The sequence below is a fragment of the Falco rusticolus genome, chromosome 2 (genome assembly GCF_015220075.1).
Source record: "Falco rusticolus isolate bFalRus1 chromosome 2, bFalRus1.pri, whole genome shotgun sequence".
Lineage (NCBI taxonomy): Eukaryota > Metazoa > Chordata > Aves > Falconiformes > Falconidae > Falco > Falco rusticolus.
The window spans coordinates 118,367,120-118,437,635 of NC_051188.1; the positions used below are offsets into that span (position 1 = coordinate 118,367,120).

The 70,516-nt window shown below is 41.4% G+C and overlaps 2 protein-coding genes across 2 annotated transcripts; one reads left to right on the top strand and one right to left on the bottom strand.

Moving 5' to 3' along the window:
- Positions 1–9,239: 9,239 nt before the first annotated feature.
- On the top strand, positions 9,240–24,075 carry LOC119143691 (Holliday junction recognition protein). Its single transcript, XM_037378201.1, is given in 11 exon segments — positions 9,240–9,355; positions 10,556–10,622; positions 12,126–12,190; positions 13,338–13,365; positions 15,473–15,528; positions 17,057–17,096; positions 19,551–19,612; positions 20,733–20,834; positions 21,577–21,637; positions 22,662–23,890; positions 23,892–24,075. Coding segments are annotated over 11 exon segments (1,851 nt in total). The 5' UTR covers positions 9,240–9,277; the 3' UTR covers positions 23,955–24,075.
- Positions 24,076–32,666: 8,591 nt separating this feature from the next.
- On the bottom strand, positions 32,667–46,038 carry LOC119143692 (T-cell receptor-associated transmembrane adapter 1). The gene is made up of 6 exons (XM_037378203.1): positions 45,810–46,038; positions 39,516–39,620; positions 37,319–37,355; positions 35,989–36,050; positions 34,638–34,693; positions 32,667–33,411 (listed from the first exon to the last, which is right to left on the bottom strand). The coding sequence occupies exons 2-6, from the start codon at positions 39,616–39,618 to the stop codon at positions 33,148–33,150; spliced, it is 522 nt and encodes a 173-aa protein (XP_037234100.1). The 5' UTR covers positions 39,619–39,620; positions 45,810–46,038; the 3' UTR covers positions 32,667–33,147.
- Between the last annotated feature and the right edge of the window lie 24,478 nt (positions 46,039–70,516).

Sequence of the window (70,516 nt, forward strand, 5' to 3'; positions counted from 1 at the left end):
TGACAAGGCTCTGCTTATCAGACTGAGAGAAGCATTTCACATGTTGTAGTAATTTGCAGTAAAAACTGCCACAGATGGTGTTAGTTAGTGTTTGTGGGGTTTATGGGATTAGTATTTGGCTACAGATCTATCTCCACATGTTTCTGTGATACCAAAAAGAGTGCAGAGAGAGAGAAGCTTGAACAAACACAGATTTTTCTTAAAGGAGGTTTTGTTGACAATCTTACTATAACCTCTGTAGTAGTATGGTGACCAGATACAGTGAGCTATATAAATCCAGTTCTAATTTCCACTCTAAAAGTAATCCTAATCTATATCCGTAAATGATTCCTGATAGCTTTTGTTTTTCCACATGCTGTTGTGTATGGTATTGCCTTTAAAAGATACAAGCAAGAGACTACAACCTCTTGACTAGCAGCTCCTTTGCTCCCTCCCAGCTCCCAGCTCCTTGTTGAGATGATCTCACCCCCCACCTCACAGCATAGGTCTTGTGTTCATCTTACCAGACCTTCTATAAACACCGGTAAATGTCTAAGCAAATAAATGTTAACCTCATGGATCATAAGAGTAAGGCAGAAAAAACATGCAAAGCAATACTTTCTTTTTCTTTCTAAACTATTTGGGTGCATTGTGCCAGAAAGCAAACTGAATCTTTAGTTTAACTGAGCACGGTGACGCGTGATGTTGTAAATATTGGGTTAAGTGATGAGAAGCACAGGATTCAGCTTGTCAAAGCAGCATGATGAACACACATACAGCTCAGAGTCAGGCAACAAGCACAGGTAGCTGGGGGTGCTGGAGGATGCGTGAAGGACCAGGGTATAACAGTGTAGACTGGGAGCGTGCCCTCAGATCAGGCATTTTTAAGCACAGGGGTCATTAGGCTGTCCTGGCTGGTGTGGAAGGTGTACAGCTGGAGCTAGGCGTACTCTACTATGAATCCATGAGCGTTAGATGCCAGATTGGACAAGCGGATGTAGGCAAGGTGCCCCAGGACACAACGGCTCTGCAGAGAGCCCCGTCCTCTGGACTTGCCACTTTGACCTGTTTTCTTCCCAGATAAATCAGGAAATGAATTGTCTAATCTTTTGGGGTTTGGTTTTTTTCAAGTATGGAGATGTAGTTCCTCCTCACTGCCTTCAGAAAAGGGCCTCCAAGCATCCACACTCTGTGCATGTGTTAGTGGTTCAAGGAAGTTTTCAAGGCTTTCTCTGTTCTTCTTGGCCCTGCTCCTATTTGTGTTAACCTTCTCCCAAGCTACCTTCATTCATCACAGGTTTTTTTATTTTCTACCCGTGCACTTGCTACCAAGTCTTTATCCATCCCCTTTGATATTTTTTTTTTCTGCAACCCAATCCTTCAGCCAATTTCACACAGACCCTATCTTAATTTTAAAGCCTTCTTCATGTACTGAATTTCTTCCCAATTCCTTGAAAAAAATCCCACAGAAGAAGGCAACTGAAGGGAGGGGGGCAAGAAAGAGGAAGGTCAGAAGTACAGAACCTCCACACACCAATGCAAATGTCCTTTGCACCTCAGAACTAATAAGCCAGCCAAAGAAAACTGAAGCTGGCTAGTGCAGATGGGTTTAAATCCTCACTTTGTGGTCCACAGTGATTGGAAGTCTGAGGTCTGAGACAATCAAGAAGACACGTCTGTAAAGTGATGCCATCCACTGATCCTGTTTGTAGCCATGACCTTTGCAACAGGGGAAGACACAAGGGAATTCATGCCACACAACTCTGATTTAGCCAGGTACCTGCTATCCAACAAGCCTGGAGAATACAGCAGAGTGTGTGAGGTCTCCCGGGTGTGCACAGGGGGTGTCCATGCCCTGTGCAACCCAACCGCCCCTGTTCATGCTACAGTCCCAGCTATGTGGAAGCCAGCTGAGATACTGCTGCCTCTGCTACATCCCCATCTCCCTTTGCAGAGACCCAGCAACACCTGACTCCCATAAAGCTTGCCACAGGTGTAAGAGCAGCAGAGGGTTGAAAGAGGAGAGGAAATAGCTCAAGCATAGCTCTAGTTTCTTTTTGTTCTCCACAGCAGTGCATCTAGCTTAGAAAGGTGTGAATCTTCACAACTGCAGCCCAGAAAAAAACATTTCCTTTTATCTCCTGGCAAGCACTGACTTCTGTGCTCTTAAAACACATACAGCTTCTAGAACCGGACACCCCCACAGCACTCGTGCCAAAATACACCATTCTGAAAATGGCCTTTCACTCTCTGCATACTGTAGTTCTCTCAGGCATCCACAAAAGTCTATGAGCAATTTTCTAAAAAGGACACAGACACATCATCCTTTTATTAAAACTAATCTTTTCTAGCTGAGGAATTGTGGTAATTTCATATGGTTTGAGTGACCAGGCATATGTTGTTGAATCATGCAGACCAAATATTTATTCTGACCACTTCAAAAATACCTTGTAGGCTAACTCTGGTTTGCCCAGCCTGCTTCGTTAAACAATTGCAAATGAGAAATGTCCAAAAAAACCCACAGCTTGTTTATGCATAATTTGTATGCTCGCAGTAGAAAGGGCTATGTATCTCAGCTAAACCATTTGCAATGAATAATTCCACCATTCGGTACAGATGCAAAGTGTTGGAAGTTACAGAGTGTTATGGAAATGTATCTTCCATCCTCAGGAGATGGGAGAATTTCAATTCCTGGCACTGAAGGCAGGCTTGAATGAGAATATGATTAAACTTTTATAACTGCTTGATGTTTTCTTGGCTCAATCAATATTCTTTTCAATAAGCCCTTGGCCTGTTTCAGAAGCACTGCCAATATTTGTTGTTGAGTAAATGTGGTTTTCTTTTTCACTCCTGCTGATCTGATCAACAGAATGGCATTGATCACAATGAGTGCTGTGTTCAAACATTTTAAAACAATTTAATCTGCTCATGCAGGACAGAGGTTAGGTAGCAGTGCTGATTACAGCACATCTTTTAGTGGCCTCTGCTACAGACGAATACGCTTTGATATCATCCCCAATGTATTCAACTGCAATCATACCTTTGTGCAAGCTGGCAGGAACGGATGGGGTCACACAGAATGCTGGCTTCTTTTCCCCCCAAGGAAGACCAAAAGGGACACAACAGGCAGTCATGCACTCCTCAGGACTAGCATACTGAGCCTTCCATACTGACATGTGTGAAAGCACCCAGGGGAACAGGCTACGATTATTCAGATGTTAATACTGTCAAGCAGAGCGATGCTAGACTAGAATTCAGGATGTGCCTACAGCCTATTCACGGATCGGCCAACAGCATGGGCGTAACCTTGGGCAAATCACTTAGCTCTGTGCCTTGGCTTTTCTAGCTATCAGGCAAGGTTAGTAATTCTTATTTTGTCTTGTGAAACAGTTTGACATCTATGCAAGAGGCACAATGTGGCTGTTGAGTCGTGGCATTCGTTCAGCACATCGGTGGTGACACTCAGTTCCTTGCCAATCTAGGTAGGAGCGACTTCTATAAAATGCCAGAGAGAGTAAAGGGTTTGCAGCAAAAGTCAATCCAGACAGTTTCAGCTGATGCTGACAGCTGGGGGAAGTGGTGAGTACTGAAAGGAGCAGGAATCGCTCACTCTTCAAGGAAATTCTCATTCTTTGCTTTAATGGTAGTACTACTAGGTCTGGTTCTTGAGCTTTATGCCCTAAGCCCTCAATGAGAAAAAGCAACTTCTGTTCTCACTTCTCCATTTCCGCATGTGATGGAAAAGAGGATTGACCACTTCAAGGTAATGGCTGTCCTAGTAATTGCTTATTCCTCTACTTACAGACACGGTCATTGAACTTGGGACCTGCCTTTATAAATGAGCTACAGTCAGACACATTTCAGTGATCAGAAGGCTTCAAAAATAACCACGTGCTGTGGGTTGAGCCCTGCCAGCAGCTAAGGACCCACGTGCACCCCAGTGGGACAGGGAAGAGAACAAGAAAAGCAAATGCAAGAAAACTCATGAATCAAGATAAAGAAAGTTGAGTAGGTGAGAGGAAGGGGGGGCAGGACACATGACGGACGAACACGACACGACATGATGAAAACCAAGTGATGCAAAGGCAGTGACTCACTGCCTCCCACAAGCAGAGGTCTCTGAGCAATGGCCAGCATGGAAGAAAAGAAACTGAGTTTTCTCCTTGCTTTCTTCTTCTTCTACCCCACTTTTTGCTGTTGAGCATGACATTATATGGCATGGAATATCCCTTTGGTCAGTTGGGGCCAGCTGTCCTGCTGTGTCCCCTCCCAACTTCTTGCACAGCCCCAACATACTCATGATGGGGGTGGGGTGGGTGGGTGTGTGTGCGCGTGTGCATGTGTGTCTGTGTGTGTGGCAGAGTGGGAAAAGAGAGGAAGCCTCATGTTTGCAGACACTGTTCAGCAATAGCCACATAATTAATGCCTCACCAGCACTGGTTTAGCCACAAACCTGAAAGAGCATCACAGGGCTGCTCTGAACAAAGGTAGCTCCATCCTGGCCAGACCCAGTACACCAGGAAAGAAATGAAAATAACAAAGTCCCATTCTGGCAGAGGACTGATTAGACTGGAACTGATTAAATTACTCCCTCACAAAATTAAATATGCTATTGAACAGCTGAGGGCAGTAAACAGCCTTGAGAGAACCAGCATGCGCAGCCTTACAGCCTGCTCCGATTCCCTTCCAGCAGTCCTGCGCAAAGCGTTCAGAAGCAGGGAGCTGCAGAACGTTACTCAGCCCAACACAGTGTTTGGGAGCTCAGCAGAGTATTTGGCTTGATGGGCAAGATTTTTGATGGCTTCCTGATGGCCAACTGTGGTTGGGGTTTTTTTTGTTTTGTTTTCTTCTATGTTTTATATAAGCAGAGTTATGGAGTGGTTGGGTGTGTTTAATTATGATAAGGTTTGGAAACAGTTGCCTGTTTAACAGACACTCATGCGGGGACTGCCTTATGTGAAAAAAACAATTTGTGACTTTGGATAGAGCTATGAGTAAGGAAGAGTGAAATACTGCTTTCTGTCCCACCTCTAGCATAAGTAAGGCAGGGCTCCTCACAGAGGTGCTGGTACACAGTAACTGCTGCAGCACCTGGCCTCTGCTGACTAACTAATTCACTGTGGTTTTCTGGGATGCTCATGCTCCCTTTTCCACAGGCAGCCAGCTCTTCTGCATGCCTACCGCTACTCGGCCCTCCACACTTCTCAGTGTTTTTTCAGCCTCTGAATCTCTAATGATATTCACTGACTTGACACAAGCTGAGCTGTGCAAGGGTTTCTGGAAAAGAGCAGTTATTTTATGCTTTTATACTCCCCTGTACAAAGAGTGAGAGCAGCATGCAATCCAGAAGAAATACACTGAAGAGAGACGAGTTTGTCATTTCAATAGTCAATGTGATGTTTTGGCTGTATCTGAAGATCAACATTTACAGAGAATAGATGTGTAAATCGCTTTTTATATGGCTCTTCAGAGGTTGCTTTCAGAAAATGATTTACTATTCCAGATGCCTACATACTCAAACATACTGACTGACTGGAGAGAGTTTAGAGCAGAATAGTAAAAATGATCACTTAGTACACAGATGTTTTGATTTATAAAAAAAGTGATAAAAAGATTAAAGGGATAAAATACAGCCTGAGGCTGGGCTAACTGATGAGCTAGAGAGGACACAGCCCTCTCCAAATATGAATAAACACCATGAATAAAATAATTACATATGGTAGTATACCACAGGGTAAGCAACAGCACACAAAACTCAGTCCTACATATTATTCTTCTATAAGCCAAACTAATCAGAGAAGAAGTTGAGGTTAATTCTTCTGTCAAACATTTCTCCACAGACCTACTCCATAGAATCGCAGAAGATGTGGAGCTTGGACAGAACAGAGGATGAGCTTTTAGCACTACACAGGCACCAGAGAAGTTTTCTTCTTGAAATGTCTGTGTTTCTGCATCATATTAATTATCAATATTCTCTTTTATAGCAAAAAAATGGCACAAGGTTCATGGTTCACTTAATCATAAGATTAAAAAGATGCTGGCTGTCTTCATACCACAGGAAATTTCCTGCTGACATCAGTGTGCCCTTGCCCAGTGGCAGAGCAAGAGTGAGAACCCATCTAAGACCAAAGCCTCAGATGTCTGGCTGGGTACTGACTGCAGGACCCATGCTTCCCCATGGCACATAGCACAATTATACCTTTACACCCCAGTCACCCCCACCCTAATGAGGACTGCAAGCTACTTCTCCCAGCAGTCAGCTTATTCCTGACTTCAGAAATAGCTTTAATGATTTGTCAAGTATCCTTATTCGAGCAGAACTTGAGACAAAGCCTTCATTACGCTTAGGTGCTGCATAAACACAAGACAAACGGGTAATCCCTGTTAATTTACAATCTCAATAATTAAGCAAAGGATGGCAAGCAGCAGGCACAAAAAGAAGTACAGAGGAGTGCTAGGAAAAGATAGGCCATCCTGGTCACATAAGACAAGTAATAGCTGCTGTTTCCTACATGACCTTAACATCAAGGTTTTAATGTTATAGCTCTTCCTTGTTTCCTTTCTTTTGGTTGTCTACAGTTTGATGCACTGCCTTGCTTTGCAGTCTGCATAAATGTACCCTCTGGGCGAAAGCATCAGCAAACCTTTGCTGACTTAGTGATTCCTAAGGTCATGGAGTTTGAAATTTTTGGTTCCACCTTATCAAATAGACCACTTACTACCTCTATAGAATAGTTTTCACACTCAGCTGCTGAATGCCACTCTCATTTTCTCACAGGGGTGGTAAAAGAAATTCTTTGCAATTGAGTGCTCCTGTCACTCTAAAGAAGGGTAGCATGAAATCAGAACAGCCAAAAGTAACTACTGGATCGATTGGCTGAAAGGCTGATCTGCTACCAATAAAACTGAACAGAAATATACCCTTATTTTCCTAGGTTACTGATTACATCAAATATAAATAAAGTCTGGGGCTACTGTTATTTCTAGTACAAAATTACATACTAAGGAATTAGAAGACATTACAGTTGTAAAGTGAGTGACTCCTAAACTAGGAAATCTCAGAGTAAAGTAATTAATCTCCTCCTACGTGTGCACTGTATTTCAGTCTTTAATTATCAAAGCACTGCAAGAAGATCACAAAACCCCACAATGAAGGCCATGATGACCCTAAACCCTAGAGTGAAAAAAACAGAGACTTCATGATGCTTTTTTTTCCCCCACAAGCAACTTTATGATGCATTTGTTTCCATGGGAATAGCGCTTTGTTGAAAGAACGGAATAGTTACCCAGTACTTCTTTCATCCTTCTTTAAGCGTGGGGCTTCAGGTCTTATTTACTACACATCATGTAAAGCTTGCCCGGAACATATATATAGTTACTTGTCTACTAATAAACTTCCTACTACTATTCTGACCTATCCCAATACTTGACCATGTTGCAAGTATCACAGAATTTATTTTTCCAGTATTCAGGGGAGTAAAAGTAGTAGCAGTATTCCTCTTTTACCCATGGGACAAGAAAGATAGACATGTGGTTCAAACTACTGAATGCCCATCAATTTTGTCAGCTCAGTCTGAGATACACAGAATGATTTATTCAGGCTATTTACACATTTTAGAAAAATCTTAAGACGTTTACATAAGCTTTTATATATTCAAAGCATAGCTACCATCAAAGTGAACAGGAAGAGGAAGTGTTGAGAGCTCGTGCAAATCCACTCCCAGATGGATATCAAGGAAATAAAGAAGACACATTTAGGTGATCATCAGTGAGACTGTGATTTTTAGATGATTTGTCTTGCATTCATCCCAGCAGGACAGTGACAAACATAGGAGTGGGATCTAGTTCATCAGCTTTGAACTACCACACCTTTCCTTTTCCTGCTGGCTGTAATCAACCCTTCCCCACTCTTGTGCCTGGCCTGCTCACCACAGACATGATTTAACTGCTGAACACAAGGGTTCATGTGGTGGTGGCAGAAAAATTGTACCCTGAAAAAGGGTAAGGCCTTAACACAGAATTAGAAAAAGGGTTAAGACTTGCCAGAAACGTGGTAAAGCCTTAAGGGAGAACTTGTCAGCTGGGGAAACTTCACAACCATGTAATAGTAAGAATGCTTAGCAATAGATGAAACAATGTATTTTTTCTTTAGTTCTGCCATTTAAAATGTAAGATTTATTACAACTGAATAACAAACAGCAAGTAAATAAACACAAATTGGCTTTAGTCAAGAAGTTATTGTGAAAAATGCATCTACATCTTCACAGTGTCAGGATGCCAATTGTAACGGGAGCAATGGGAGCACACCAGGGAACTTGGCGTGCTGAGGGGATATTTTTTGAAAAATCTTTTAAGGAATGGTTGCTTGAAGAATATTTGAATGAGATGACACCCCAAATGTCAGTGCTGGTGGGCAGGCAATGCCTTTGGGGTGCCAGCTCCAGCCCTCCTCCTCAGTGGCCCCAGGCCTGCAGGGCCAGAGACTGGACAGGGCATGACTCATGGCAGCCATTTCACATCACATTCTCCACCCCTTATTCCTCTGACTATTCCTGTTAAACTCAACAGGCAGCTTACACTCCATAGAGCTTTGTGCGGCCTACTCTGCTGCCTGGCTGGCGTGGCAGGGCCTGTGGGCCCAGGGAGTTGTACCCCAGAGAGCCGTGGCCCCAAGGAAGGGAGCCCTAGCCCCAAGGAGCCCTAGCAGAAGCTGGCATCTACTTTACCTCAAGCGGCTCATACTATTTTTTAAATATTAGATTTCTGCCGCCGCCAGGCCGGCACCCTGCGGGCCAAGGGGTGCTCCCCTGCGCCCGGCACCCTTCACAGCGGCTATCCGCTGGGCCGCCACGTTGGCTCCTGCAGCGGTCCCGCTCAGCGCCCGGCCCGACACAGCCCTGCGCCAGGAGCGGGCGGCCGGGAAGCAACACCGGCACCGCGGCAGCCGCCAGCCCCCTCAGGACCGCGGCTTGCCGGGCTGCGCCGCCCTGCCCCCGCAGCCAATGGGAGCTCGCGGCGGGCCGTTGTTGCTAGGTGAAGTAGCGGCTTTGCGCCGCATCTAACCCCGACCCCGTACCCAATGGGAGGACTGGATGCCGTTTGACTGAGGGAGGGTGGGAGCTTGCAGTACGATACAGCCAATCAAAATAAGAAAACTTCCCACTGAGTATTCGGATAGGCTGTGCTTCTGAACTGACATGGTAAATGCCCAATTCGAGCAGCGGAGCGGAGACGGCAGGGGAGGGGGGTGGGAGGCATGTGTCAGTTCCGCGACGCGGCTGAGGGACTTCCGTGCGCCATGGACTTCGACGTAGACCGGTATCTGCGGCAGAGCAATGCCCGCTTCCTGGCCTCCATCAACAGCATCTTGGAGCGGGTGAGGGCCCGGTTCTTGGGCAGGGGCTCTCGTCGCCGTCCTGCGGTGGGGGCCGGGGGAGCTCATGTCGCCTGCGGGGGCTGCCGGCCGCCGCCGTGCTGCTGCCTCAGGAGCGCGGCCAGCTTGACGCTTTCTCTAGCCAAAGTGGCGCATGGCGTGGTCTGGCCGCCTTTGTGCGCCCCGCTGACCACCTCTGGAAGGTCGCTAGGCCGCACGGCCCTCTGCATGCCTCGCCTTTGGCAGCGGCACTGCTCTGCTCGTCCCTTCCTCCTCACCGCCTCTCTCCTGCTGTCAGTCCCGACAGGTTCTGTTCTCTTTCTGTACACTAATTTGCATTAACTGACAGGGAATTCTCTTCTTCAGTTAATTACGTGTGGTGTTAACAAGCTCTTACTATTCCTGGCTACCAGAAGCAGCTGTCACCCAGGGCCTCGTGGAGCTTTGCAGTTTGTGCTGAGCCATGTGCTCCTGTGCCTTGGCATGAGTAAGCTATAGCTTCTTTTATGTGTCCATAAAACTTAGATCTGGGATTGCCAGTATTGAATAAATGACTTAATTATAAATCCAAGTTGCCATTGTAGTGCCCTTAACATAAAGTAGCTAGCATTAGAGGAAGTACTTTCAATGAAACCACAGAAATAAGTGAGGGGCTCCCTCCACTAATCCTCCTTACTTTAAAGCAGTTTTGTGTTAAAAATGTGGGAAGCATGCACCCCCATCCAGATGTGTATGGATTTATTCAGGGATGTCAGCGTTACTGTTCAGCGAAATGTTTGTGCTAATGTCTAGTTGCTGGCATAAGGCTAAGTCTGGCTCTAGAATGTTTTTCCCATCTAGCGTTAGATGGGTGGTTTTACATGGCATGAGCTTAGGTCTATGCTAAGTGGCTCTTTCCAGTTACTACAGAGGAAGTTTAGAAGAAGCTAGAGGGTCTTCATGATGTTTGGAGGCTCTGAAGCCCCATTTTTGTCAGTGACTGGCTCGTGCCTTGAAATTGAATGACTCTCATACATGCCTAAAATGTGTGTATTTCCTCTAGGAATTAATATTCCCAGATTGCAGACTTCCAGCCAATAAAACAGCGTACTGATAATTCATGTTTTGGTCAAAACAAAATCGTCTAAAACCAATATTTAAAATGCATGTTAAAAACATGGCTTTCATCATTTATTCTAATTTTTAATGGTCCTTTTTGTTTAGTATAATCACCCTTTTGAAGATGATTTACTTGTTTCCATGGAAACTCTCACTTATGATACACCTGATGGTAAGAACTTCTTAAAGCTTCAATACTTACGTGCTGTGTGCAACTGTTGGCAGCTATGATACTTAATTGCAACAGATACTACGTTTTGGCCACTTAGGTATGGCATTTCATTTGTACACTTTGATACATGCATATAATACCTGGCGAGTTTATTTATATGTGCCATTTTAGTCCATTGCGTGCTCTGTTTTAGACAACAGGAAAGAGTTATTAGCGAAGATGAAGATAACAACTGTTATCCTCACTTCAGTGATAATAAAACCCAGTTGAACATTTCATTTCCCAGTAAAGCCACCAAGATACTAAGTCACAAGTCCCACTAAACTACCGAGCAATGTATTTTAGAAAAACAGAGTGGGCTTTTTTTTGTTTGGTTTGTTTTTCTGCAGTGTTTTTGGGTTTTTTTTTGGTTTTTTTCCTTCTTTCTTCACAAGAAGCTCTCTGTAAGCATTATCAACTCTGTAATGGATTGCCAGTTATAATGAAACGCTGGAAAAAGATGACATGGCACAACGTGGTACAGATTTACACTAACCACATGGGAACATTCAATGAAAAGTTGAAGAGGCTACCCACCCAGTTCACACTTGACATAACAGAAATTTACCTTCAGAATAAGTGGGGGTGAAACTACACAATCCATTCATGCATATCACCTTCCTGCTAGTATCTCCATTCCTTTTTTCCCCCCCTCAGTCTTCTCTATTTTGATTATTATTCTTATAAGTCATCCAAATATTAGTATCTTCGTGGCTTTACTGGGAAATTAAATGTTCAACAGGGTTTTATTATCACTGAAGTGAGGATTACGATACACAAATTGCTGTATCAACTCTTGTATAGTAGAATTTAGTGGACATTCACATTAAGTGAATTTACAGTGTCAAGCCCAATGTAATCGCACCAAATATGATTTACTTTTTAAAGGCTTTTACAGACTAACAACTTGCATTTTTTATATTGTTCATTGACAGAGGGAGGAAGCATGCATATAGCACTGTAAAAGTCTTGGATTTGTAAAGGCTTGGTTATGCTTTTTGTGTAGTAACCTCTATTCAGTGCATAAGGAATATGGATCTCCGTCCTCTAAAGCCTTAATTATGGCTTTATCTAACCTCAGATACCATGTTGTCTGCCTGCATTAAATAAAATTTAAAAAGTAAAATAATTTGCTTTTTCCCCCTCTTTGTAGCATCTGGGGCTATAATACTGCTTGGATTTTAGCTCAGTGTTGTTAGACTCGGCATGTGATTTTTGTTTTGGTTTGGTTTTTTACCTGACTTCTTAATTAACTTGAAATTACAATATTCTTTTGGGTTACTTTCCTATAAACTTTTGTTTCAGCAATTATATTGGACGCTGTTCAGATTTGATAATGTTTTGTTACTATGTAATACGTTCTTCCTAAATGTTTATGTTTGTTGGAATGATAACTTGGTGTTGATAGTGTTATACGAAAAGCTGTGTAGCTGTGTTTATATTGATATCTCCTCTTATTTCTAGGACCAAAAAATTGGGAGAATGTGTCAACCAAGGAGGTTAAAGAATGGAGGGAGAAAGTACTTGAGGTATCTTAACAGTATAGTCCTACTTTACAGTCAAAATGTAGAAATATTCTTTTTTTTATACGTATATATAGGAAAACTTTCTGATCTTGCTGTGCCATATAGTATTTGCAAGAGGTGTTACTCAGTGAGGTAAATGTCCAATGTCTGCTTTAAAACAGGGTTTTAGGATAGATTGGTCAAGACTGTCAGATATTTACCAACAGTTAGCACCACTGGTAAACCCAGAATTATTTTTTTAAAATGCTCTCTGATTGGGACACATACTTTTGGCTCTCATCAGAATGTTGTCACTGAAGTTATTGTGCATTGAATTAATTTGTCTTGCTTCAGATGATCAGCTTTTCAATTCCAAAGATCTTACTGTTACTCAGATTTTTTTTCTGTGATAAAATGCTAGAGTAATTAAAGTATCTTTGCAGTCTCAGCACTTGATTGTCTGTCATGCTAAAACCATTACTGTTATCGGTGTATGATTTGTGTCTTTTTATTCTGAGGATTTACATTAAACACGCAATTGCTTATTTTTCTGTTTCTTGAACTTCCCCATAAGAACTCAACAGTGAATTTTACCAAAATCTCAGTGTTTCTTAACGTAACTGTCAAAAGGCACCTTGCAGCTTCATTCTGAGTATCTGCCTAAAAAGCTAAGCTGTGTAGTGTGCCTTAGTAGTTAACACAGAAGCTGTTCCTAACCCTGCAGACTGAGGGGGATGAGGAGTGAATTTCAGACTTGGAACAAGAGTGGATTTAATGGAGGCAGAAAAGGGACTGCATTTCCCTTTTCTTTCCACTCCTGGTAATAACTTGTGCGTCATCTACTGAGCATTGCTGCACGACTTTACAGACTAAATCCGTTGAGGACTGTAAGAGCAATTCTTTTGTCTTAGCCTCTTAGGTGGGCTAAGGTAGCTACAGCTTATGTTCTTGTAGCGATTTTAGTAGCATCAGCATGGCTAGAAGTTTTACCAAGTATTTGGCTTTTCTGGTCAGGCCACAGGAAACCTGAAGGAAACTGAATAGTTATTTTGGAAGTGCCTAGTTATGAGATGTGTATACGAAGGTAAATAAAGGCATTGGTTAAAGTAACATTACTATTCTAAGATTCTTCTGACTTTAGTTTTTTTTTTGTACCTATTTCTAATTGCAGTGTAATAGAGAAGGTCGAAGGAATGCAGGTAAAGTGTTTAAAAAAATAAGTGCTATAAATTATCCTGTCGAAATACTCTTGACGAATAGAAGATGTCCTGGCTTTATGTCAAACTCTTTCATGTACTCACTAGAATAGTTGTTAATGGTCTGTGTCCAAACTAAAGGGAAACGTGAGGGATTTTTTCCAGGACTTGTCCTGAGCAAATTAGTAGTTTGTATTTTCTTTAAGTAAATGGTGGAAGAGGGGATACCTTTATTAACTCATAGATGATACCAAGTAGGAATGACCGCTGTGAAAGATGGTCTGACAAACTGGGGCTAAAACTCAAAGAAAACTTTGTGTAATTTCATGCAGAGAAGTGCAAAGTAATAGACTTATGTAGGGATAATCAAATGTAGGAAGAGGCAATTTTGAAGGCTGGTTGAGCCAACCAAGAGCATCACTCTGTCGTGAAATAGTGCACACTGCAATAGAAGATTGTACCTCATATGTAAAGCACACAAAACAGGTTTTCCGCAGTGTTCAACCATGTTAAAAGTCGCGGTGGAGTACTTTGTTTTGTATTTGTAATATGGTAACTTGACTAGCTGGAGTGAGTCAGAAAAGAAAAATAATTCCTAGAGCCACTGGTGATGGGACTTAATGGAGAGGAAAAGCAAAAAAGAACACAAGGGCATCTAAGTTAAAATTTAGCAAAGCTTTCCAAGTGTAAACATAAGGAAGTCCTGAAATACGTTTCTCAGAGGTTATGGAGTTGCTCTTAAGAATGGGTTAGACTTCCAGAGGAAAGTTAGGTTCCTGCTTTAAAATGGAAGAAGGAATAGATAGCATCTGTAGGTTCCTTGTTATATGCTTTAAGCCTTAAGAAAACTGGAAATCTTTAGATGTATGCTTGACACTATTAAATAACCAGAAGAGTTTACAGGAGTGAATAATACCTGTGTGCCTGAGTTAGGTATGAGAAGTTTTCTCACCATTTAACCAAAAGTAAGAAGGTGCTTGTGATGTTTGACATCAATTTATCTGGAAAAAGAAATGCAGAAGAAAGCAAGGACAACAAATTCTGCATTAAACAGACAGTCTGGAGTGGGGTAAATATATCTGCTAAAGTACTTGTATTATTTTTATTATTTAAGTCTATCACGTGCATCCAATTGTGAGAAATCCCACTACACCTTTAGTATCAGCAAAGTCATATGTTTGGAGATACAGGTCTATTTTGGGAAAGATTAAATTTCTGTAGTTTATGCAGTATAAACAATAGATTTAAGCAATAACTTCTATATGCATCATAATCATATTCACTGTATACAGACTTGAGACATTGTAGCTTGTTGTAAACACCTTTTTTAAAATCTAATAAGGCAATGGTTAGAGATGTAACTTTTTCAGTAATATCAAAATACTTTTCAGTGAGTAATTTTAATAGCAACAGTATCTGGTTTAGAAGCTAATTGTGAAATAAGTTTATGTGGAAGTCAGGTTTGCAGATAGCTACTTCTGTGTGGGTCTAATACTTTTTGGGTTTTACTTAAATCTGAGTTGTGATCGTTAATGAAGTACAAAATATAGATTGAAGTGTAAAAAGGGGAGATCTCTGCTAAATTAGACAATTCTTATGTTTTAGATTTCTTCTGCTTCTTAGGAAATAAATGGGAGGTAAAAACAACCCACAAAGATTGTAGGTGTGTCTGTCTGTGCACCAAGACAGGCACAGCAGTTTTGGAAGGCCCTTTTGCCAAAAATTTTTGAAAACATGCAATAGAAGTTTGGGGCTCTACTGTGCCAAGAAAAATGCACAAGTTTGCAGTTGTCTTCCTTTCCTAGAAGTGATACCACCTGATAAAGGGGAAAATTTTCTGTGATGCTTCATGGGTTAAGAAGAAAATCTGTAATATGATAGACAGACATGAGAATTAGCCTGCTTTATGTCTAGAATGTTGTTCTGTCACTTGTCTATTCTTTGTATTAGTCCTATGTATGTTCTCCGTTTGTTAAATGTTTCTGTTAAAAATTTTGCAAAATAACTAAGTATATATACAAATGAAGAATTATTGACTTCAGGTAAAGCATTGATCTGTGACCTGTCAAGTTGAAATAGAATCATTTTTTTTCTTCCCATGCATGGTAAGAAATGTCAAAGCAACAGAGCAGTGATTTTGAACAAGAGCGTTCAACAGTACATCAGGTATGGGCACCACACTGCATATATCTTCATAAAGCCTCTTTGGGAAAATGTATTTATATAGTAAAAACCTACAACATTAATTGTGAGCAGGTTGTCCTGTACCGTAGCTATAAAGTTAGATTTTAAAGACCTGCTAATTGCTGAATCAAGGGACTTTATTCTCCTTAAATAAGTGCTTCTGAAAAAAATTGAGGGCTTAAAGTGTTTTGCTGCAGTTCTGTCACTGCCATTCATCAAACTTTACATCTTACTAAACAGTTGTGTTGTATTTCCCCTCATGTAGTGCCCTACATGTAGTTGCATTATTTTAGGAAAGGTGTGTCTTTACTTGCCAGATGCATGTACATGTAAAATTAAAATCTTCATCTGGTTAATGGTGATCATCTGGTATACTTCCCCAGATTGTTACCTCCCCGATGGGTTCTGTGCTTTGAGGTGGTGATGAATTCAAATTCTCGACTTCTCTATGTGGTGGTCTAATACATCTTGGTGATGGTAGAATCATGCAAGTGCTTTTTTAATTTTTACTATGTCCCCATTCATTTTGTTTATGTATGTTTCATATAATTACATATCCTCCCTCCCATTATGTTATTTCGGGTAACAAATAATAGCAATTGTGTCGGCCATAGATTTCAGCTGAATTCTGTTCTTCGAAGTTTATTTAAAGGGAGAGAGAGCAGTTGGATATAGGCTTTAAACCACTGAGGGCCTTTTTAGTTAGGCAGTATGTGTGTCTAGCTTTTTTAATTATTACTTGTAAAATCTTTGGTTATCTAGAATAAGTTCTTTTGACTTCTTATTTTTTTAAGCAGAAAATACTCAGCATTTGAAGAGTGATAGGGGCAATCTCACTGGTCACTCCCAATTATTTGTTCTGCATAGATGGTAGTTAGAATTGTTTCATTTTGTTGGTGTCATTTTAACCCACGATACGCTAATTTTATGATGGAACCAGACAAAATATATTTAGACTTTTTTTAAAAGAAATTCTGAAGAACATGATGTTAGATGTAAACATTTAGAAAAGGCTCCTTATCCATATAAATGAGCTTTCTATTCAACTGTCAAGACTTCTAGAAATAGAGCAAAAACCATATTTGAAATATTATCTGTGGATTGAGGTAGGTAATTAAGAATTGTTTGAAGTGTTCAGTGAAACTTTCCGTATACACTGGAACACAGAGAAAGTCCTGCTGTCAGTACATACTGATAAAGATCTGGTGATTAGAATTCATGTCAGCTGGTTTTTGCTCTTGTATAATACCTTCTCCTTGCATTATCTGTCTAAATATAGATGGGCTAGAAGGAAATTCGTTTTCCCCATTGAGATGTGAATCAAGACAAATTTATGTACAGATTTGTTAGTAAAGATGGTGGCATCTGGACATAGTTTGGGGAATACAGCTGGGTTTCTTTCACCATCACCCCCAAAAAATTGAGCAAGTAGTGAAAGCAGAAAATTCTACAGATGAGTTAATATAGCTTACACTAACAGGTCTCAAAACTGCTTTCATTTGCTTTTAAGGAATCTCCTGAGAACTCTCGTGTGGATACATCTGACATAGGTGGGGGTTTTGATTTACTTTGTAGCTATGTATTTTTTAACTTTTGAAGAAGATTGCAAATAACTTTTTTGTAATTTTTTAATACAGTAAAAATAATTTTAATACATGTTACTTACCCTTTTCAGAAAGTAGAGAATAGGAATAACAAGAGACTGAGCTGCTGGTAGTATTATGAAATCAATATCCACGTTCCTCTTTAAAAATCTTAGTTCTGAATCCCTGATAAATTGGAAAGTCAATGTGGAATACGTTCAGTTACCTTTTGTTGGCAAAGGAACAGTGACATCAAGACTTTGGTGTAAATGGCAACAGAAGCTTTATTAATAATTACAATATATACATTAATTTGTAATGGTCTGGTAAACAGATATTGCATTCAGCTGCAACAGTTAAGTCTTCACTAGAGTTTGTAAATACTTTCAGCATCAGCCTTGTGGTCTGTCTGCAAAGTTTTGGGTGGTTTTGACCTTGTATTGCCAAATAGTTATTTGATTGTATTAATTACAATCTTTGAATGGCAGTTTTTTTAAATATTTGAAATTTGTATTATGGTCTCTTGATTCTTGTGCATATAAAACCTTACTATTTGGCACAAATTCAACTATGGCTAGGTGGTAATCAGCATTTAATGATTAAAAGCACAATTGCAGAAAAATATGGTTAACTGGGGTTTAAATATTCTGCTATAAACTAGATGCTTCATATGCATAGCTGTCTCCAAGGCAGATACATCTTTTAGGTAATGATAGTGTATTGAGTGCATCTCCAGTGAAAGCAACTCCTGTGTTATAGGTCAAATTTTTCAGAGGGAAAGGTGGCGGGTTTAGTTTTTCCTTTCTCTTCTGTACTTGAGGAACAGAGGTGTTCCCAATTTCCCTTTTGGCCCGTAAAAACACTCTAAGATTCCCTGGAGAAGATACTTCACTTTTTTCCATTCTCTGCTGTGCCGTGGTCCTCTGCTAATAACTAATGTTCCAGTGATTTGAGGTATGATTGGCAATTTACTGAAGACATATTAAAATTGCACTTTTATTAGGTTTCACACTTAGAAGAGTATTCAGCTTGTGTACAGGTCAATTCATTCTGTGATCTGAGCTGTTTTCTAATTTGTAATTGGTGTGATTGAGTCGACCATTCCTGGACACTGGAGTTAGCTTTATTTTAAGATCTTCCCATTTCTGTAGCGGTTTAGTCTGTGACCATTTAGGGAGCATCCTGCTAGTTTTGTTCCTGATCTACTGGAGAAAGAAGACTGTATGGCAAGAGTTTTGACTGTTCCAACAAATTGGAGGCTGAAGCTTTTCCAAAACAAAACATCAATATTCTTAGTGCTTCCTCCACTATTAATTAATGCTTAGTAACTGTTTTCTTGTGGGTAAAATGACCATAACTTTGTATTACATTAATCATGTGGGAGGAAATTTGGGTAATCTGACAGTTATGGGTTTCCGTTCTGATAAAATAATTATACTGGCATCAGGTAATCTGTCAAAGCCAACCCTCTGATTGCTCCACGCTTTCACCAGAAGATGCAAAATAGTGTTATCTCCCACAGAGGTGGCGTTTTGTTATCCTAGCTCTATGGCAGCAGCTGTCCACAGAGCTCTAGGTGATGATTGCACTGACAGGGAACAAAAAAGGGATTAGCTGGAAAAGATTTTCATTCTGGTTTTAGTAATTTAAGAATAGCATGAAGAGGCAGTGATGTGGTAGGTATCATAACCAATATTTTTTTTCTTTCATTTGTATTCCTTTTCAGGGTTATTCGCCTTTCCTCTTTCCCTCCCTGCAGTGAATGCAGTCATGGGACAAAGATAGAACAGCCAGGGAAATTCAGAAACCAGGGGTTACAATGCAGTCACGTGTTTCACGATTGTAAAAGACTGAGGCTTTAGCTAATGATGAATTGGAAGGTCTGGCTACATCTAGCAAAAAAAATGTTTTGTTGTGTTTCATTCACAAAAATAACCAATGAATACCTAAATTTTGAGTTGGAAGATTTGGACTTGCTATATTAAAAAATATTCTCAAGTCTGTCTTATTTCTCATCTTTGCACTTCTAAGGCAGTCTTGACAATAAGAAACTATGAAAAGGAAGTGTGATAGAAGGGCTTTACTATCTTTGTTGGGATATTTGGGAATGTGGGAAATAAGTGGACATGATACTTTAATGAGCAGTGCTTTGAAAATATTTCACACTCTGAAATTGTAACCATTGCTTCAAGATTTAGGCTAACTAACAAGTTATCTTTACTCTTCTTTGTTTCCCTCAAGTAATTTATGAACTAGAAACCATGTTTTACAATTAGACTTGAAATGGAAATGTAGTATGCATAAAAAGTTTTAGTGTAGAAAAGAGTTTTCTGAAATGAAACCAGTTTAGTCAATAAATTATATAGTGTGTGTTTAAAAACATTTATGTTTTGGTATTTAGTATTCATCTTCAAATTGTAGATGAAGCAAGTGATGCTGGTAAAGTTTCAGTAAGAGGAAAGTTTGGAGACGTCCACTTCCAGGTAAAAATTTCTGGTGTCTAATGTAATGAAACAATTCAGTAGAAATGGTTGAACTATTTCAGTAGCTTGCACATGCCTGACGAGTTGGTGCAGTCAGCAGAAGACTATGTAGTCTGTATCTTAATTCACATTTTTAGTAAGTATAGCAAATGAGATGTTCAATAAGTTACGTCATAAAGACCAATATGAAGTGATATTATGTCCTAACAGAAAGCCATACAGCATATTGCAAAGAACAGGTAACCCTAAAAAAGGCTATTATATGTATGGGGAAAAAAAAGTTGGATTAATCACGAAACAAAAATGTGATCATTCACCTGAGAGTCTGGCATAAACAAGTAACATGATTTGTTTAAAAAAACCCACAACTTAATCTGAAATAATGGCTACTATAACAAAAGCAGACTAGAATCTTCTGCTGTTGTTTCCCAAACCAGACTATGGGTATCAGGGCTGCCCAGAGCAGTTAAAAGAGAACACACTTTGTGCATGCAGCCATTCTCATCTTGTGGTCTGCTTGCTCCAGTACAATTACCAAAAATTTTATTTACTTTGCTTACTTGTTTAGCATAGTGCTAAGCGTTGTCACATCTCTGACACGTCTCTGACAACGGCTAACATAAAATGCTTCACAAAGCAAGAGTTCCACTAGTGAAGAATGTTTGCCATTTGTAACCAAATGCTTTTAGATGTTACACAGAGGTGTGTTACAGAGTAGACCTTAATTTGTATATGAATTCATAGGATGTTAATAATGCATATAAAGATTTGCAGCTGTAATTACTAGTGCTTTGTAACCAAACGCTAGGACCTTTTCCTTTTTTCTTTTTTTTTTGTTTTTGTTTTGTTTTGTTTTTATCAGTGGATCTTCTGAGGCAGTGTGTGCTTTCTCGTGCATCAGTAAACTAGCTAGTTATCTCCTTTATATGTCTTCACATACAGTTCCTTCCTGGGATATTTTTTAACATAAACTTATTTTTAATATATACATTTTATGCTGGTTGGATAACCTCATCGGAATAATACTAGTTTGAAACAAATCTAAGTAATAACGTTGGGGTTTGCCAATGTCAATAAATCCTATGTGTTTTAATTAAAATTCTTTTTCCTCCCCTCTAAGAATCTGTACGTAGGTGACAGAAGTATTCAAGAAAAAGCAAAAGTTCAAGTGGATATGATAGTACAAGTGGACTGTGCTAGAAAAATTCCCAAGTGGATGACGGTAACATACTTCTGTTCCAAGTTATTAGCTAATTAGAATAAAATAAGAACTCCTTGTGCACCACAGTGAATTCTAATACAACTTCTCTACTGTTCCATCATTGTTTCTCTCCTGCTTGCTGTCTGTGTAAATAAACACAGTATCTCAGATCTCGTGACAGCAATGATTCGTAAGAAACAGAGCAGACTTTACCCAATTTTTTTAATTTTCTTTTTTACTTTTATACTTTGTGTTCTTTGAACCCTGATGTGTGAATCAGTCTTCACTTTAGTAAATTTTCAGAAAAGTGTAAATTTGAGGTTTGTAGAGAAAAAAAGGAGTTTTAGCTTTATTTTGGTTTGGGGGGTTAGAGGGATGGGGGGGGCAAAGGGTCGTGTTAAATGGTACAGCTTCTGTTTACTGCTGGAGTTGCCAGAGATATGTTGATCATCCAGATATTCTGATTCAGGTTTGAATTCTCAGATTTGGGAAAGGGGTTAAAATGTAAAATATGTAAAATGTTGCAAAGATGATAAATAGCTTTCCATAAACTAGTAACTCCTAAGAATTCTTACTGAAGTCATAGACTAGACGTTTTCCTCCTTGTCTGAAATTTACTAAGCCCATTAAGACCATAACTCTGTACAGGACCTAGCATAGTGAGAAGAGAGTAGGAGTCACAAATAAGGTTTTGATGTTACCTTTAATGTGCAAAAAATTCAAGCTATTAGATTATGTCATCTTTTTTTTCTTTGTTTTTCAGATAGCACCTCAAGGTTTGTTGGAAGGCCTTCATTTAGCTTCACCAGCACAAGAACTGATTGGTACAGCTGAATCTTTTGGGTGTTGGTCAGCTATGATAGTTACAAAATGTGGTTTTATTAAAATTCATTAGAAATAAATATTTAATTTATTGAAAAGACAGAGGCATTATTTATCCAAGAGACAAGTTCAACATGCTGGATTCTTGATGATGTGGTTTTGCATATGGCAAAATGTATTTGAAACACAGGAAAAAACCCCATGTATTCATAAAACCAGCTTTTCTTAAATAGCCCCAGGAAGAAAATGCATAGTTAAAAAATTCAGCAACATTAAGCTCAAGCAGAACCAAAAAATTTATGCTTAATTATTTTAAATTCAAGAAGTGTAATGAATAGCTTTGGGTCTGCTGCTCACTGGTACTACTGAAAGTGGTACTTCACTAGTAAGTTTGCTTTCTTCAGAAACTCTCAAGACTTGATGCAAACCTAAAATAGAATTTTGATATAAATATTTCAAGTCTAACAACTACAAAAAGAATTACCTTCATTGTGCTTTATGGCAAGCAAATCTGCATTTGTACTAGCCAAGTACAAAGCTTTCAGCTAATAAAGAAACAGAGCAACAAAACCTGCAGGATAAGGCTGTTTGTCCTGGTCAGAAATCAAAGAGCAATGCAGTCTGCCCCTACAGTGAAAATATTTTATATATGTGTATTAAGCCATTTTAAAATACTTTTTTCCAGCACACATAATTTCTGTTCTTCTATAGTATGTTAATTCAACATGGTTAGGAAAACCATTTTTCATTTTTTCTTAATGGGTTGTATGATAACAGTGTACATTTTTAAATGTATATATACACATTTATACATCTATGTAGATGTACACATATATACATATAATAATATACAGATTTTTTAACCTGGCAAAAAAGCTTAATGAATACACTATTACAGTAAAACTATCTGTACCACATGTAATTGTTTCTAAGTCATGTAATACATTACTGGGAGTGCCCTAATAAGTTTGGGATTTTTTTTCTTCTTCTGGTTTTGTTCTGTGATTCATTTGGTTTTTTGAATAGGCAACCAAGCCGCTGTTTACAGAGAGAAAGGAGAGTTGTCCAATGAATGTTCTTCATCCAGACCTCTGCAGTTACCATTTTCTGATGTTTCCAATTCACTGGATACAATAACCATACCCAGGCATCAACTTTCTCCGGAACTAAGTAAAACTTGCTGTGATAGTACCTTAGGAGATTACCAGTTTGCAGATGATGAATGCTCCTTCAGCAATGTAACTCTTGCGGACTTGTATCCAGCGATGGTAAGGATACTCACGAGGCTTATAAAAAGGGAGTCTCGGAGAAGATTGTTAAAATACATGTTTGGATACTCAAGACATAAAAGATGGTGTTCTAGAAGACCAAAGCTCAATGTCACTGTAGACAAAATAAGAGGGTTCAGACCTCTTAAACAGAGGCAAGCACTACTCAGCATAGGCGGCTGTAGAAATGAAGACATCCAGGATCAGACTTTAGGAAATGAGAACAAAGAACTTCGGGATGGCAAGTGTTCCACTGATAATTTTTCTGGTCTGGTACCTTATTCTTACATTGATACAGATGAAATCAAAATGGACTACACTGACTCAAGTTTCGGATGTCATTTGGTATCCGCAAAAGGCCATGAAGTCTCTAAAGTGACTGGTGCTCCTGATGTAGCTACAATGGGAGGGGCTTTTCTAGCTGAAGATGAGATACAGACTGCTGTCTCACTAAAGAATTCAAAATGCAAAGAAAGTAAAAAATTGGCTTACAAATGTTCCTCAGAATACTGTTTTATAACATCTGCCAGTTCCGGATCAGCAGCGCTTCATCTGGTGAAAGAGAGTAAAACTCGAAATATTTACTTTCCTTATGGTGATACCTCAGAGTTGTGCTCATCTACTTGGAGTTCCTATGGCAGTAGTAACACTATTACACCTGTCACAAACTGTTCTCCTGCAAAAGCATCAAATACTTTGCTCATAAATCCTGAAAAAAGAATTTCTGAAGGACCAATTTCTTTCCAGTGCAAACACTCATTTTCCTCATTGTTTGTGAAGCAGAGTCCTTCAAAGATGCACCAGAAATGTGAAGATGCATTTGAAGAGCTCTACTACAGTTTGTGTCCCAAAGAAATCCAAAAGCCTTTGACATTGACAAGACCTCTTTCAAGTTCAAAGAACCTTGAAGAGAAAAAGTTAATGAAGCCTCATTTAAGTGATTCTGTGAGGTCCAGTACGCGGTATGACAAAGAATTTGACAGGATCTATGAGCAGTTGCATAGTGAGGCTGTTCCAAAACTTCCTGGGTTTCAGAGAGCTTCAAATTTAAGGCAATACGAAGGAATACAAATGTCTGAAACTGTAAGTGCTCTTTGTAACTCACCTGTTCAAAGTTCAGCTTCAAATTTAAGGCAGTACAAGGGAATACAAATGTCTGAAACTGTAAGTGCTCTTTGTAACTCACCTGTTCAAAGTTCAGCTTCAAATTTAAGGCAGTACAAGGGAATACAAATGTCTGAAACTGTAAATGCTCTTTGTAACTCACCTGTACAAACTTTATTTGCAATTCCTAGAGGTAAAAGACAACGAAATTCTCAAAATGACCCTTGTCCACCAGTAAAGAGACTGAAATTTATACCGGAACAGTATTTTCCTTCAGCAAAATGTCAACAGACGTCTCACAGAACAATTGTCAATCTTCAGGCAGTTGGCATGGATTTTTTCAGCACGAGCAATGGCAGTAACCCCAGCTTTTTTGACATTCACAGCTGCTGGAGTCAGGTACTTGAGGCCCTTGTAAAAATAAAATTTATGCACTCTACTGATATTTGGAGAAGGTGTTAAAAAGAATGGATTAGAGCTGGAAGTTATTTAAAGTAGTGAGAGCATACTTCCACTGCTGTTCGATCAGTAGGGTTGTTGTACAGGTTTGAGGTGTGGGGGATCTTTATTTGCTAAAACAAAGTTGTATCGGGTCTTCTGGATCATGTGAGGAAGCTCACTGTATTTAATAACCCTGAAAATGATTATAAAACGCTCAGTAAAAGAATTTGTTACATTTTGATAGACTCTGTCACTGGTTAAAATAATCTCAAATGGTGACCCTGTTAATTAAGCTGTTGTCCTTCTGAAATGGTTATGCTTAATTCGTTTTATAGATGGACAAGGTGAGGTGAACAATTAAGCTTTACTGGGTTCCATTGGAATCACTAGACATGTTGATTTAAATATTAAATCAGGCCCTTATTTCCAGATTCCCAGTACTTTCTTCTGAGGCAAGTTGTGAAGTAATACGTGTTTTTCCATCAGTGTAATCTGTTGATGCTTTATGTTCAGGGCTCTGGATTTCATGCTTCTTCAGGTGGAACTTTGCTTGCTATTCCTGGTACTTCCCTGCAAGGTTAGTTTCAGAGATTTTACTTTAGCAATCACAAGTATTTCTTTGAAGGGTGAATCTGTAGATCTCAGTAGACCACTGTGTAGGTGATGGCTAGTAATAATCAGTAATACTCAGTAATAATTGGTGTGGTTTAAGTGTTCCTTTAAATAAGGAATCTATACACAAAAGGGTTTCCTAAATGGTATGTTAACAGCTATTTAAGAAGCTTTTCTTTAGGTTAACTAGGACTTTTGCTAATGAAGTGTTGCTTATTATCCACTGTTTTTCTCTCTTCCTTATTTCAAGTTAGCTGTTGCTTCTACTTTCTGGATCTAAATGTTTGGCAGGAAATGCAGGGTTTGGTAATCCTGCACCTGAATAACTAAATGCTTTAGCTTAGATTCTTCAGCTTTACAAAAACTTGCAATTGAGTTGTCACATGGCTGCTGTCACTTGTGTAGGTGAATTAAATTATTAATCTGGATAACAAGACTTTTGCCAATTCAGGCCAATTCAGGACAGTAGATTTTTATTATTTAAAAAAAAAAACCAAACAACCAAAACTACATTAAAGATTTTATATGCTAATGTTTTAATTTCCTCTTAACAATCTGATTTTGTTTAAAGCCTGTTTATACCATAAGCTGTACTCTTTTCCTCCTAAGTTAACCACCAGTGTTTATTTTCTGTATTTTATTTTTATGAACCTTTGTCATTAAGGCAACAAACATGTAAAGGAAAATCCTGAAGAAAGTGACTTGTGACTTGAAATATTGTCAGCTGATATACAAGAAGAAAATGGCAGAAGAAATGCGCTTATTTGCATGGATCTTACCTTGTTACATTTTAATTATTGATTAATTATAAAAAATGTGATTATTTGAGGTATACATCCCATCTGTCTTACTTTGCCGGCCTCAAATTTTAACTCGTACTTTATGTATTACATCTTTTCTGGTATTGACAGTTTCTTCTACCTTTTTTTTAGATGGTGTTAAATTATAAGCATTTGGAAGAAACCTAGCTTGTGCTTAAATGTACTCATCTTATAAAATACCATTTGAAATTAAGTTTTGTCAGAGCCTTTTGTATTAGATGAACTTAATAAGGAAATTGCTCATTGAAGTATTACTAATGTCTTAACAGGCTAATATTTCAACAACATACTGTAATGTCCATGCTACTCAGCATAGTTCTTAACTTTTTCATACTACTGTCTTTTATTACCAGAATCTGGGATTGCAGGTACCCACTCCAGTAGGCCTAGCACAATGACGAATTAACAGCTGTCCCAGAAAAGCCCAGAAGTACTTAACCAAAGGTAAGTGCCTTTTGAGAAAAGGCATTTCAAAAGAAATTCTTGCTACTCTGCATCTATATTGAAAGGTAGGGAGGTTGTCACTTATACCTGTACTTCTAGAATGAAAATCAGCATGGATGCTTTGGAGAGCCCAAGCTAGTCAAACCTGCGGACTTGAACATGGGAAGGCAGCTGTCTGTGGACAAAACTAGCCAGACTCCAGCATGGATGGCCAGTGAACACAAGTTAGTAAGATGTCCTGGCTGAATAGCTACTTTGGTCCTTAGTATGTGTTCCTTATAGAGGCATTTATTATTTTTAGATACAAGTATAGCATTGTTTTGTTTCTGGCTGTGTGTTTGAGCTAATGGGTCCTCTCAGACCTTTAGGCTGTGGAGAGTGCAGTATATTGCCATTTAAAAGGACTTCCAAAAGTCTTGCTTCTGTACAGTTGGGCATAGTTACCTGCATTTTGGGTCTGTGTAAACAAGCAGCGGCTCTGTTTGGAAGGTATCCGAGATCCTCTTCTCCTGCTATTTACCACTGTTGGCACTGTATTTAGATCTCTGGAAGGAGCATGCTCCCTGGATGCTGGCTTACTACGTCTGCTTTTCCTGGAAGATATGGGACTTAAAGGATTCTCAAGTTTCAGATTTCTTGGATTTTTAATTGCAAACTAGTTTAATAGGCAGCAGGATTAAGAAGCATTACAAGTTCTCGAAACAGTTACTCAGTTTATTTTCCAAAACATTTTTGACAACGCTTTTTTGCCAAAAAGTCTTAAGTTGGCACCACAAGATATGCTGCCTTCCCAAACTCAATCAAGAAGTATTTTAACTATGCTTGAGACGATCATACAGCTGATACCAAATCTTCTGACAACATGCCAATTAAAATTTCAAAGGAAGATTGAATGCATATTTAAACTACTTGTGTGGAGAACTTAAACAGAAAAGAGACTGCGTGATTTAAAGAAAAAAGTTTCAGTTTAAGCAAAGATGGAATTATCACTTACAGGCTTGTATTACAAATTCATAACCATATTGATAAAGATTGTATTTGGATTATTTTTTATATAAAGGAAGATCAGAGGCAAGCTGATGAGTACACAATGATGTCTCTGTGATGTTGAATATGCCCACTTCGCTGAGTAAATTTCTGCTTGGTTTTTGGATTCCTTTTTTTTTTTTTTTTCTCTTTTTTTTTCCTGATTCCATACACGATAGCCCTCCCTATGAGATTAGTAATTGTTCTGAAGGAAAAGGTTTTCCTTTCCTTAATGCGTGTAAGTAGACAAGTTCGAGAAAGCATAGGAGCTCAGGTTTTCATGGAGTGCTTTCTTGCCAAGCCATCTGGAATAAAATCTATTTCTTTGTTCCATAATTACACAAATGCATGTTTGCTAATTTGTAGCCAAAATGGACTGTCAGCTGGCAAGCTTCCTTAGGCCTGTGGTGTGATATTCTTAGCCTTCCATGGTTCCCAGGAGTGGAGCTCTTCTTTCAGGGCTTCAGAGCCCTCAGAAGTTGTATGCCTAAGCCATGTGGCAGAATGTTCTATGCTGTTATGAATGGTTGCGGAAAGAAAAGGAACACTGTCTTCCTGTCTGAAAATTAATTGCCTTTATCTTTAAGATGATTATGAAAGAGATATTTCAGAAAAGGAAATGTTAATGACTAACTTTTCTTCATCTTTGTGTGGGTGCTATCCTGCAGTTTTACAGCTCTACTTGATTGTCAGATGTAAACCAAAATAATTTAAAATAGATATTAAAATAAATGTGATTTCTTAAGTAATATGCTAGGAAATAATTGTTCTCACTTGTATCTTTCTTTTTCAGGTATTTGTGAACGCATTCAAAGATTACATCTCAAATTTTAATAGACTGAGACATTGAAATGACATAGGATGCAAAGTTTCCTCTCCAGCTGAAAGCACATAGGAATGCAGACAAGGAGGCCTTGCTGCTGCTCACAGTTAAGATGTTCACACGCCTTGCTTTGGTGATTTGTTCAGTTTGCTGAAACTCCGATGAATAGAATCAAGCATAGTATTTTTGTGTAATTTACTTTTATCGTTGAAACAATTTTTGTCTATAGAGTATCCAGAAAGCTAAGCTACGCTGGTGGGAAAGACCAAAATCCTAGCATTGTCTTGGATGAATTCTGGTCAAAACTTGCCAAGAAGTATTCATGGTCCGCTACAGAGAAAACACTCGTTTTTAAAGTTCAGGTTTTGTTATGTTTTTCTTCTTCCAAGAATCACATTATATGTAGTATACAATTAATCCTGATTTATACTTCACTGTACTGTAAATCTGGAGGAACTGGTTTGTTCCTTGTGACAGGGCTCATTTTACTCCCTTGGCTTTATCGGGTATTGGAGAGAATCAGGGTTCCTTTCTAAATTTATAGTAACTTTTAAATTTATAGTAACAGAATGGGTATTATGTTTTTCTCTGCTTATAAGCTTTGATTCTTAACATATTAGTAATAAGATAAGTAATACATTCTTTCTGCTGATTTTCTGCCCATTCATGCTTTATAGTTACATCAGTGCTAATAGAAAAAATTAAACTGGGCTGAATGGTCCAAATGCAGTATTATACGCTATGATTTGTAATATGCCTATTATGTAATTTTAGTGTTAAATTTTCGAAGCGGCTCAGCAAAGTTCATTCTTTTAATGTCATAAATTTTAATGGATTTGATAGTTATAGTCTGTGTTCTGAAAAAATTCTACCTGACACAATATATATTTTAAATAAAAACCTTTTCTGAACAAATACCCGCTTTCGACATTTTAGTTCAGGCTTGTGAATTCTCAGGGGTTTGTATGCCTCCAGCAAAATACATGAGTGCTATGGCAGGGTCCCACAGGTTTTCATTGCTGTGTTCTTTCTTGGCAAGAAGATTGTTTTAGTGGTAAGTGTCAGGTCGGCTACACTGTGTTTTATCATCATTGCCCGTTGTCAGCTTTCTGAGCTCCAGAAAAGGGGAAAAAAAACCCCAGATGTTTTCCTTTGACTTTACTCATTTCTGAACACACAGGAGTTTTTAATGTTATTTTAGCTCTTAAACCCCAGATCTTATTATCTTAAGTGTTGTTCTTGAGCAAGGAGCCAGTTCCAGTGAGGTTTACTCTGTGATAAGACAAGAGCTTCTGCAATATATATACACACACATTCTATCCCTCATCAATTGTCTGTCATGTTTCTTTCAACAACAGCAACAAAAGATTGTCTTTTAGAAATGCTTCTGTGGCTCATTTTTCTTCCTGTTCCTACATGAATGAACTGTAGGGAATATGCTTTATGAACTACCTTCCCCTTGGATTTGTTGAGGTACTTATTTCCCAGAATTTCTTGAGACATCAGTACTGGGAGATTGCGTAACTCTATTAATAGTTTTCTGTTCTAAAGTAACTTGAAGGTAAGGTGGAATTGGGGTTTGGATGTGTTCTGACTAAATATGACACAGCAACCTGAATGCAGGCTTACCAGGGTAGGAAGGTAAGTTTATTTAAGCAACATAGCAATAGTTCATTGTCTTGATGAAAATTACTTCTAAAGAATTTTAAGAGGTAGGTCTTGAAAAACCGTGAGGTGTGGGAAGATCAGCTCATCCCAATGCCACATTTTTGGTGCTAGCACTAGCAAAAAATAGGAGACAGTTACACAGTTAGTTTGATCCTCCAACATCCACTTGAGATACAACCAAAAGTTTGTGGTGTTTTTCCTAACAATGCTGTTCAGATAGGTCTGCAGTGACTGCCAGATGCTACAGTGACTATGGGAGTATACCTGTCCTAGACTTAAATAGATTTCCTGGTGTTACTTGATCTCTTCTGTTTTGAGCTCCGTTCTTCCTTTCCAAGCAGTTTTGCTTCCACTATACTTCCCCCTGTTTACTCTTGTTTCCCTGTTTCATTGAACTGGTACTTGAATGCTAAGCTTACTGTTAATAAACATAGCTTCACACAGCTTCCCTCTGCTTCAAAAGTTTTGTAAAGAACACTGGAAAAGCAGCTTAGGTTGCTGAGACAGTATAAACCTAGACCTAGCATCTCCTTTTCTTATGTTGTTGTAATTAGTTGAAACTTTCTTTATACATAAAGAATTTAACTAATACATCATAGTTTATATAAGTCTTTCTCTAATGGCTTGAAGATGGAGCAGTATTTAACGTGCTCTTTCATGTAAGAATTCAGTAGTCATTTGAAAACTATCCCAAAAAGTAATTTCAAAAAATCAGGTCATTCAGTTGCTTATTTAAGTAGAGTGTAAAGAGCTGGAGGAATAAAGCTAAATCTGGACTGTGGCAGCATTAGAAGTGCCTTGGAAACAGCTGAAAGGCCATTAAAGGTGATCTTGAAGCGGAGTCTGTGAGAGCAGTAGTAAATAATTTAATGGAAACAGTGATTAAATGTGGAAAGGAAGTATATATTGAAGGAGAATATTTACAAAAGTGCCCTGCTTTTTTGGCAAGCTATGCTGCAAGGGGAAGCAGCTGCTGAAAATTGATGTAAATAAATAGCTGGACCAAATAATGAAGACTTAAAGAATACAGGGAAAACCAGATGTACCTAAATCCCATGAAGTGGACTTACTGTTATATGCACACTCTATTGGAGAAGGGTGTACTTTCTTCATTGCCATTAAATTAATGATCAGACTGAAGTGATGGGTTTAATTTAGGTAACTCATAGAAGTTCTTTGACTGGAATTTTTAGAGAAAATGTATAATCAAGAGTGCAAATGCTGTGAGAAGATTGGGAAATAGCAACTTTTGTACAAGTTATGTGTAAATTACATTAAATGAAAATACAGCATCAGCTGTTTCCAGTGTGTGTTGGAAAATAGAAATAAATAGACCCTTGGGCCTGTATTTACTTGCTTGGGAGGCTGTTTTAAATAATTTTTCTCTTAATCGTTTCAGAGGGCTGAGTAGTGCATCTGCTGGTGCCAGTTAAATTGTCGTATTTTATTTAAATATTTTACATATTAATGCTATTCAAACATTTTTGATGTGTTGAGTCTAAGCAACATTTATAAGAAATAAAATAGATATCAACGTACTTTGTTCCTGCTATGGAACAAAATAGAATTCCTTCCAGTCTAAACAAATGAAGTTAGTACTTCGTGCACTGGTATCTTGGTGTTTAGCTTTGGAGCTTTGGCTTTGGCTTTGCCTCCCTGCTTTCCTCCCCTTAGGATCTTAGTCAGGGTTGTCATTGCATATGGTTCTCCATTAAAGTGGTTTTTATCGCTTCTTCAACAGTATTTTTACTTATCCAGTGGTAGCTGGTCTAAGACTGAGATAACACAGTCACTGTAATTCCAAGTCTGCCTTGTTTCTGGGGTGTAACAGAAATGATTGAGTTGATTTCTGCACACAAAGACAAGTGCTAGCAGGGGACAGGCAGCGACGCTGGGCAGCTTTGGCTGCACGGGTTGGCCCCTTTCTTTTGATCCAGCGTAGAAGTGAAGGCATGTTACAGAGGCTCATTAACTGTAAGCTAAATTAACTGTGAACCAGGCTGTCAACTGTTTCTTTTACATTGGGCTTTTTTTTTCTTCATAAATTTGTCCCATTTCTGGGCGTGACCATCCACTTCAGCTTTTAGAAGAGGTGTTGGCTCTCTGTGCTATGGGCTTTTCATTTGTTTTGTTTCCTATAACTGTTTTCAGGGCTGCCTCCTTCAGGACCTGAAACACTTACAGGGTTCTCTATGTGCTTGGGAGTTTCAGGCTCCTTGATGCTGTGCACTGTGTGGGTTTTAAAGGCATTAACATCCTTTTTTTTTTGAGAAGGTGGAACTATCCGACACCTACAGGTAAGGCGTGTTACACCAACGTGCCTTACTGTTTCCTGCTACTACCACTTAATGACTCCCAAAATATAAAAATAAATCCCCACTCTGTAAAAGCTTACCATCTGATGAGTTTAAAGTCTTAAGATGAATGTGCTCACAGTATGTGAATTATTTGGGGAAATCAAAAGCGCTTTCTGCTTTTGTAAAATGCTTGGTAACAACAGCAATGTAAAACCCAATAGGAATTTAAACGTCACGTAGAATATTAGAAGGAAAAAATCCTCCCTAGGAGTTTTACTGTTACAGATCATTTGCTAGAATCTTTGTGGACTCTTGAATATAGCTGGATACATTACATTAGAGGAGTTGAGATTTGAGATGTGTTCTGCTATTGCTCACAGAAGGAAACTACAGTTATATAAGGATATTGTTAAATCTTGCGAGATGTATAATTATAACTTTAAACAAGCTGTTAAATTATTCTCCAATTAGCTTTAGATATATCGTGTTATTATCATAGACCAGTCACAATGAGGAAGTACTCAATGTTGAACAGCAGATCAGTTTTTAATTGGGAAAACAACTAAATCATTAAGCATGCAAGTATGAAACATGACTTCCTTCCAGAAGTGTTGTTAAAACCTGTAGAGAAGAATAGTTAAGGCTCTGCTAGAGCTCTACAGACAACAGAGTGAGTGGGTCTTTTGGGACTGTTTGAAAGTTGATGGTTGTTTAAACAAAGGATTACTTTTTACTGGAATCAATACCGTGTGAATGCTGAGACACCTGCTTGTGCAGTTCCCTTCCTAATTGTCTTCAGAAGGGCAGATCCTTCAGAGTGGCAGTCTGGATCTATACTTACTTCTTGCCTAGTCCATAAACGTGCTTGGAAGGCATTTTGGAGCACTTGTCCATTTTATACCACTGTTTTATGTGTCAGTTTGCCAGGATCCTATCTCTAATCATTCACGGTTCCTCCAGAGTGAACAAGCAGATCTCACTTTCTGATTACATGTTTGTGAAGCTGCTTCAAATGTTCTGTCCTTTTGTAGTATGAATCAAACCCATTAATCTGATGGGATCATCATGAATGGCTTCTACGTTTCCCGTGTTTTCAGCCGCCAGCTGCTCACTATTGAGGTAAATGCTAACTTTGGGAGCCGTCATGGTGGGATTAGATGATTTTTCTTCATCCTCCTGTAATGCAGGGTCTTTGCTCCTTCTTGGTTTTCTGTGTTTTCCCTTGACACTGTGATCAAGTGATGCATAACACATCTGAGTGGCAGACTCCACCTGGAAGGAAATTCATTTTGTATTTAACATTCAGTAGTTATGCTTGCCTTAAAATTGTGTCTTAAGACTTTTGGAGTATGTCTACACTGTAATCATAGTGGTGGTTGAAGTTTACCCAAACTAGCTGTAAATGAATTCATTAAAAGCACAAATGATTAAGCTGTGGCAGCACAGAAAAGAGACCAACATAATTTAATAATAAATGACTCATGTTCCTGGGATAGTGACAGTAAGGAAAAAATTGAGTGTTATTGGAAAGATTCTCTGGGAATGAGGGCAACCTACATAATCAGTTCAAGTTCTTTGGGATGCAAGACGTAATCTCCGTTTCTTTCCAATTATTTATTTATTTATTTATTAATTAGAATCCAGTTACTAGCAACAACATTTTTTTCACAGGCTGGCTATGCAGAAAACCAAAGGTGGGTAATTCTTGTCTGTATATATGATCTCATTTCCAGTGCAAAACGTATGTTTTGTGTGTCTTCCCCTTGCTTCTCTCTGGTTTTCAAACCAAATTGTGAAGCACTTTTGACATGGGAATTTTCATAGACTGTTCTGTTTCCATGGAGTTAATGAAAACAAATGTCTAGATTTTTTTTAAAAAAGGTATTTCTACCCTCTGGAAGTGTCCTGAGAGAGGGGCTGGAAATAGGTGCTTATGAAATACGTGGAAAATAACTCAGGAAATTGATGCTAGGAATGCTTCAATCACAAATTTCAGTTGAAGCTTGCATGCTTTTAGGCATCCAGGTATCTCAAAAAAACCCCACAAGTCTGTAGAAAAACAGTCTTTTTCATTTGTTAAGGCAAATAGATTTTGTGCTGGGCAGGAGCGAGCCAATCAAACTCATGACTATCATGTGGTGCAGCTTGTGTTTTCACTTGGTTGATTTCCAAAATAAATAAAATTAATTCTTTACATAAGCCATGGCAGTAGATGCAGACTTAATGCAGCCTGATCTGCATGCCTGTGACTGAGCTTTATCATGCCATACGGGTAGAAATGAGCTATTATTCTCCTGCTCCCTCGTTAATGACCCAGATTGAATGAAGGGTCAAGTCTGTGCTTAAATTCCCTGATGAACTGAGACACTAACGCATGGTAATTTTTGTGATGAGCAGTGTGAAGATTTTTGTTATATATTGTCATGGGAACAACACAAGACCTCTGAGACAGGCTACGTTACCCTAATTCAGAAATCCAGAATTAAAAGTAAAGATACCTGTAGCTGGTTAACAGGCCTCTGAGGCTGGGACTTCATCTGCTCGTAACATTCCTCTATAATTTGTCAAAGTAGAAAAGTGTTTTAGTTATTAAGACATGCTACTGAGTCTTAGAAGATCAAGTCAGCGGATCCTGTTACAGAACTAACTCCCCCCAGTTTGCCCGTTTTGAAATTACATGCAGATCTCTCCCTCTATTTATGGACAGGCACATAGCTAAAAACTTCAGACACATAATGTGAAAATGAAAATAATTTTCTGTTCATATGGATGGGAAGCTTCTCTTTATGCACTAAGTGGCCATCCTTTTAGACTGCTAGGAGGACATCTTTCAGTTAGGGGGTAACCACGTACCGATGCATTTTCCAGCATACGCAATTGTTTCTTGGGCTGAGAAAAAGCCTGTGAGTTGCAGCAGCTGGTGATTAAATTCTATTCCTGGCTCGACTTTCAGTTTTCTGTAAATTTGGTGCAAGTTATTTTCTCATGCTGTATGTCATTTTAGCCATCAGTAAAAAAAAAAAATTACTTCCTTACGGTTTTCAGACTTTTGTGGTGTCAATGCATTTGAATGTTAGCTGAGATAAACTTGTGCAAACCCTGTGTGAAAGAGTTGGGGGTGGGGTTGGGGTTGGTTTTTTTTCCCTGTAGCTCAAGTACTTTATTTTCGCTTAACCCCAAATAAGGCTAGCAAAAAAGTTGTGTTCATGTTACTTAAATACTGTTTGAACACCATAAGGGCTTTGAGAGCCATACCCTCAGCATATCTAGCTCTAACTGCAGTTATATGCTGTTCCTGCCTTTAATGTGGTATCTCTCTGCCAAGGATTATTAAGTTCAGCCCGGTAAAGCAGAGAAAAGCCATGTCTGCCCACCATTCAGCCACTGGGCTTGTTTCAGCCTGTTCGTCAACGTTGCTGGTGAGCTGTGGACAGCCACAGCCGAGAACTGGTCTGTGTTTGTTTCTGCCAGCTCTTGTGGCAGCATTGACTTTGGGCAGTGAGTAATAGGTGTCTCAGATTGCTTTAGCATGCGTGGATCAAGTTGTTATTTCAACTGGTGGAGCTTTACATATAGAAAAGCTCTTGGTTTTGAGGTATTTGGCTGAACGGGACCATTTGGACATTTGGTAAAAATACCAAATTCAGTATGAGACATGGTCTTACAAATAGTAGTGCTGTATGATGGTTTGCAGTTCTATCCCAAGTAGGTATTAATACAGCAATTGAAAATGGATAGATTCTCAAGTTTGCTGTTTGAGAAACACAGAAAGTGTTGGTCGGTCGTCGGCTTTTAACCTACATTTATTATAGTTTCTGAACAGACATGTTTTCTTAAAGTGAAGCTTACCTAAAATATCTTGATTAAGATTGCCATAAACTGGGTCATCTTCCGTGTAATAGTCATCACAGCTAGAAGGGGAATACAAAAATACTTTTAATTCACAGAATATGTTTTATTTAGGATGCCACTGTTCTACTTGAAACATTTAACACACGTATAGCAATAGCAGATTGTATGTGATCTAAAAAAAGAGACCAAAAATATTGAGGGGGGAAGAAATGGTAATGCCTGTGTTCTGAAGAGAGATTTGTTATCTAGCCAAGAATTGAACTCTTATTCCCTGTGACTTAGTTAAGTATAAAGCTAATCTCAAGACTACTAAGCTACTTTTTGATTCACTTCTAGAAATGTTAATGATCACTGAAAGGAATCCAGTTCGTGTCCTCTGAGACCACTTTGCAGTATAAACTGAAGCACTACATGGGTCTTTTGGGCAATGTTCTTAAAAAGTCCACTTGATTCAACTGAAATACTTACATCAACACCAGAGAAGACCAAAGCAAACTTCAGCTTTGGATTTTAATGGGATGCTGTGTTTCATTGCCTGGAGTTTTAAACGTTTAAAACTGTTTTGAACCATGTTGGTAAAATGGGAATTGTTAGTGGGAAGCACTGTGTAACCTTATTCCTGTTGCATCCCTGTACTGTGCCTCATCAGGGGAACAAAGTAATGCAAACACCACTACTTCAGGGGTATTCTTCAACTGAACAGGCAGTAATAGGCAAACAGAGACTTCCAACTTCAAGCAAATTTGTAATTCATTGGTTTTGCAGAACAGTGAATGCCTTTGTAGGTTTTTTTCAAAGTCCTTCTATATTTCGGTAGAGATGAGACTCTAAGAGAAATGAACTTGTAACAGATCACGAGGTAAGCAGCAGCTGTAAGCAGCCGCTGTATTGCTCTTGAAAGTCATGTGTAAAAGTGTGTGAAATGTAAATACACATAAATTATTTTTTCACAAGTATTAAGCATCAGGCTATGATTTATCATTGTTTTCTGAGACTTCTTTTATTATAGATTTACTGAGTTTGAGTGATAGTAAATAGTGGGTTTGCTCGATATCTTGTACTTCCTTCAGTACACCAGATTATCATATTAGCATGCAGTTATTTCATTGCTGATAAAATGATTGGAGTACATCTCTCCCCCATGATTTTTTTTTCCCCCCTGTTTTCTTTGGACAATTTTTTTCCACGACCATCCTGCTCTTCGACATTTCCAGGCAGGCTGTGTAGAATATTGGATTTTCCTCTATGCTGTCCCTCCAAAGCCATCTGTCATTATTTATTGCTTATTTCACCCCTGCCGGAAAGAAACCTTTTTTATCCAACTTACCTTGGACTGTTGTCTTCATAGTCTTTATACATTTTAGCTGGAAAATTTGTTTAAAACAAAAAAGAAGAGAAAATGAAACATTCTATTTTAGAACACTTCACATAATTGTCCCAACTGACATGCTTTCGATTTCACTGTAGAGAGCTAAACTGAAAGCTCTTGGGTCTCAGGACCTTTAGTTGTCCCCCTGCTTTTCTCAACTACTTCTGATGACTACAAGAAATGTTTGTGTTATGACCCTGTGCTGTGGCTGCGAAGTCTATGTTAGTTTGCAAGACCCCCAAAATTGTAACCCATGCAATTAATTCCTTATTTCCTCCTCCTCCTGCTTCTACCTCATCGTCTTCTCTGTCGAGGGAGGTGAATGGTCTTTATATTACAAGGTTGTGGTGGGTTGACCTTGGCTGGAGGTGCCTACCTAGCCACTCTGTCACTCCCCTCCTCAGCAGAACTGAGGGAAGAAAATATGATGGAAAAAACTTGTGGATCAAAATAAAGGCAGTTTAATAAGCAATAGCAAAAGTCATGTGTGCGGAAGCGAAGGAAGACAAAAGATGTATTCCCTACTTCCCATCAGCAGATGTTCAGCCAGGGCTTCAGCACGTGTAGTGGTTGCTCCAGAAGACAAATGTAAATAACGAATGCCCCCCTTCCTCCTCCTCTCCCTCAGCCTTTATATCTGAGCAGGCATCATATGGTTTGGAATGTGCTGTCAGTCAGTCTGGGCCAGCTGTCCTGGCTGTGCCCCCTCCCGAGACCTTGCCCCCCAGCCCACTGGTGATGGGGGAAGGCTGGAGACAGCCCTTGCCGTGCGAGCGCTGCCCAGCCGCAGCCAGCGCCCTGCCGTGCTGCTGGCACCTTCCCTGCTGCCAGCGCGAGCACCGCACCGCCAGGGCTGCAGGGGGCTCGGCCAGACCCCACACAAAGGTGAAGGCTTTATTTGTTTTACTAGTTCTGTTGCTTGTATCTCTGAAAGAGAGATATCCTGTGGCCCACATCAATGAATCGACCAGAAGCGGAGAGGCAATGGCTACAAAGAGATTTATTGCTAGAGCTTGACTAGTAACTCAAGAATGCCTGGGTTATTTCTGCCCTCTGGTCCAGGACCTCAGAATTTGCCACGGTGGGCTCCAATTCCACGAGCAATGCAACATCAGCCGATCTGACCGAAACTTACTCAAGGTTAGTTTTGTAAATGACTGTCATTTTTCATCATAGAAATATCTGCTTAGTGGCACTAAAAGACAAAATAAGCCAAAAAGCGCACACACCCATTCCACAACACTCCGGCAGCGCTTCATTATCCTGTAAAAATCTAATCCTCGTGCTGGGTGAGCTCAGTCTATAAGCACAGCCTTCGATTGCTGCAGGTGATGTGTGTGTGTGTGTTTAATGTGGTTGAACCCACCGGTGTTTGCCTGCCCACCCATGCGCGTACAGCGCCGGGGCAGTTTGCCCTGTGTAAAGGCAGTTTTTCCTGAATGGGAACGGTGAGGATTGTACAGCTTAATAACTGTAAAATTGTTTGCATAAGAGAGGTTGCACCAGCATAATCAATTCTGTTTAAGAAGTCATAGTTGACTTTAACCAAAGCCAGAGTATGGCTGCAGTCATCCCTCTAACATAAATTAAACAAATTAGTTCCTTATTGTGAGTGACACCTTGGTTTAAGAGCTACATTAGGATCCCATGAGGAAAATGAATTAGAACTTCTTTTTCAAACTAATCCAATTAAGCATAAAATACGTGTGAAATCTGAAATTCAAATACATGTTCAGGAATTTGGGGAGCAGAAAACTTTCTGACATTTATTTTGTATCAGTGCAGCTACTTAAAATAAGTTATCTGAAGCACACTTAAAAAAAAGGAAATTACAGATGTTAAAAATATACTTCAAAAATAAAATTTTAAGCAGAACCAAACTTTTCACCTAGTTCTATTGCTTTGTCTTCAGAGAATGGATTTGGGTAGCTGTTTTTAGCAGCTGACTGGGCAGTTAGCAATCATTCTGTAATACTTGACTCCTCAAAATTTTTCAAAGTTACATCCTCTCTGCTAGGAATCATTCTTGCCAAAAGTTTTTTGTTTTTTGTTTGGGTTTTTTTGTTGGTTTGAAATCTGCCAGCAATGATGTCTTCTTCTACGGACACTTCAAACACTCAAGCTCCGTTCCTCACCGACAGACACCATTACTTACCTTGCTTCTTTTTCATATAGTGTGAAATGTTCAGTATCAATGAAACAACCAAAGCCAAACTCACACAGGCAAGAACTCCCCAGACAGAAACGTGGCAGTCCATTTCTGTAACAGAAATACATCAATTTTATAGTTTGTGTTGTCTTGACAGGTTTACTGTATTCTTTGTGGTTGGTTGATTTTTGCTTTCTGTAATTGAAGCTGTTATTTTGTTGTTTACTCTGTGACAGCCGTTTCTGTACAAACAAAATAATTAATATCAAAACCAGATGTTAAATAACAAGAAAGCAACATCAATAGACTGTTAGCAGAACTACTGTTGAGTAGGAATTCAGCCAAAGGTTGGACAGCTGGTTTGCCTGTAAGATGCGGCAAAAATCAGAAATTGCTAAGGAAAAAAGTCATCGTAGTGAATAGCTTTGAAATTATTTTTGTAGTTGTCTTTAACTTACTATTTGCAGTAAATTTTGGCCTAAATTCTAGAGTTCATGAATGTAGTTCTGGAGATTACGTCAAAGCAACTTACTGCACTGGAAACATCTCTGAATAATCGCAAAGACCACCAGGTTTTAACAATCTCTGCAAAAAATTTCAAACGTTAGTTATGTGTTTTCTTGCGTATCCCATTGAAACCACTTACTGGTACTCATATCCTTGCTGTCTGAGAAAGCAGAGGACATAGTGACAAAGGATGAGCAGTAGCTGGGAACCGGTGAACCCCTCAGAAGTGCTGCGGAGAAAAACCTGAAATGCTCCTGAAAAGTCACCTGGTAAAAGGTGGGTCAGCGTAACTGAACAGAGTGTCCTCTTGCACTGAACTGGCCTCTCCTTCGAGTCCTGTTAGAGACACACCCCCCGCACCAAATGTATTTTGTTGTTTAATTAATTCTTTCATTAGCCTAGCTCATACAAGTTTTCCATCACAAAGCATGCTGAAGAAAATAGCTTATTTGTGATGGTCTAATGGCCAGAGTGATCAGCATGGCTGCAGATGGCCTGCGAAACCTTCCCATGAGGAAACACTGAGCCACATACCTGAGTGAAAGGAGCTTGAAACTAGATTTCTCACTTTCTCCAGAGGCATGTCTCAGGTTCTTGTAGATTTGGGGCGTCAAATAAAGCCCGGTCCCAAAAAAACACACCAAAAAGTCTAGTTGAGCAGAGCAGGCAAGGGGAGGCTGGATGATACTGAGTGAGGTTTGAGCAGGTCCTTGATTCGCTTTTTTGGTTTTGATGTAGGTGGATCCCTTCAGGAAGCTGACACTTCATTTGCTTCTTAAAGGAAAGGTGAGGTGAAGGAGTTGAGGAACACGCGTTCCCACGTTGCCGGCCAGGGGTGGTGGGGGTGCTGCTTGCGCTCCTCTGAGCACACAGACAGGCTTTGTTCCTTGGCCGACCAGATCCAGCTCACCTTGGGAACTGCCCCTTACAGGTTTGGTCCTCGAATTATGCTGGTGCTGTAAAAGCTTGTTTAGTTTTGTTTTATTCCAAGCCACAGATGTTTTGGTGGTGATGAAACAAGATAAGCTAGTCCTTGGTAGTAAAACGTCACAAATCACATGGGCTTCCGTGATCAGGTTTTCTTGCTGATCAGAACTCTCTTTTAAAAGGAACGAAACACAGCAATAAGCTGTGACATTGGCAGACTTGTGACTGGTTTTTGCACATGGTCCTTCCAGTGGCCAGTTAACCTTTTGTTTGAACTAAATGTCCAATTTCCATTCCTTTCTTTTCTCCTACTTGAGTTCTCCCAGAGGTGTTTACAGGTTCTCCATGACTGCAATGCTGCTTTTCATGTTGAGAGGCACTTTTTTTTTTTGCCATGGGATACAGACATTCCTGAGAGACGGCACCCGCGTGAAGCAGCAATACATTATTCCAATTTTTCAGAGAAGGAGTTAAGAGAAAGGGAGATCCTACATTGAGAAGGTATTATCAGGCCACATCAAGAACCACCAGAGTTTGGAACCTGTTTACTCTTAGAAATAGTCACTCAATATTTTCATTCTGTGCAACCTGTCCAAAACTACAAGAAGTCAATGTCAAAGGCAGGAACTTTTAAGTCTCAATGCAGTGCCTAAATAGTAAGAGTCATCCTTCCTTCCTTCTCTTGTCCTTTTTGTCTTTTCTGAAGTGATTGTTTCCCATTTTTCTGATAGAATCATAGAGTCATTTAGGTTGGAAAAGACTTTTGAGATCATCAAGTCCCGCTCCTAACAGAGGACTGCCAAATCTGCCACTAAACTATGTCCCTGAGCACCACATCCATGTGTTTTTTGAGCATGTCCAGGGGTGGCGATGCCATCACCTCCCTGGGCAGCCAGTGCCAAAGCTTCACCACCCATTCAGGGAAGAAATTTTTCCTAATATCCAATGTAAACCCCTGCCCGGCGCAGCTTGAGGCTGTTTCTTCTTGCCCTGCCACTACTTACCTGGGAGATGTCTACACCTCCTACACCCCCTCGCTACCACCCGCTGTCAGGCGGCTGTAGGGAGCGATCAGGTCCCCCCCGAGCCCCCTCCTCCCCATGCTGAGCACCCCCAGCCGTGTGCCCCAGCCCCTTCCCCAGCCCCCTGCCCGGCTCTGGACACGCTCCAGCCCCCCTACGTCCCTCTGGGCCTGAGGGGCCCGAAACTGAACCCAGGGCTCGAGGTGCGGCCCCACCAGCGCCGAGCACAGGGGCACGGGCACTGCCCTGGCCCTGCTGGCCACACCATTTCGGATCCGAGCCAGGGTGCTGTTGGCCTCCTGGGCCACCTGGGCACACTGGGGGCTCATGTCCAGCCGGCTGCTGGCCAGCACCCCTGGGCCCTTTCCATGGGGCAGCTTTGAGCCGCTCTGCCCCCAGCCCGCAGCGCTGTGGGGCTGCTGTGACCCACGGGCAGGACCCAGCACTTGGCCATGTTGAACCTCACACAACTGGCCTTGGTCCATCCGCCCAGCCTGCCCAGACCCCCCGCAGAGCCTCCTGCCCCCAGCACGTCAGCACTCCCCCCAGCCTGGTGCCAGCTGCAGACCTGCTGAGGGTGCGCTCGGTCCCCTTATGCAGATCGATAAGGGTATTAAACAGGACTGGCCCAAATAACATTAATTTCATATTTCTTTTCCTATAACTCATTTTTTTGTTTGTTCTCCAGGGAGCAAAAGCAGTATTGCAGCCTAACAGAGGGGCAGCATGTGTAACTGTGATAAACGCTACAGCCCTGAGATTCATTAGAATAAAAAAAGCAAGTAGATATTTAAGGTACAGTTCTGATTGTACTGAATGCTGTAATTTAGCTTTCTGATTCACAAATCCTATTTTTTCCCTGGTGTTTCCAGAGCAGAAGGAGAATTCTTAGTTTTGATTTGATTATTTTCAGCCCTTAACTGAAGTGGAGGAGGAAATCAAATTTTTGATGGCAAGTAGCCTTTTTGTGTTTCAGCTTCTCATTTAAATCGGAATTATTCTCTGGAAAATAGTAAAGGTTGGGAAAAAGTCGTTTCGCTTTCCAGTTTCAAGTGTAACTTCTACAATATTTGAGCAATCCCACTTCCCTAGGACTTAAAAAATACTTTAGCAAAACGCAAGGCATGAAATTTGGATTTCTAATAAGATTTACCTATGTTTTAAATCCCACAGACTATAGTTCTTTCTTAAACGTGATTTAGAAAATTGCATGGGTGTGGGGAGATTGAGAAAACAACTTTTAAATTGTTCCTAGCTGAACACTACTTAGTTTATTTTAAAATTTATTTTCCACAACTCTGACTTAAACATCTGCTTGTATTTCAGTAGAATGTATACAAACAAATATGTGACTTCTGTATCTTATTTTTTAATCTTTTTTCTCTTTGCAATACGAGCTATTTGTTTGTCAGACGACACCAATTGTATTTCAGACACAAAAGCATTTTTCATTTACTGCATGAAACCATAGTAATGGCCTTGATCAGAAATACCGTAGTGCCACTCGGAGTGCTCTGTGCTTTTCTAACCTCACTTCCAAGTTAATCTGCCTTTCCAAGTACAAAATATGACAGATTTTGATTTTATATCATAGCTTTACAGATATACAACTCCCAGCTCTTTCCCAGGTGTTCTCGTGCTGCCCTTACAGTTGTTGCCGATAGGCTAGCTATTTACATTTACAACTGCATTATTTAAATGTTTACTACTTTGACAGCAGCAGCAGTAGAAGGAAAGCCGAATGCCTGCGTGAAGAGCAATTTGCCTCCTCAGGTAACTATACTGCTGTCCCTATATGTATAATAGCAGATGCAAACTGTGACAGTTAACTGCCTGTGCTAAAGCCAAAAAAAATCATTAGGTGACTGTGGACGGAGTGTGAAATAAACAGAAAGAGAAGTCTGTTAGACTAGTTATAGTCTGCTCTAAAATAGTGTCTTTTATTCTATTTTCTATTTTTAATTCTCATTCAAGTAATCTTCTGTCAAATGTAGCAAAAACAGGTTATAATTTTTTACATATTATATCATTATTCCAATCCTGTAGCACTGTGTTCAGGGACATTTTCACTCAATTGCTGTCAAACTGATTTTTTTAAAAAAAAAAATAAATCATTATATCTTTATTAAAAAAGTCCTCAGGAAAAATTTGGCCCCTGAGAATAGTGCACTATGATTCTAATAGGAAAAGCACAAATTCCACCAGGGCTTTCTGTGCTGGAAAACCTAAGAGTGCTAGTGGTTTGTTCATAAGAAATCATATTGAAGCTGTTCTTAAAGTAGTGTGCTCCTCTGTGAAAGAAAAGTGTTCATGGTATAGTCAAGGGTTTCATGAGAAGGACAAAAATTCTCATTTTATTGTTAGAAGTTGGGTTGTGTGAGTGGGGGAAGTATTATATTTAATCATTATAAAGACAACAGCTTTTTGAATATCCAATACCGGAATATCTCTAGCATTAATGATACGTTCCTATTCTGCTGCTGTTTCATTTCTGTTTGGAAACAGGGTCAAACTTGGAGTTGCATCCAAGTAGTTTACTCCATCTGGATGATGGTTTTACTTTTCTTTAAGGATGGTGTTACTTGCCTCCTCTTAGTATATTTTACACCGCTGTAAACTAAGGCACTATATCCATACAACAAAATACGGGCAAACAAGACATAGTTAATTGTTCTAAAGACGTAGTTAATTGTGCTTTTTCTCCTTTTTAAATCTATTGATAAATTTCTCCACCAAGGGAGACAAGACACGAGAATAAATAGACTTTGGGTCACTTGTTCTTAGGCTTTCTCTTTGCAGGGTTCATTACACTGTAATGGGGGGGGGGGGGGGGGGGGCAGAAGTGGGAAACAAAAAAATAACCAACCAAACGAAAGACACCCCCCCCAAACATTCTAATCGTTCCTGGATGAATTTCTGCAGTTCCACGTTATTGCAACCCAAAGGAGTGGATGTAATCATGTACTTACCTTTGGGGAAAGGGGCCAGATTTAACAATTTAGAGCTAATAGTAGGTGCTTATCCTTCCAACAGCGTAAGAATAGGTAGCAGAAGAACTGAGTTTTGTTCCTTCTTGTTCTAATGTGTTTTGTTTAGAAAATCCATCACAAAGAATAGCAGACAAATATCAAATATCATACTTCTGCCAGTTTTTCCTACTGAAAAGGGACCTGAGATGGGGAATACAGATACCCGTCTGGCTGGACACACCATCTACGGTATCAACTCCTCATTCTACAGAAGCAGATTAATTACTTTGGTCGCTACCAGATTTAAGATGATGATCTGGAGCACAAAATGGTTTGCCTCCTGTTGTTTCTGTCTGCAAATTTGTCAAGGATGAGATAAAATTAGTGCTTCTTTTTCCCCCTCCTCTCCAATTAAATGATGAGATAAATAAAGTTCTGTACTAATGACCCTTAGAAAAAGAAACCCATTAAGAGACTGATGAATGTTAAATTATCATTAAAAATGCTTCCACCTGTGTGAGTTTTTAAGACAGGATTAATTCTCTGGAAAGGTTTCCTTAAACTGCAATTAATTAGTGCACAACTAATTGCTTTGTAAGATATCAACTTCATACTTCAGAAAGGAAGCAGCATATTGTAAAATAAGTCCTCAGCACAGTAAATATTTTAAGCACAAAACTAATGCCAATGCTTAGTCTTCATTAACAAACCTTAATGAAGGTTTAAGCTGTTGATGATAACTCATCATCATGATTATTATTAATAATTTGACTTCAGAACCCTGAGCAACCTTCTTGGAAGAGTGGTAATTACCACAGTGTGTTTTTACTGCTCCTTTGTTTACAAGTTGGTAATACCGAAAAAATAAGGCTTACCTGGTTTTGCTGTTTCTAGGAATACTCCCAGCCCCTTTATCCAGCGGGAAATCAAGTGACGTTGGCAAACCTTGGATGCTCTTTTGCTTTGGGCCTGGCAGCATGAAACTATCTCTTGAGTTGCTGTCAATCTTAAAGGTCTCCAGTCTCTTTCTTTTTTTTCACCTGCTTCCTTACAAACAGGAAATGTGGTTCAGGCTTTTACAGCCTCGCTGGCAAACTGACGGTCTCCTTCAGTGTTTACCTCTGAGAGAGGAGTGAAATATTTATGTGCGCTTGCATTTATTATCCACCTGTCTTGCCGCAGAAGAGCATGTACAGGACTATTAGTTCCATTCTGTGTGATAAAAACCTGCTTTTGTAATATTCATATATTACAGATGAGTAATGCTCATGCTTTAAGTCTTCCTGTTTCTGATGTTATGTTGAATCAGCAGAAGTATTTAAATACTTCTTTAACTAGATTACAGGACTATTTTACCTAGGAGTGCTATTTGATTCTGTCTCTTGGGGTTTTGAAACCAAGTCTGAAAGTCCGTGGCTGAGAGAACCTCCAGTTTAGCTGAAACAGGATTCAGAGGCATGATGCACCACTGCCGGCTGTGGAAGGGCAAGTTAGGATCATAATATGCTTCCTCCATTTTTTGAAGTCCATGAACCTGGGCCAACAACTTGGAACAGTTGTGGAAAAAGGATAGATCAGCTGTGTGTATTTGTCTTTAAAATCGAATGAAACATGCCTGCGTTTGGGTAGAGAAGCCATTTTATTCTCAGAATCGGAGCAGCTTCTTCCAGAGGAAGCTCACATCGAGCACTGTCAAAGAAACTTTTAAATTCTGAGGTTTTGCTGGGGCGGGGGCGGGGGGGGGTGGGGCGGGGAGGGTCAGAGTAAATGGTTTTATTGCCAATTATGCATAACCTAGAAGTGGGAAGTGTTTCTTAAGAGAAAAAGCAAATCACATGACTACGTTCATCTTTTTTGTAATATGTACATATGTATGTTTATTTGGGATGTTATTACTCTGGAATATTATGTTTCTATTAACTGCCTTAGATTAATGCTGAAGAAATAATTTACTGGATTAGCATCTTATTGGAACATGAAGGAGCAGGTTAGTCCTGGGTAATATAATAGAGCTTTCCATTTGAGTCGAAAGGTGATATAGGCTTAACTACTCAGAACATGACCATAATGAAGTGAGTTTGATGAGGAGAGGTTAATAGAAAAATGCTGAAAATGGTGGGAATTCTTACACTTTATATTGTTTTAGAGGTTGCAGTTATCATGATGAAAAATTCAATGGAAAACAAGGTTATTTGAAAGTGGACTTAGCTTTGCCACTTGCCAGCAATTGAATTTAGACACCTCACTCATATGGGTAGAATCAACATTTCTCATTGTTAAATCAAAAGACGTGAGTCCATCACATTTCACTGAAAACCAGGATATAGAACTAGATCTCCTTTCAGTAAGCGATGCACTCCATGATCTGGAGTCTAGACTGTGGCTTTAAGTGGGGAAGAGATCCAGGTTTGTGAAGTAGAGACTGCAGTTCGTGTGTTTGAAAGTAAAGGGTTTGTCACAAGCTTAGGGAAGGGGAAGGACTCGAGCAGTTGCAATGATGGGATTTAGCCATTCCGTGTTGTAGGATCAAGTGAACAGAAGAGCCCCGGGGCCATCTGATGAGAACGTGCATCTCAAGAGGAGGCTTCTTGTGAAGAAAACCAAGGGTCCTGAACTGAGAGAGAAGCTGAAGAGAGTGGGGGAGACGCATTGTAAAAATTGAGGCACTTGCTTAGTTCCTCAGCTAAGAGCACGAGGAGCAAATCTGCGATCTGCAGAGCGCTCAGAACGAAATGCTTACCAGCCGGAGCAAGGAATGAACTGCTTTGGCGGTAGCGAGGGGCACAGCGGAAGGGCGAGCGCTGGGAGTGCAGCAGGGTTCGTACTCCTGGCGGTGTGTTAGTAAATCGGCTCTCCAAGCGCAAATTGGTGTAGCGTACCCGCTTTGCCTGGCTGCAGGAGCGCAGGCTGTTGGGTTGGGCATGAGCTGGGTGTGCTGTTCTGGGCAGCCTGCAAGAGAGGGAAAGCTCGGTTAGATAGGAAGAAATTGTTCGCTGCAGGCTGTAAAATCCATCATCAATATAAGACTCCTTACTTTTCTTTCTTGTCCTTTATAGTGGTGCTACATTAAAAAACTTAGTGAGCTGGTAGTCGTCTTAAAGTGCTGTTATTTGTGATAATAAAGACAAGGACAAATCATTCCTAATTTAGAAAGATAGGACATGAAGTAATGCTATTCCGTCTACATCCATCGTGTACAAAGACATTTCCTCTTCTTTTGAAAGTCCCCAAGCTGTAAACTGCTGGGTGCATATTCTGGGAAAGTGTCTCTGACTGCTTAGCTCCTTATGTGATCCTTGGTAAACGTGCTGCTGGTGTCTCCGGGATAAGAAGCTAGATCAAGTGGACATCTGACTTGGCTGGGAATAGGTCTTGCTATTTAAGTTCTTGGAGAATGTAAATGGAATAGTGTTAAATGTTGTTGTACGCAGATGTGTAAGGAGTAAGTCAATACTCAAATGGAGACAAATAAACAGTGCTGTTTGGCAGAAGACTTGGATGATCAGGTGAAGCTGACTGAGAGATCACTTGACAAAGTAAAAAAAGAGCTTATAAAGTAGTAGTTTGTTTGTTGTTCTAGGGAAAGACAAGCAGAAGCATTCTAAAGTAGGCATGAAAGACAACTCTACGTTGGGAAGGGAGGCCATACTTAGAAAGGGAGAAGGGAAGGGGGATCTTGAATTTTTTTTCTTTGGCTTTAGCTGAATCTTCCTAAGCTTGCTATTAGTGTAGGGGGAGGGGGAAGTACATTGCGGGCAGAGGGGCGTATCTTGAAAGTATATGGTGCTATCTACAGAAGATACTAGTTAGAAAACCTTCAGGTGCCTGTGTTAAGTGCTTATGCTCTAGGAGATGGTAACTCACACTTACCATGGAGTTCCTTCAACTTTTAAGTTTATGTGGTAAGTTAAGTGGTAGATATGAAATTGGAAGGTTTACACTGATTTTTTGAGGAAGGAGATATCTGGCAGCAGCCAAACATGTTAGATAGCTATATCTAATTTCTGTGATGAGATAGCAGATGTTGCCGTGGAGCATGGAGCTAAGGCAGGGGCTGACCAAGGAAAGATTATAATATTGCTGAGACCTCAACAGAGGAGGTCAGCAGGTTTCCAGGAGCAAGACCATTACTAGAATTTTTATATTTTTTTAAGTGCTTTTCTGGTTCTGGATGAACTGTGGCAGGATGGAACATTTTACTGTGGTTTCTTAAGAAGGCACAATACCTTAGCAGTTCCCAGCAATCTCCTCCAAGCCTGGAATTTGCTCTACATGACTGGAAACCTCAACGGAAAAGAATTTTCAGGCTTATTGACCTGAATGTCATTTCAGAGTTTGTACCTTCCCTTTCCTCAACCCCAAGAAATTGAAAAGCCTTCTTGAATCCTTCCTTTTTGACTTCAAAGAAGAAAGTTTGTGCTATGCTGCTTAAAGAAGATTTTGGGGGACTGCCTTAACTGTTTCTTAGAAAATTAAAATGAAATATGGCAAAATGCAAATTGAACAGGCAGCTGGCACGAGGCTCCAATGCATTTGACTCGATAGATCTGCATCTCTTAATTACTTATGAAGTGATTTGGTTCAGTGTGGTTTTGCAATGTATGTATGTTGCCAGCAAGTTGTTCTTCTCTAAGACTGCAGAATGCATGTTTATTCTAGCTTCCTGCAGGTAAAATAAACTGCACAGCTGACAACAGAATTGGGCCTCAAATGTCTACTTTCTCATCGATACTGAAATTGAACCCTTTCTTTGAAAAATAATTTTCATTTTCATTGTCAGTGCGAAGTGGCTTAGTAGAAACCCCCTTGCAAAAGATGAGAGACTGTAGTAAAAGTCTTGAAAAGTGCAGGTGTTCCTGCAAAATGTGACATTTCTGTTTGAAGTGAGAATGTATTTTTAATAACAAATCTTCTAGGGTTTGCTGGGGAAAGTAGCTACAGCAGAAATGCTTTGAGAGGAGCTTGTGCTGAAGTGGAGCCTTGCTCTGGTTCTAATCTCGTGAACATATCGCGGAAGCAGAACTGTTCTTTCAAGCTTAGCACATGGCTCTTTGCTTGGGTTGCAGGTGCAGACCTGGCGCTCCCAGCGTGGTGAGCAGAAAGGAGCAGCAATGCTGCAGAAGGGAGCTTGGCGTGGAGCAACCGCCAGGACGAGTGATGCCTTTCAAGGCAGCCTCAAATGCTGCAGAGAGCTCTTCTGACTCCTACAGGGAATTCTGTGCTTGGTAAAATTAAAAAGCCCATCAGTGTACATTGTAGACAAAGTCCTGAATTTCACTGTTTTACTTACACCAGTGTTAAGCACAATGCTCTCTCATTAACAGCCCTGAAATTATGGCTCCTATTATAGACAGTTGCATGGGTTTCCTGTGGGGAAACCACAGGGGTTTTTTTCCGAACGCTACAAAACCTTATTGTAAAGGATTGTAAAGAGAAAACTTCTTATCTTGGCAATTCTGCACTGTCAAAATTTCCATTCAAAGCTAACACTGCGCACTTGTGCAGCTTTGGGTGGAGCGTTGTGTGCTGTGAGAAAGCCGAGCTGTCTCTGCGTGACTGGCAGAGAGAAAACAGAGCAGATGCCGCTCCATCCAAAGCCTGCAGAGGTAAAGCGTGGCCATCCCATTGACTTCAGTGGATTTTATTTTCTGTTCAGACAGCCGCTGTGTCCTGAGAGAAATGTAACCTCTAGTGATACCTCTCCCAAGCCATGCAGAGAATGCATCGGCGATTAAAGCCGCTGTAATCCATTTACGTAGGTTTAGGATTTTTGTCGTTCCCCCTTGACACACTTTTATGAAGAGTGGGGGCAAATATTTCACCCTGGGCAGCCAAAGACCTGATCCCACAACTATTCCTTACGTGAGCCACCCTAGTGAAGCCAGTGGCCCCCCTCTGAGCTTGGCAGCAAACCCGCAGCTCTGTTGACTTGACCAAAGCACAAGAAGCATTTGTGAGCAAGGTGGTGTCCCTAAAACACCGAGCTTGTGCTTTTAGAAGTTGCTTGGTACTACCGTGAGCATTTCTATGTGGCTCGGCTGAAGCTATTGTGGAAAACCCAAGCTCGTGTGCCGGTGGCCTGGAGCCCTGTGGGGAGTCTCCCCAGATGATCTCAAGTCCCTTCCTACGGCGCTAAGGCTGAGCTAACAAACCCGACTCCTCCGCTGTGCTTGTCGCTGAAGCGATGAAGCCAATTCCAGCTCTGCCATGTGTCCCTTCATCAGCTTTGCCTCCGCAGGACTTTCTCGCCCATTGCTTCTGGTTTAAGTGCTTGGCTAAGAGAATGTCAAAACCTTGTCCCCTCTCCTGCAACACGTTAAACTTGCTCTGCTTTGAGTGAAGTGCTCCCAGATACAATTTGGAATGAGACTCACCCTTGCTTTGAGCAAAACACCACCTGCGTGCTAGTGAGTGGCTGGCATCGCAGGTAGTTGTCCGAACTCGGGCTGCTGTCGCTGCATCTGAACCAAACCCTTTTCCACCACTTCTCAAAGCCTGTGTTATCACAGTGTGGTTCATGTTGGGTCTTAACTGGGCTTTGGTCTATCCCTGTTCTGGACACAGGGGAAGTTCTGAGTTGTCTACAGGCTGCTGGAGACCTAGGCTTGGCTGTCTTGTTGCGGGTTCTTGCTAGAAGTCACTCTGCGGTGTGCGTGTCTGCTCCCACCACCCTTTGCCATGATAACGCACGTAAAAAGCATTTGAACTATGTGGTTTTCTCCTCTAAAGTCTTCCCTGTGTTTTATCCCAGAGGAACACTGTTCCCCTAATGTGACACAGTTGCCAGAGGGCATCAGGAGAACCACAGACCTGGGAGTCAAGGGAGGTGTTTGTGCACATGTCTGCAAAGTCAGAAACAGTGACAAAGAAATAAAGGAATGCATGAGCCTGCTTCAACTTAATCTGTGATTGCATATATTTACCAATAAGGTGTCTTTGCAGTGCAGTGGAGTGACTACTTAGGCCTAATTAGTGTGCATGTAGGTTAAGATGAAGATTTAAAATAATGGCTGTGAAGCGAGCCCTTGGAAAGCAGTCAATGATGCACGGGGGTAGCGAAACTGAACTGCATCACTCGGCTAGCGAACCTTTCAGCTTAACAGTGTTGTGGTTGCATCTCTATTTAAAGAAGTATCTGGTAAGCAGATAAAAGTGCTCGTCTTGCCACTTTTAGGGCTGTTAAAACATGGTTTTCTTACTGCTTCATGTTCAGCAGGGCGTTCGGGCGCTGGTTTGCTCCCCGTATAAACTGTCGGTGACTTGTTAGTGTTTGCAGAAAGTGAGAGCTGCAGGTGCATGGCAAGCGGCTCTCTTGTCCCACAAAGCAGTGTCAGGTGAGACGAGACTGAGCGTTCTGTACAGCCGTGCGCACTTTGGCGTTTCTCAGAGACCGAAGTAAGTGCTATACATGTTTAAGGTGTTTTCCTTGAGGATGAGAGTCCTGGATTAAAGTTTCTGCGTGGAGGAGGCAGGACAGGGACTGAGATTCTGTCTCCATGTGGTAGCTGGGAAATGCACTCAGGGACGCGGGGAGGGGCCGTGGGCAGCCTTACCCCGTCCCTCACAGCTGCTGTGCCCCCCATGGGAGGCCGTTTTCCCAACGGGGGTGTCAGGACACGTTTCACTAAGCTTCCCGGCTACCAAGCTGCTGTTCCCTCGGAAGTCCGGCGTGGCCGAAAGCTGATCAGCTTTAAGCGAGCTCTGTTGGTGCCACTTCAAGTTTATAAACGGGCAGAATGATCCCACAGTTTTTATTTTTGCTTGCTTTCTAACCCAGACTATTACAGTCTTTCTGTGCATGTCCTGTGCTTAGTAACTTATTTCGAGTCTGACTACTTAAGAAAGGTGGTTTTTCTTTTATAAAGATATGCTACTTAAGAGTAATTTTTTGTCAACTTGTGTGTGTGTATGCAGCTCCCGCTTCCATAGTTGATGCTTAAGAAAGAGTTACTCTACGCGCTGTTAGTGGTACTGACGAATACTTGCTATATTGCTGAGTCAGGGCATTATTTGTAGCACCATCCAGGGATGCAGAAATCTTTGCATGAGTGGCTTTTCTCCTTTTATAATCTAAAGAGCAAAATTACTTAGTATTTAACAGCAGTTGTGTGATTTGGTTGCTATTTAGAAATTTCTGTTCAGATGCTGATTTAACTGACACATTAAAGACCGTACATCCCTCTACATCACCACTGACGTACAGGTGCATATGGGCTCAGCTCTCTGTGTCAGGTGTCACCGGGGGGACCCAGGACGTGGTGGCTGGGATGGGAGTTGAAGGACTCCAAAGCAGCCAGCAGTGCTGCCCCTCTGTGTGAGCACTGCAGAAACAGACGGCATTTCTGCCTTTAAGACCGGTTGGTTTAGCAGAAAGTGTGCTAAAACTGTGTGTGGCTTGTAGAATCCTCTTTAGGCCACACTTTGTAGCTGCTGGAAAGGAAGGCTTTTCTAAATGGAGTTCAGGGACTTGATAGCATTCCCTTCAAGCGGAGGAGGCAGGTAGAGCAAACCATTTTCCAACCCCACCTACACCTCCCAAAGAGAGAGGTGGCATAGAATTAAGCAGCATAGGTGGGTATAGAGGTATAGGGAGGTGGATTATATGCTGTACCCACACCTCAGTGGAGAAAAAAAAAAAAAAGTAAGTACCAGAACACCCCTGAAGCTTGAAAATGAAGTGAGGCAAGCAAGGGAATGGTATTTAGTATTACTGTTTGACCTGTACACACTGAGCTTTATTTTCTTCTCAGCACATGACTAAATGCATGCTTAAAATTGGTCATCTTCGCTGTAAGCCAAGCATCCTGGGTAAAGCATCGGTTTTATACCTTGCTCTACCCTTTACTTGAAGGGAAACTTTATTTCGGGAGTTGGAGCACCATGCTAAAATGGAGAGAAGAGTGTGAATCATTTTCTGTTGCGTGAATTATTTTCCGTTGTTCTTGGGACCAATTCTCCATTTTAGCTGAACAGTCATGACCTGGGTATTGCAGCTACTTGAGGAGAAAAAAGGTGTGGTAAAGACTGACCGTTTTGGTTTGTAGCTTTCTCCTACTGAATGCTTTTATTCTGCATTTGAAACATAAACATCACGACTGTATGTTGTGGGACAGTTCACAGAGGCTCATTTTTAATCACACAGAGGTGGCAGGTTCTGATGTGCCTTGCACCGGTTTTCCAGGAGCTGTGCTACAACTTGGTAGCAGTAACAAAACTGTGGAGTGCAAAGCTGGGATTTTCTCCCTATTTATACAAGACTGCTTTTCCTTTAACCGTTATTAACTTCCAGTACACATCAAAAGTTTGCACTGGTAACACTGTTGGAACAAATGTGTACTGTTGACGTGCAAAACCCAGAGTTTCTTTCTCCATAGCTAGAGGCTAAGGAGGTTCTTTTAAAGAAACTGTTGACAGCTTTTTTTTAATTGAGAGAAAAAAAACTCTTGAGGCCATTTGTAGCTCACAAAGGTATCTATTCCACTGGTTAAACATGTATAATTGGGTGCATGATTCATACACTGATGCTGTGATTTGACACTAATTTTTTTCCTCTGCTATCATGCCGTGGAATTCTGATTTTCAAAGTGCCCATCCATTCAGCTTAGGCAATGCTGAAATCCAGGGACAAGCTATACAGGAATGAATCGGTACTGAAAAGCTTTTTAAAGCTTGGTATAAAAGACTTCTTACAGGATTGTCTATCCTTGAAACATATCAAAACACTTTATAAAGTGAAATCAATAAATGCCGTGCATCATACACAGCGTGATCAGACACCCAACATTGAACTGCCGTCAGTTCTGATACAGAACACACCTCTTACCCAGCAGCAGCTCTGCCAGGTTGTTTAAAGCCACGATGGAAGGATGCCATCAAATGAGGGATGCAGGCTGGCTTCTCCTGAGCAGAAGGTTCCTCCATACACTGGAGTAACTTTTTCTCTCTTTCTGCAATCAAATCGATGGTACGTATGCAAAATCTTGGCTCTGAATTTCCTCTGCAAGTTCAGACCTCAAATGACTTTTTGAGAGCACTCATTCATGTCTAATCTATCAGAGGAGAAATCTGGAGTAAAGCTGAATGTGTGCAGGTTTTTAGGAAGGGCATTATACTAGTACTTCTAAAATTTCTGGAGTGAGGCAGTTTCTATCCTACCTAGCAGGCTTGTGTTTTATAACATCACTCATGTATCAACTCAGTAGTATCTCCCTGTGGTTGTAGAGAGCTTGACAGAGTAACTAGGAAATACTACCTGTACCTCACACTTTGACGCCAGTGTTTTTAAAGATGTCGCATTGATGATTTAGACGGTTAAATGTTAAGTTTGGAGAAGCAAAGAGGGGAGTGTGGTGGTGTGCTCCCCTCATCCTCTCCTTTATTTCCTTAACAGTGAAACACCAGCAGCAGTGATAACAAATGCCACTGGTCCGTGATGGCAATATTTGACTGTAAGTAGCTTCTGGGGTTTGACTTGAGGTCTCACAAAGTGGATAATGTATCTAATGCTCAACCCAACTGCATGCTGCCCACCTGGGGTGAGGGGCAGGCTTCACAGCCCCACGTTGCTTCAGCAAAAGGTGGAAAGGCTCCGCACTGAACCCCTCCGTGCTGAACCATTGCACCCCACTGACCTCTCAGTCCTGCCTTGCAGTGAGCATAAATGTGGCATTTAGATTCCTGGTTTGAGGAGGAGAACTCCAACCACCGACGGGTCAACATCCCTCCTCCCCGGGCCAGGATGCTGCTTTACTCGAGCTCCATTGTTGCAGTAAGTGCACTTGTCAATGACGATTCTAAATTTGTTATGTCTATCACCTTAATAAATCATCTGTTTTTATCAACTTTGAAAAACCGTTTCAGTGGCAGCCCTTAGACTGGGCTCTGGTGGGCAAATGTTGACTCTCCCTGGAAGCCCTTAGACTTGATGGGCAAACAATAACTCTGATGAGTGGCTGTACACATAATCCTTTAGACTCAAACCTATTGACCAAGTCTGAGACTAGGACTGGATCTAGCCACACTACCACAGTTACTTTACCCTAGTGTCCTTGAGTCTTACCACTTCAGTAGTTTGTTTTCTTTTAGCAGTTAGCACATCGCTGTCAGAAGGCTCCTTATTTACATTCTCGTTGAGCTCATCTACACCTGTACTAACTGTCCCTTCTTGCAGTGCCGAGTGGCCGAGCTCCCGACCTTCTCTCGCAGACAGTGAGGCTCTTTGCATGTTGATGGTTCCTGTTATCTATGCAACTCCTGTCTGCAGCAGAGTTTTAGGTTTCTCACTATATTTTTTCACATCCAATGCCACTGAAGTCTACTAGGAGCCAGAGGGGAAGGCATGCAAATCTTTACAACTTAGAAAGCACTGGCCAAGTAATGAGATGTCGCCTATGCCATTAGCACTTCTTAGAGCAAACTAGCTTCTTCAGCGGTCACGGAGAGCCATGTTACCGTGCTACAGCAAGCATCACTGCAGCTGAGCCATACCCCTCCCCTCGCCAGCACGCTGAGGCTGCCGGTTAATTGGCAGCTGCCTTGCTGTGGCTCAGAGGTGAAGATGTTTGTTATCCTGGAGTGAGTTCAATAACTGTGCCGCTTTACGTCCAATGTATGTGGTTTCTGGCAAGCATGAGGACATTTCAGCTATCTTAACCCAAACTCCAGTTTAATTAGAGGATTTTACAGTGATCAATACATTCATCTGCCCTGTGCAAAGACTTTCTTATGATGATAAGCTGAGCAGTCAGAACTTCAGATCCTCCCAGCAGACACCCATGTTAATTTGGAGAGCTTTTCAAGCTCCTTCCTTTCAGGCCAGCTCAGTTCTGTTCTCATCTTTCTGCCTGTAGGCACAGAACCAGTCCCATGCCGTCAGCAGGAGCTAGAGCCTTTTCCCAGTGCCAGGGAATTGTCCCATCCTCCTTTGTTCCCATTTCCTCCTTCTATCCCTGTTCAAAGGTGTCTTATCTTGGGAGAGGACACTGTGGCATGAAAACAAACCAATATATATGTATAGCAAGCGTCAGGCTGAGATACATAATTCAGTTTCCCACAGCAGGGTGGCATTTCTGAGGCAGGTGTTTAAGGTACAGAAAGGGATTTTCTGAGCTACCAGATACATGGCTTCTGTTGGCAGGAAAGCACCGGGGTTTGTGTTGCTTCATTAGAATGACAAATGGAGAAGCAGAGTGCACCGAGTGCCAATGCTGTATTTATCTCCACGCAGTTTTCTGTGCTTTCTCAAGGGGAATGTTTCTAGCTCAGAAAGAAACTGTGAAAACGCAGAGCGAGGCAGCAGGTTCCTAAGTCCCTGCATGTGCTTTTCAGCAGAGCATTTTGAAGCTGAATTACTTTGCTCTCAGGAAATTCCTCAGGTTGCGGATGCTTGAGTTTAACAGTGAAGCTGTTAGATCAAAGGTGGAATGGGAGCGTGGGTCTTGCTGGTGAGGGTGACTGAGTAACGCTGCAGGGAAAAGAGAGGCAGGATTTCAGATGAGGAAGAGGTAAGGAATAAGGAAAGAGATGGGGGAGAAAGACACAGAGCAGAGCTCGAATCATTTCAGTAAAGGACAGAGAACACGGTGTGGGTTATGCTACTTTAAAGTAGCCAGAGGCATCGAGCCTTGGGTGGTGGTGCTTGCCTCCTCGAAATCTCTGGGAGAGCTGCTGCAAGAGCAAAACTGGGTCCTTCCATACGGGCTGCGCCAGGGCAGGGGCAGGAGGTTGGAAATGGGTAGTGGATATATAAACCTTACCCATTTCTCTGGAAAAATCCGTGGAAGTGTTGAAACTTGCTGCTTGAGAAAGACAGATGCTCCAGCTACTTGCTTCTCCCCCCTGTTCTGGGGAAATACTGTGTGTCCTGCCGGGGGCACAGAGCCCTCTACAAGGGCAAAAGACTAACTGACAACCCACAAAAAACAGAGGAGCTTTTTTAGGTTCAAAAAGGGAGCAAGCTGCGGAGGAGCTAATAGCTGAGGTAGTCTTAGTTCTCTCACCTGGTTTGTGGTGGACTACCTTCACTGCCAGGGATGAAAAGACTCAGTCTCTGAAGAATAAGACTGCAGCCAGGTTTGCTATGGAATTAAGGCAGCAGTAAATATAACAGATACCTCCTTGGGTTTGGGGAGCGGTTTTTTTGGTGGTTTTTTGTTAGTTTGTTTTCCCTCTAGTGGGAAAGCCGATAGGCAATCGCTGCATTGCATCACTGCTGCAGCGCTGTCAGGTTTTGGTTTGTGGTCTTACCAGTATTGTCACGGGCTGGATGCAATTTGTGGTATATGGTGACTCCTTAATAAATCCAGGTCACTTCATACAACACATTGTCTTGAGAGCAACTTCTAGTGCCGGTAGGAAACCATGAAGAAATGAATGCCGGTCGTGGCAGGCTGCAGGCTGCAAAGGCAAGTAGGAGAGGACAAAGTCCTGCATGGGCACTGCATCATTTATAGCACTTCTGTGTCAGTGTGCCAGCTTCCTTGATTTATGTGTGTGTATATTTGGACTTACTTTCCTCCTATTATCCCAGAAATTGATCCTGTTTTGTCATGCCTCTGAGGCTGTTTAAAGACCGCGTGATATTCCATCACCTGCCTGAGTTACAGTGAGTACACTGAACCAAGGTGCTGATGCTCCGGTTTCAGAGGACAAGGACATTTGTGCCTGCCTGTGGAGACGAGGACAAGCTGGTTTTGCTGCTGGCCGCACCAGGGATGCCTCTGCTCGGGGGATCAGAAAAGGGGCTGGTGTTCATGTGGCTTTCCCAGGATGTGTCCTCCCTCATTCTGCGCTTGGAAATTTTATCTGAATATGACGGCTTGAAGTGTTTGGGGTTCTGGCAGCCTAATTTGTGTGGGTGGCGTTACGGAAGCACACAGGGTGGTTTTGATGTGTCACGTTTCCGTGCTGGCTGTAAAGCCACTGTGCACCCACAAGCACTGTGTTTTGGCTTTGTTGGACATGGTGTCAGGACAACCACGGGCAGGAGCATGGTGAGACACCTGCAGCGGCGCTTACAAAGGAAGGACCCCATTAGTATTTACTAAGTGGTAGCCTTCCAGAGAGGCATAGAAATCCTACATGTTCTCTGACTCCTTTGGTTATTTACCATGACAGATTAATCTAAAGTTCCTGGTTGAACCCATTGAGAGCTAATATGATTATTGTCCAGCCACTTTAGAGGGAAGACGGTCTGGCAATTTAAGGAGATGAAGAGGTGTGTGTGGAAAAAGCACTTAGATTTCACCCCCGGGCATGAAAGCGGTGTTTCGATAGAATATAAAGAGCACCATCTACTGATGCAGAAGAAAATGAACCATTTGTATACAAAGCCTTTTTTTTTTTTTTTCCTTTTCCTTCTTAGTCAAGATGTTGGTGGCTATCTGAATGCAGGCTTCAGTCTGGATTTGGGTTGTCAGTAGCAAGATGTTTTAACTCTTGACTCCCCTCGCTAATGGTGCTGATAGGGAAGCTGGTGTGGTTTGTCTGCGTACGGTCTGTTCTGTCCCTCAGCAACCCCAGCAAAGAAGGGGACTAGTTAGCACCCTCGATATGCACAGATACGCCTGCTGGATATATCAGCTGCCTGCCTAATCCTTATGGCCATGGCAGTTTCTTTCCAGTATCAGCTTAGAAACGCATGTCAAGCTTCCACAGACTGTCATGGTCCCTTTCCAGTGCCAGCTTCCCTCAGCCTCCTGGCTGAAAGCTGAGTGATTTGTGACAACCTCACCTGACAGCTTTATGTGCTCCATGCGGGAAACACTCCACAGACGTCAGGGACTTCATACTGACATGGTTTGTTGGGCGTGGGAGTGGGTCAGGAGGGTCCTTGGGCTGTCAGCTCCCGGGCAGACCGCGCTGTGTTCACCTTAGAAATATGGCATTGTCTCAAAGCGAGGGAAATGTTCCTACGTCGCCTCCCTGGATCCCAACCGGCCTGATATTTTCAGTCTGGTGTCCTCATGGCAGGCTGGTTCTCCATCATCAGGGCCTCTTGTTCAGTGCCAGGAAGGGCATGAAGTTGAGTCAGTCAGAATCCCTAAATCAGTTAATTTAGCTCTGCCCTAAGTGAGCTCTGACAGGAGCAAGACCTTCACAGGTACCTGGCTCTGGTGTGTTGTAGCCTCCATCCTGTGGCTGCCTGGTGGGACGTGGTGGGACGTGGTGGCACAGCCTTGCTTCCTAGTTCACAGAAGCCCGAGGCTGCCCCTTTTGTTGTACACCAGCAGCACTTAGTGCTGAGACCTTCCAGAGGTCACGGATGGAAAAAGACGTTTATACATGATGGTATTCCATTTCTAACTGACACCCAAGTTCGTGAGGCTTTGTGTTACAGGTAAGTGTGTGGGAGCACCTATTTTTTTTTCTGTCTTTGTCCTCTCTTCCCTCCCTGCCCCCACTTTATAGGGCTTGCGGCATCTTTCCTCCTGTGGCAGTACATCTGTCAGGCACACAGCTTACCCACTGCAATCTAGGGCACCACCCCTTGCCAGCCGTCACCAGTCAATTCCGAAACTATAGATCCAGTTACAAATTTTAAAGATTCTGGGTGTTCTCCATCTCTTAAGTTTCTGTGGCCTCTAAAGGATATGGATAAATAACCAGACTGGTTATACTGGTTGGGGCAAAACCCCAAAAGTGATCTGGATATTGAAGTGCTGCCAGCTTGGGTTGGTTTTTTTCCTACTCCGTTAATCAGCTAATTTAGTAAGAAGGATTTTCTTTTTACAAACCTTGTTTTACAGAAACAGAACAATCTGCTGGTTCAGTTTAGAGCAGATGATTACAGAGAGGGACGAGGGTGGGTTGGTTTGTTCCCCTACTTATATCTCTTGTCTCTAAACTGGAGGAAAAAAAATCAGAACTAGAACTTATCAAGCATTTTTCCTAGGAGGAAAAGGGACAAGTAAAGCTATTTGCAACCATTCAGCTGTTCTGAACATGTTCTTCCTGATGTCAGCAGAATGTAAGACTGAACCTACTGCTGCCTTACCTTGCCCCGACTCACAAACACACGTGAGCAAAAGGAAATTTGTGACGCTTCTATGCATCATAAGCTTATACCGACTGCTGTTCCAGGCCAACCAGACAGAGCTCTCCCACGCAGTACCAGGGAGTGGAAACTGCTGGTCTGTGGCACACCAGGTTGTACACATTTGGACAATGTCCCTATGTTTTGACTGCAAATTTTCTGAGTGCAAATAATCTTCATTGTCCTCTCCAAAATGTTCTTTGGCTTGGTACCCATGTGTAGTAGAAATGAGCAGAGGATGGAGACGGCAGCTGCAGAAAAACAGCGAGAGCTTTGGGATCAGGGCATAGGGGAAGAGGAGGCTCCTCCCGTTGAACATGCAGAGCAGTCACACATCAGTGAGGGACTAGGGCATTAGTCCCACAATACCTCAGCTGGTATGAAAATCTATCAAGCTGATGAAAGCTCTGCCTCTTTATCTCGACGTGAAGGGAAGGATGTCCAGAAAATACTTAATATCTTATTATGAAACAGCCGGTATGCTTATATAACTGGCTTCAGAGCCGTGTTTGACTGCCGTCATAACCTTTGTCTTTCATCCAAGAGTTGGGAGGTGCGCGGACAGAACTGCATCAAGACACTGAGTTGGTCCAGTTACCCGACAAATATCTGCCAAAACCTGCCAGACAAAGGCATCATCTGTTTGCTCTATGCTCTATTTAGGCCGGTTTTTTATTTCACTGTAAGGCTTTGTTGCAACTTCATGTTCACTTAGCAAATGAAATGAATGAAGGCTTTGTTGCTTCTTTTTTCTATACTAAAAAAAATTGGTTCTCCTAACTGTTTTGTCCAGTAAAGACAATCAAATGGAGAATTGGTGGGAGATTCCATAGCTAGGAAAGATCAACGTTTCACAACAAAATATATTTAGGACTAGAAACTGGTCTCTAGATTGGATAGAAAAGTTTGTGACTTGTATTGTTTTTTGCAACGAGTAATGCAGCTACTGTATCTTTGCATACTGACTGGCAGGAAACAATAATATAGTTTAATTTTCAAAACTGTTTCATTGTCCTAAAAAATGTGGGTAGGTAAAAAAAAAATTTGTATTTGTTTAGGGACTTTTGCTTTGTGTTTGAACCTTGTGTCTCTTTCTTCAGGTGCGCAACTCGGGCAGGTTTTGCAGCAGAGATTATCCTTTAGGCACAGCAGTGTGACAGTCTGCCTCGGGACGCTTCTGGTCAAATTTGGGGATTTGGTCTCGAACTGCAAGGAAAGATTTAACCTGGAAGCTATAGCACTCTAACGAAGTAAGGCTGATCAGAAACACAAAAGAGCTCTGGCTGTGTATTTGTCGTTTGCTCTGTGCCAATGAGCCCACAAGGCTTAAAATTTTGTCTTGAAATTTGAGTTTTCTCTAGGAAATACTTGTGTTATAATTTTAGTCCTGGGAAGTTTGGGGAACAAGTAGGATAGTGAGACTTCACGTGTTGTCTTGGGTTTGGTGTTGCTTGTTTGCTTAGTAGTACTTGTAATACTTTATGATATTTTCATTTGTATCTAAGGGCAAAAAAGGCATCTAGATAAAATGAACCCTGTCTTAAAGAATTCCTGGTTGCTTACACACGGAAGTTTGTGGAAAACTTGATACTTTAGTTGGATGCCTGCACTGCCTATGCAGGCACAATGCATAGGCAATGCAAACCACAGGGAGGGCAGCGGTGCGGTGTAGAGGAATGAAGCTGGGTTAATTAGCACTGATAATATACAGCTGCGGGCTGGCTTCAGGGGCGGAGGGTTGGCAGATGTAGGTAAGGTGCAGCTGTGGCTGGTTGAGTGGTTGAGAGCCAATGAAGAGAGAGCAGCCGAGGAAGAAGAGAGAGAGTGGGCCCTGGATGAGGCGAGACGAGGAGAAGGCAGCAGAGGGACTGGCATGGAGAGTGTGCTGGTACGAGATGGTAAAAGACCTGGTTGCAGCTTGATAGTTTGGAGAGCGCTGCGACAGTGTGGGGCCGTGGCACCAAAGCAGAGATGAAACCTCTGCACCCGAAGCCAGCAGCTGATCGCTAGCAGCGTGCAGGAGGCAGGTCCCTGGTGCTTGCATGACCGCTGGCACCTTAGCTAGCCTGTATAATGCGCTGGGCATTCAACAGCTCCCAGCTCTCTGGGGATACAGCCTTGATCTCTGCCTCCTGTGTCCCCGGTGGGGACAGTCTGACCTTCCCACGGGGGCTTGAACTGCTCTGGCAGCCACAGTCAGCCCCCCCCAGCCATGTCCAGGGCAGGCTGGCAGCAGGGGACACAGCCGTGCCCTGCCTGGGATGAGTCATTGGTGCCCTGCAGCCAATGCTTGCTCTTGCAGGTGCTCCACAACCTTTGATGGAGCGCAGAGGCAGCAACAGCTCATCTCTTGGCTGGTGGAACCAGAGCAGGGCCGTTTGGATCACACCTAGCACTAACGACCTTGATAGATGTGTGTACCCACCATAATGCTGTTCTCCTGTGGCACCAAATTTTATATTTGCCAATTTTGTATTTACCCAGTGACAATATGAAAGGCAATATGCACCTTGTCCCATTTGAGCAACTCGCCTGGAAAGCTTGCAACTGGAGCTGGTGACAACATTTACTGTAAGAGTTCTCCACTAAAAGGTCACTTCAAAAAAGTTTCTAAAGTTTTCCTTAAAAAAATGTTTTGATGTTTCATTTTGGAAAAGCTTGAGCAAGTTTTTCTTGAAAGCTCCCCTGTTTCCCCACCATTTCACCATGTATTTCTTCCCTGAACAATTGCAGATAAATGCCACTTACTTTTCAGAATCTCATTTTGACTTTTTGTCCCCTTGGGGTCAATGCTTTTGGAAATCTTGAACTTCTTCAGAGGGCAAAGTGTGTTGTAACTACAACTGGTCAGACTAATGTGCCTTTACCGTGTTTAGCACAATAGAAACCCTCATTTCAGTGGCCTCCTCTGGCTGCTACTGCAACAATTGCATAATCCATTTTTAGCAACTGGACTCGGGAAGAATGAAAGTCAAACGCTCTTCTGAGTTTATTATCAAACCAAGTGTTTTTTACTTGGAGTGGGGCTACAGGGGAAAGCGAGAACACTAAATGGAACAAGGACTGAAGAGACAGGAGGCTATGAAATAATACTTAAATAGAAGGGAAGCGGAAAAAATTGTGGCAAGGAGTGGTAATTAAGGCAACAAAAGATATACGGCTGAACGATGAATAGCACTGAAGTCACCTGGGTGAAAGGGAATGCTTCTGTAAGGAAGAGGACCCAAAAGTAAAGGGAAAGAAGGATTTGTATCACTGTTGAAATGAGATGTGAAGAGATACAGGGAGAGGGAGGTGTGGTGAGCTGCTTTGGAAAGGAGGGTGGATGGAGGAAGAAAAGGGAACTCTGCTGCTGCTTTAAGCAGGTTTGGGCTTTAAGCAGGTTTGGGTAAGCTCTCCAGGGGCTAGAACCTTCCGTCCCTTACCCGCAGCAGGCAGCTGGTGTGTACCACAGCTGGTCAGCACCGCCTGCCGTGCGGGGTGGCTCACTGAAGGCTTCGGTGCGCTCGTGTCTGCTGCCTCCTCATCGCTGAAAATGCTGCCGGCTTCTGCACGGTAATATTTCTCCACCAGCCTGAGAGCATCCTAGTGGAAAATGTTTTTATTGGGGCATTCAGTAATGTGCCTAGCAGTCAGCTTCCAGGGAACGGCTCCGGGACTCTCAGGGGGTGAGAATGGTGTCTCAGAAATCAGAGAGGGATCTGTGAGGCTGGGTTCTGTGCAACGTGTTGGACACAGCTAGGCAATTTAGAGGACTTACATAATGGTTAAGAAGATAAATGCCAAAGGTATGCGAAAAGGTCATTGACCTTTCATGATACGCAACCCTTGTTAGCAGCGCTGCTGCGTAATGAATAATCCAGGTTCTTCATCTCGGCTGCCTGATGGGCTGATAAACCCGTTTAAGCCTTGGCAGTTCAAGCTGATACAATTCACTGTACCCTCTTCAAATCTTACTCCAGTCCTCTGCTCCTATCCCCTGTTTCAGCTCGGTTAGAAACAGGTGATGCTAAGCCTATATTTAAGTTTCCTGCACAAATTAAAGGCTAGCTAACCATACTGTGCAGATGTTGAGCAGTCCTTCTAGTAGCGAAAGCAGTGTGTGGCTGGAGATGTGATGTCCTGGAAAAATAATTTCCTCCTGAAGGTCTCAGCAGCATGGTTTCTATGGGGACGAGCCCCACATTAAATACCTCCCAGCTAGTGTCCTGCACCTCAGTCTTTCTGCTTTTAATTCCTAAGGTAATTCAGGTCAGGGAAGAGAGGGAGAAATCAGCTCCCTTTTGAAGGTCAGGACGAAAACACCTATAAGAGCTCCACGTAAAGCAAGCTCAAACTCCATTAGCCAGAAGCTGCACGAAAGATTTAGGGAGTTGCTTGGTGGGTGCATGAACTACCTGCTGGAGGAGATACCGGTGACATCCATCCATACTAAAAAGGGTTACCAGGGCAATTCCGGGCTAAAAAGGGACCCAGTTCAAAAATCCATCACTACTGGGGTTTGTGAGAACAACATGCTTCCTCCTTTACCCTCACTTTGGTTTTGAACGAGATTTTGTAACGAAGCAGCAAGCTGGCTGGTGGCCAGCAGAGTAGGCTCCAGGCGTGGTGGCAGGATGCCCTTTGCCCGGATGGCTTGAGCAGAGCAGAGCAGGGCAAATTAACGTCCCCTCCAGTGAGCTGTTTTGAACCCAGAAAAGGTGGGATGTGACCCTTTGAAATGCCATATATCAGGGCAGATATTATAATTTCAGTTGCACTCGGCCATTACAAGCTCTCATCATTTGGTCGGTGCTGGCAACCCAGGGACTAACTATTCTTAAAATAATTCTGTATATTCTTGTCGCTATAGCCCCAGCTCTGCTCTTCGTGGCTCTAACACTTGCTTCGTTACTGTGCTACTGTAAGAGGGAGCACAAAGAGCAAACCTGCTTTTACCATCAAGTGACCTTGAGTTGCATGTAGGAAATGCTTGGGTTTACTTCTGGAGCTGGTCTGAAGCCTAAACGGACATGGAAAAGGAGGGGGGAGGGATGCATACAAATCACACAGATATTAAAAATCTGGTGTGAAAACGAAAGTACTAAGTAACTTCTGGGTATTGCGCAAATCTGTTACCCAAACAGTGAAAAAGTTTGGAAATTCTCTGGCTGAAGGAAATGGCTGGTTTCCCTAATCTGCTCCCTTTCTGCCTTGCAAGGAATATCTGCCTTGTCATTGGAAAATGTAAGTAGGTATCATAGCCTGTTTCTTCCTGTGTCTTCTTGCATTCCTTCTCATGCAGGGCTGTCCAAAGAACTGAGAACCTGGATGACTTAGCAGTATGTGTGTATCCATTCCTGTTCTGAATATCTGGCTTTTGTAAGCTACTTCAACACAGAGCCGGCTGACAAGCAGAAATGAGCTTACCAGCCAGCCAGGTATGTATGTGGTTTGGGGCTCCTGTTTTTCTCACTTCAGGCAAAACCACTGCAAATTGGAACATGCCACTGTGCTGAAAATCACTGTGAGAGAGGCTTGATTTTGATGATCATCCGGCTTCAAAATGGTTTATGAAAAAATCCTATTTTAATACTCCTGCCTACATTTTAAGCTTGGGTGCAGAACGACCTTATTTCAAAGTTTTAATTGCCTTGGACTAGAAGTTAGTAATGTTTTGGGAAGCTTCCTTGGACTGAAAACCAACACAAACATTTTCCTCTTAAATTTCTGTGCCACCTGGAGTTTTCTGAAAGTCTTCCTATCCTAAGTCATAGAATCACAGAGCGGTTTGGGTCGGAAGGGACCTTTAAAGGTCACCTAGTCCAACCTCCCTGCAACCAGGAGGGACATCTTCAACTAGATCGGGTAGGTCAGAGCCCCATCCAGCCTGACCCTGAATGTTTCCAGGGATGGGGCATCTGCCACCTCTGGGCGACCTGTGCCAGTGTTTCACGACAGTGAGTGTGGTAAAATGCAGTTCCATGCAGAGCTGTCATTTCAGTAGGTCGCTGATGCTAGCAACACAAGGTTGACTTCGAATCCTTACATATACGGGGGAGGTGTAACCCCCATTTCATTGTAGGGATAGAAATTAAACAGAACCATAAGAACTGTCTGTCTCTTGCTCTGTTATGTTTCCGTCTTAGGTGCCGGGCAGTGCGTCTGGGCTGTCGTGACTTCTGGTCAAGTGGCTGAGAAACAGGCATTGCTCGGTGACATCCCAAAGCAAACCTGCAGGGAAGGCGACAGCGTGGAGTGCAGCCCATGGCATGGGATATGCAGGGTGACTCCATCGAGTCCAGGTAAGCATGCGAATTCCTGACGACTTTTACAAATGCCAGCTCGTGTGAAATGGACAGGAATTACAGGTACTAAGTTATTTCTGGTGCTAGTGAAGAACACCACGTTATTTTAACAGGAGGGGAAAAGACAAGTGGGGATTCGCAGTGGTCAGTGACTGTTGCATGGTAATGGATCATCCAGCAAGTAGCTACGAGGTTGGCCCATAATCACTGGGTATTTCTCTTGGTCTTTATCTATCTCTAAGAGCAGTAATACCTTCATAGGGGTACTACATATTGTTTGAAGTCAAATGGAAAAGAGCATAGCATCTAATCAAAAGTGTTGGTGCAGGGAGGCATACTGAAAGCAAACATCCAGCAGGTACTGGACCTGCGTAGTAGGTATAAAAAATAGGCTGCTGTGAGAAGTGCCCGCTGGAGCAGCTGAGGGTTGGCGCAGCATACAGACAATATTTGCACCCTTACTGCTTGAGGAGTGCAGCTTGGGGTTTCATTATTTTGATTGAAAAAAAAAGACCTGTTGATGGCTTGTTAAGATAATTAGCATCAGAGGACTTAAAGGAAAGGTGACTTTTGTTTGTTGAGGCCAAAAAACCAAAAAACACCCTGAAATCTACAAAATACTTCTAGGGAAGTCAATGTCTGCAATAAAACAGTCAATTTCTTTACATCCATAACACTTTGGGATCACCAAAATCCCGGGAAAAACCTGTCGTCTGTGAGCCTGGCTTGCAAGTTGCTATAGAAAATTAAATTCTAGGGCTCTCAAGAAAAAAACAAGTGAGGCTTATGCTACTTGGGTGCAGTTTTTCAATATGAAATGCACCACAACTGTAACCTTCCTGGCAAGGCACAGGAAGAACAGGAGAACATCATTATTTTTTTAGTTCAGGGTCATTCATCTTTTGCTCTTGGTACTCAGTCTTCTAATATTAATGTCCACATATACCAAAGAGTCTTTTGATGGCTGTGAATGTGATCTAGCAGAGGAAGATTTTCTTTGAAGCTAGAAAGAACACAAAGGAAACATTATTTAATGCATTATTTTGTACTTGCAGTGGTAAAGGCACATCTTAGAAGACTGGGAGTTAGATTTTTTTTTTAAGTTATTACATCTAAGGTTTATGCAAGGATGTTAAAATTCCTGGGATGCCAGAAAGAGGGATGCTGTTTCAAACATGAGATGCTGTACATAACTGACCATCAGTGTTACATTGCTTGCCAAACATTACTGCAAAACCAGGCAAACAGAATAAAGAACAAAAAATTTATATGTTCTAAATATTGCACAGTTTACCAATGTGGCTATTTTGCAATTAAAGTGTTCCAGGCTAATACACATTTGCATATATCTGTATACATATATATGCATATATACACACCTATGTATTTCTTTACATTCCAGTTCTCAGTGTCAGGCTCCCAGAGTAACTCAGCTGTTTACTTTTACAACTAATGTAATATTTATGTCAGGTCTTGTCACTGTTACAATTTACTATTTTTTCTGCCTGGTGGTCTCCTTTCTCTGAGGGCAGAAAGCATCCTGGAGGAGGGACTGGGCTTATCTGTGGTCGTGGCGTGTCAGACTTGCAGTGGATACAGGTAAAAATGAACTGATAGTAGATAACTCATTTGTGTGTTCTGTCCCCCTGATACAAAAATTATTTTAAAAAGAAAAAGGGAAAAAAAGACGTGTCAATATCTACAGTGAAAAACAAAGAGGAATTTGAAAAACAGAGGATGTTAGTTACTCTTTAGTTAACAAAAACTGGCCTTGGGAGCAGGAACAGACCCATAAATATGTCAGGCTGGGGCACAACAAGGTAAGCTCCAGGAGAACCAAATAGTTAATGAGACTATACAGAAAATTACTGGAACTATGTGTGAACTATCCTAAAGACCCCCTGGAGCAAGGAGGACCCCTACTAGCAAAGCCCCCTCCCCACAGAACGTGCACAAAAAAAGAACGCTGGACCTTGCAGTGGAGACCAGGCTTGTAAGAACCAGCAGGAATTAAGTGTGACTAAAGGTAATTGTAGACAATTGTTCAACGTGTATAACAAGCGTTACCGTGGGTAGAGAGGTGTGCTGGTGGGTGGATTTACCACCCAGCACCATCCCAGCACAGACGTGCAATAAATGAAATCTGGGCTCTGTGCGGGGATCGGCGCTGGCACGCCGGGTGCAGAACCCAGGTGTGGGATAACACCCCAACTAAATAAAGGTTTGGGGCTCATGGAGATTATGGAAAATCTCTATTAAGCTATTTTCAAGTGACCTTCTTTTGGGAATGTATTAAGCTGAAGTATGTTTTAGTTGCCTTTGGCTTCTTCAGCAGTACGGCCACCTAGCCTATAAATGGTACCTGTTTCCCCTCATGTTTCAACATTTCCTAAAGTTTCAATATCCTAATGTCCAAGCCTGTTCATCTAAGTTGATGTTCCCTCTCAGCACTTAGAATGCAGATGCTGTGAAACAGTGTTGCACTAGAAAGTGCTAATTAGCTCAACATGGAACCCTAAAATAGAGTGTAAGTAGGTTATCTCTATCAAACTTCTAGATTTTTACCTAATAACTTTCTGATTAATTTAGAAATACATATTCTAGTCTCTCATGGCTATTGATTGAGACCTACAATAGTTAAACAAGATGGAAAGACTGAGTGCTTTGCAGATCTCTGCATGGCCACCTGAAGTTATTTAAATCCTGTAGCTGCTTTTCTGAAATAATATATTCTGATCACGAAACAACTCTAAACATTTTGAAAGCTTATCTTTTCCCCTTTTGAATATACAAGGAGATCAAAACGTAGCATTTAATGGGTAAAAGCTCAAATTCTGGAATGTTCCAGCCTCCCATTAATAAACCAGAGGTGGCAACAGAGTCGGAGGGGAGCGCACTGAGGTCGGCGGTGATGAGACCCTCCCGGCTTTAGTGGTGGGAGGGAAAGGGTGCCTGGGAACCATCCTCAATAGCCTCCCATCAAACAGGAATTTGTTCCCTGATTTGCACCATCAACAGTCAAAACAAAAACATTCCCATTTGGATATTTTAGAATTTGAGGTGGACTGGGAACTCTTCAACCATTTTTGTAAAGCTGTCTGGAAATACTGTTTCACATTTTGGTGGAGCATTAGAATAACAGGGTTAGCAAGAGAAAGCTGAGGCACAGAGAAGCTTGAGGCAGTGTATCATTCAACAGCTTAGGTTTGGGTGGTTTATGATAAACCACCGGAAATTTCTTCCAGTTTCCCTGTTTTCCAGA

What these genes read in the sequence shown, in the direction of transcription:
- LOC119143692 (XM_037378203.1), bottom strand. Translation starts at nt 39,618, where the DNA reads ATGGACTGCCACGTTTCTGTCTGGGGAGTTCTTGCCTGTGTGAGTTTG. An exon ending in TATGAAGACAACAGTCCAAG is followed by an intron (nt 36,051 to 37,318) that starts GTAAGTTGGATA and finishes TTCCCCTTCTAG; the next exon opens with CTGTGATGACTATTACACGG. An exon ending in TCTTAATCAAGATATTTTAG is followed by an intron (nt 34,694 to 35,988) that starts GTAAGCTTCACT and finishes GACAAATTATAG; the next exon opens with AGGAATGTTACGAGCAGATG.